The sequence below is a fragment of the Leopardus geoffroyi genome, chromosome B1 (assembly GCF_018350155.1).
Source record: "Leopardus geoffroyi isolate Oge1 chromosome B1, O.geoffroyi_Oge1_pat1.0, whole genome shotgun sequence".
Taxonomy (NCBI): Eukaryota; Metazoa; Chordata; class Mammalia; order Carnivora; family Felidae; genus Leopardus; species Leopardus geoffroyi.
In genome coordinates, this window is record NC_059327.1 from 202,715,964 (window position 1) to 202,784,932 (window position 68,969).

General features: G+C 61.8%; 1 protein-coding gene across 2 annotated transcripts; it reads left to right on the forward strand.

The window, feature by feature from the left end:
- Positions 1-23,819: 23,819 nt before the first annotated feature.
- CPZ (carboxypeptidase Z) lies at positions 23,820-48,444 on the forward strand. 2 transcript variants are annotated; one of them, XM_045474697.1, is made up of 11 exons: positions 23,820-23,983; positions 29,195-29,227; positions 30,366-30,740; positions 33,586-33,798; positions 36,890-37,086; positions 37,651-37,812; positions 38,275-38,430; positions 42,649-42,784; positions 44,711-44,850; positions 47,670-47,769; positions 47,977-48,444. In XM_045474697.1, exons 1-11 carry the CDS (start codon positions 23,884-23,886, stop codon positions 48,342-48,344), a joined length of 1,980 nt encoding a protein of 659 aa, XP_045330653.1. In that variant the 5' UTR covers positions 23,820-23,883; the 3' UTR covers positions 48,345-48,444. The 2 variants fall into 2 exon arrangements, with proteins under 2 accessions (XP_045330653.1, XP_045330654.1); XM_045474698.1 differs by lacking the exon at positions 36,890-37,086 and adding an exon at positions 37,202-37,359 and having other exon boundaries at positions 23,821-23,983.
- Positions 48,445-68,969: the final 20,525 nt, after the last annotated feature.

A 68,969-nucleotide genomic window follows, 5' to 3' on the forward strand; every position in this document is an offset into this window, starting at 1 on the left:
CGGGCATTTCCCCCAAGAAGACATCCAGATGGCCAAGAGACCCAGGAAAGGTGCTCGACATCACTCGTCATCAGGGAAATGCAAATCAAAAACAATGAGATACCACCTTACACCTGTCGGAATGGCTACAATTGACAACACGAGAGACAAGTGTCGGTGAGGATGCGGAGAAAGGGAAACCCTCGTGCACAGTTGGTGGGAACGTAAACTGGTGCAGCCACTCTGGAGGACAGTGTGGAGCGCCCTCAACAAGTTATAAATAGAACTGACCTATGATCTAGGACGTCTACTATGGGTATTTATGCATACCCATAGTTCGTAGCAGCATTATCTACAGTAGCCAAGCCGTGGAAGCAGCCCGTGTGTCCATAGAGAGATGAATGGATAAAGAAGATGCGGCATACAGGTACAAGAGAATATTATTTAGCCACGAAAAAGGACGGAATCTTGCCATTTGCAACAACATGGATGGACCTGGAGAGCAGCAAAGTGAAATAAGTCAGAGAAAGGCAAATACCCTATGACCTCACTCACATGTGGAATTTAAGAAACACAACAGATGAACAAAGAAAAAACGAGACAAAAAACCAGACTCTTAACTATAGAGAACGAAGAGACGGTTACCAGGGGGAGGTGAGCGGGGCACGAGGAAAGTAGGCGATGGGGTGAAGAAGACGCTTATGTTGATGAGCATCGAGTGATGCATAGAATTGTTGCCTCGTTACAGTGTGAATCTGAAACTGCTACAGTACTGTTCATTCATTATGTTGGTTGGAATTTAAAAACAAACTAAGGAAAGCTGGTCAGGTGGAAGAAGTTTTGGGGCGATGGTGGGGAGGTTGGGAGCTGACACCCAAGAAGGAACTCTCGAAGACGTCTTTGGTGCAAAAAGGTGATTTTATGAAAGCCCGGGGACGGGACCCCTGGGCAGGAAGAGCTGCCCTGGGGTCGTGACGGGTGACTGATCAGATACCTTCGGGTTGGGAGGGGGTCAGGGATAGAGTAAGTCTCTAAGGAATTTTGGAAGCGAGGTTTCCGGGACCTTGAGGGCTGGCTGTTGATAGGAAAATGCCATTTATTACCGTTTAGTAAAACCTCACTCGTGACACCCTTCAGATGTGCATCAGGGGCCAGAAGCTTGGACTATGATCGTCAGCGTATATCTTGGGGGAGTTGAGATAAAGTTTCTAAAGGAATTTTTATATGAAGTCGACTCACAGGTTCCTGGGGGGGAGTCAGGATAATGTTAAGCCAAGACTCCCTTTTGCCCCCGTCGAGGCAGCTGAGTTCCCAGAGGGAGGTCACTCGGCGGGTTTCAAGGACTTGCCAATGGGCTGTAGGCAGGGAGGGAGTTTAATTTTTCATTTGCCTTGGTTTCCCACATCACCACGGCCAGCGACTCAACCCCTCACACCTTGATGAGGGTGATATTAGGGCTCCAGGAAACGGAGTCTGCAGGTTTCTGGAGATCAGGCTCTGGATCGGATTACCTTTTTCTTGCAGTTGCTAAGGCCTCTGCAGACTGGAGGAGACTCCTGTCCTGCAGGACGGTGACCTCCATCAGTCAACCACCTGCTTTCTTTCCTTTCCCCTGTTCTTGGGCGGCCAGGAGAGGCCGAGGAATATCACACGTGTCCCACTTGGGGCGGGGGGTGCTGTTAGCCTGTCCTCTGTCCTCAGCCCACCCCGCGCTCCGCCATCAAGGTGACTCTTGATAAAGAGTCCAGTCGGATGCACTTGAAGGTGACTTTCTGTCCTTTTCTGCGCAGAAGCAGTAGGCGGTTTCCATGGTTTGAAATCAGCCATCGCAGCCTTCAGGCAACTCCCGCCCCCTTCCTGGTGCTGGGGAAGCGGACGTGGCCCCTGCCCTCCTGGAACACGGTCTTACAGTGAAGGTTGCCCCAAAGCTGCCCTTGAGGATGGTCCAGCCAGCAGATCATACAGGCGGAGGCCGGTAAGGGGAGGATGTGACGGGGGGTGTCCAGTGAATTTGGGGGCCTGTAAGTGAGGCCTGAAAGAAGACGCAGCATTAGCCAGGCTGAGAGAAGGTCAGAGGGTCCATGAGACGGCACAGCTTGTGCAAAGGTCCTGAGGTTCGTGGGACCTCATGTTGAGGTCCTGAGGTCCGTGGGAGCACAGCCGTGCAGGAGCTGAGGTACAAAAAGGGCCTCACAGGCCACCACATGGGGTTTGGACACAGAAGGGCCACAGGATATCCTTGCAGGGGCTTCAGATGAGGAGAGCGTGTGTGAGGTGTGTGGGGAATGGGTCCCAGGGGCAAGGTGGATGCAGGAGGTGGTAAGGAAGTGACAGCTCTGATCTGAGGGGAGGGAACGTGGGGGGCACTTAACGCAGGCAGGACCTCGTGATGCTTGGGGCCGGGTTGCTGCGGGGGGTCCTGGACAACTCTCCAGGTCAGACCCTGGGCGCCTGGCCGGTGGCAGTGTCCCCGTCGTGGCCAGCGTCGAGGTCACGGCGCTGGGCGGTTGGATCGCTCTCCTCCTGACAGACGGGAGGACAGGGGTCACTCCTGGGAGCATCCAAGCAGTAATGCGGGTCCCCGTGGGGCCGGGCTGGCTGCCGAGTCTCCAAGGGTCCACACGCCGTCGGAGGCCTTCCAGGAAGGTGGGGTTTTCTTGTAATACGTTCAAGACCTATTTGTAAAGCAGGGCTTGACTGCTGCGAGCTGGCGTCTTTATTTAAGGCTGAGGCTGACATGTCCGAAGAAATTAACTCCTCCGTTCTTGGTCAATTCTCTTGGGGGACGACGTTCTCCAGCCCGAGCCGCCGTCTCTGCTGAGCGATTTTTCAAGGCAGGGGGCAGCGGCCGGACATCCTGTGCACGCACAGGGGACCGGAGGTCGCCGCGGTAGGGGAACTGCGTGTTTTAGGTTCAGCCATAAGTTGAGTAGACGATCTGCAAAGCGCAGCCTCCCGTCCTAGTAAGTGAGTGAGTCAGGACGGGGGCTTCAAGGGGTCGGGAGCCTCTGTTTTCCCGCACGGGTCTGGTTCAAAGCCATCCGTTCGTTGCCTGCTCCCCCGATTTCTTTCTGATAGAAGCCCATTTCATCCCATACCACTGTTGGGCTGGGGAACAGAAACCCATCCAGGTATTTCGGAGGGGACTGAGTACAAGGTGCTGGTCAGAGTGTGGGAAGGTCTGGGGGGAGGGGGTAAGAGATAGGAGGGTGACGCCTCTGAGGTCGGGGCTGCTCCCTCTGGTGGGCTGAACCCTGAGTCCGTGCCTGCCAGTGGAGATGCGGTCACGGCCAAGTCCTCTGCCTTGGCCAGCTGGGACCACCACGAGGCCGCCACGGCCGTCACACAGGTGTCTAGAGATGCCACGGGAAATTGGGAAGAGCAGACGGTCTGCTCACCCTTCCCCAGCCATGTGTCTTCTAACCGGAGACCTGGGAGCCTGAGAAATGTCCCCATCCCACGGAGCAGGAACGAGGCTGAGAGCAAAATGGCAAGGGATCAGCACAGTGGTAATGTGCTCATTGGAAGCCTCCGTGTCCCAGCCTCCTTTGTAACCCAGCGTGGCCAAAGAGAACGGATGGGAGGTGCTGAATGGGGTACTGGGAAATCTTCCGAAGTCTTGGGCTATTTGTACGTATCCTTTCTCCCTCCCTTCCCCTTCCTTCTCCTTTCTGCCTGAAATGTGGATGTGATGGCTGGAGCTCCAGCAGCCCTTTTGGACCTTCAAGGAGGTGACCTTGAAGACGTAAGCCACCGTCTAAGGAGCATGGAATAGGATGACAGTACTGGGGTCCCGGATGACGTTGGGGCTGCCCATTGCTGCTGCCCTGGGTTTCTCCTCTCTGGACTTTCCTATGGGAGAGAAAACCTCTCTTATCTATCTACTCATTTGGGTTTCTTCCCACATTTAGCTGAGCCAAATCCTGATTGCTGTCTTTTCACGATCAACTGAAAACGTGAGATTCAAGTACCCTACCCATAAAGCTGGGGCAGTAAATGACTGTCCAGTCCATTTGTTGGGAGGACAGCATTGCTGGTGGCCAGCCACTGCTCAGCCCCTGGCTTACCGACACCCATTCCTCTGGGAAAGAGATACAAGTGTGCAGCCGGGAAGCTGGCTCTCTCCTGATTGGCGATGATGAAGGGGACTTTTTGTGTGGGTCTCACGGAGAGGATGTGAATTAGTAATGGGGGCTTTGGGGGCGCCTGGGTGGCTCAGTCGGTTGAACGTCCAACTTCGGCTCAAGTCATGATCTCATGATTTGTGGGTTCAAGCCCCGCATTGGGCTCTGGGCTGACAGCTCGGAGCCTGGAGCCTGCTTCGGATTCTGTGTCTCCCTCTCTCTCTGCCCCTCCCCCACCTCTCTCTCTGTCTCTCTGTCTCTCTCTCTCTCAAAAATAAACATTAAAAAAAAATAACAATAAGGGGGCTTCAGGGAGGCAGCTCAAGGTGTGGCATGGGGCCATGGTGGTGACAAGATACAGTCTCTGGCCCCCAGAGTTTAGAAGGGGTGTCCCAAATGTGAGCACTTAATTACACAGTGACATAACAGGGCATGTGGCTGTCAGGGTCCCTGGGGGACATGTCCCCAGACTGAGGAGGGGTCTGAGATCTCCTGGAAGTAGACCTGAAGGAGGGTCAGAGCCAGTCTGAGCAGTGGAGACCGGGAGGAGTGGGAACAATACTCCAGCCAGAGGGAACAGCCTGTGCCAAGACCTGAGGTTAAGAGGAAGAATGTCCAAAACATTAGAGTGGGGGACGGGTTACCTTATAAGTAAGTGAGCGCCCCGTCCCTGGAGGTATCCAAGGAAGACTGATGCCCAAGGAGATGGACAGGACCTGGGTCTGCACTGAGCAGGAGGAGGAGGGGCCACCCCAGTGACTGACAGGAGCTGTGCGGGGGGCGGGGGGCTGGAGGCCTTGCGAGCTGGTGTGAGCAACGGAGCGGGGCAGGCGGTCAGAGCCGAGCCCCTCCCCCCCAGAGACCCCTGACGGATCCCTGCCCACTGCGGCGTGGGAAGAGGGGCATCCCTGGGTTCCCCAGGAAACTCCCAGGATGTGGTCCGTGTCCCGCATGCGGAGACATCCCCAAGTGGCCAGTGAAATCCTGTGACATTTCTAGGCGGAGCTGCGGCTGGTCGAGCTGGTCGGGGGGCTCTCCCGGCCGTGGCCGCATCACCGCTGTGGGCAGAATGGTGGTGCACCTGCGTCCGTGCTCCGGGCCCAGCCAGGGCCAGCCCAGAGCCAGTGCCCGGGACAGGCTTGTCGAAGGAACGCATCAGGGACCCAGAAGCTCGGCCCAACTTTCCCGCGGCCTCGGCACCTCACCTCTTTAGTGGAGGCTCTGCCTCCTCACGTTTGCAAGTAGATGATACCCCTCTTCCTCCAGGGGACGTGAGGACCGAGTGAGAAGGCGCGGGGAGTATAAAACCCTCGGGGCCCCCGGTTTCTCATCTGTCAAAGGAGTGACAGGAAGCACCGTGGCCCGGGGCACGCGGTGGCATCCCAGGATTGCAGAGCTGGGGCCCGGCCCGGATCTCGGGCCGCAGGGCCAGGGCTGAGCCCCGGAGCCCGGAGCCAGGCCACGCTGCCACCTCGGCGGTCGTGCCCAGCGCGGCTGGACCTCTCCGCCAGCTGTTTCCCACATTAGCGGTCCCTCCCGGGAGGGTGTCCAGCTCCGGAAGGGTGGGGAGGAGAGGTCCCACGAGCTTTCCAGGCAGCCCTGCGCTCCGGGGTCTGCAGCCGGCTGGCGGGGAGGGCGCCGAGCCTTATCCTCCTCAGCCAGGGTCTGGAGGGCGGCTGCTTTGCCACCAGGCCCCCGCTTTGATCTCCGGGCTCACCGCCCTTGAGCTCTGGCAGGCCTGGCCGGGCCGGCCCTGTGTGGGAGGCAGGGTGGCTGTGGATGCAGTAGGGCGGGGCCTGGCCCGAGGTGAGCTGTGAGACCGCAGCCCGCAGCCCTGCTCATCTGTGCGGAGTGCTTCGGACAGGCCAGGTGAGGGGAGAGGCTGAGCTTACAGGCAGAGTTCTGAGAGGGCCCCGAGGTCCTGCCCCCCGGTGCATGCTGGGCGGCTCCCCTGCGATGTGGAGGAGACTGGGAACCTGACTTTAAGAAAGGGGACACCTTGGTGGGCCTGACCTGATCAGGATCCCCGAAGCCCAGCGGGCCCTGCTCGCGTTTGTACCCCATGAGTCCCACTCGCCCTCCTCGGAGAGGCCGCCCCAGCTCCCGGCCCGAGGGTCCCCACAGCGTGGGCTGAATCGTGAAGCGTTAACACGTTCCTCAGCACTGCCCCTGTGCCCGGAGTCCCTGGGACCCCCAAAGCCGGGCTGCATCCTGGAGGGGGGCTGCGGGGAGGTCGGCCCCCGTGGTGCGCGCTCCAGCCCCGCCTCCAGACTGTTCTCCCAGACGCCCGGCACCTAAAAAGAGCTGATGTGTTTGCCACGGCTTCTCCGGGGGTGATTTACGGACACCTGTCATGAAAGATAGCATTAAAAAATGAAATATGCACGTCATCAAAAGTAAAAGGAAATGGGAAAGGGATTACAAAGGAGTTTCAAAAATCAGATCAAGTCGTATTCCTGGAGAAATCGTGACTGCACGTTGTGTGAAGTGAATGCCAGGGTTCTGTCTGGGGACTCACCGTCACCCCCTCACACACGCTCACCTCCATGCCCGCCCGCACACACACCTGCACGTACACGCACAGGCACACGCGTGCACACACGTGCACACACACAGGCTTGCACTAAGATCCTATAAAGCATGTGCTACACCATCTCAGGTGTTCACTCTCTCTCCTTAGCTCACTGATAAGCCTGGGCAGGTTCCCACGCGCATCCATCCAGGCCTGAACGGATCCCCCGGCCCCCGGCACCTCCTTGAGTGTGGCGGGGACCAGCCATCTCTGGGTTTTGTGACCAGGGCCACTGGACCTCCGTGTGCCCACACCTTGGCTTACACACGAATGCCTCCTTGGCGTCACATGCCGGACGGAAAGTTGTCGGGTGCTACAGGCCTTTAATAAATATTCGTGGGATGGAATTTTAGATTTCTAAGCTGAAGGACGAGCCAGTTTTGGTCGCCGTGGCCACACTCGGGGCTGCGCACGCTGGGCCCGGTTTCCCAGCTTTCCAGGAAGCGACTTTCCCGGCTGACGGTGCAGAGCCCAATGTCCCCTTCCCCGTGTAAGTCGGTTACTGGGAGGCTGGAAACGTTGCTCCAAAACAGAATGTAGTTTGTTTGCTGACGCTTGTGTATTTGCAGCCCGTGCTCCCTCTCTCGTGAGTTCCGGCCCCTTTCCCCGCTGGGTTTCGTGTTGGGCGCTTTTCTCTCCATGAAAGCACCCGTGAGACTTCCTCCCTGCCAGGCTGGTCTACAGGGCTAGGGGTGAGGACTGGCATGAGCACCGGGTGCAGGGGCCACGGGGCAGCGATCAGGAGCCCCCACAGGAGGGGTCGAGCCCCTCGCGGTCCTGTCTCCCTGGGGCGGCGGCCAGGCTGGGCTCTGTGAAGAAGCAGAAAGCGGGGCTTCTGGAAGGGATTTTAGTCTAAAGGGGGTGTTCAGAGACATGCCTTCTTGGCGCGTAGACAGAGAAATGACTTGCCCCAAAGTCAATACAGGCAAAAGGAAGCCACGCCGGGAAGGAGGAAGCCACTGCTGGCCTCAGCCTCCTCATCTGTGAAATGGGACTCAAGCTGGGGCCTTGCTGTCTCCTCACTGGGCCAAGTGGGGTAGCTCCTCACCAGCTTGGGGCTCCCTTGCGCCCCTCCAGCACAGCCCCGTGTGTCAGTATGAGGAGCCCTCCACACCGCCCCCCTCCCCACTTTGGGAATCAAACCCAGCTCCTTGCAGGGTGTGGTGCCTCTCTGTGTCCTGTGGGTGCACTGTCCCTTTTGCTGGGAACAGCCCACAGCGTTCACCTGGCTAACCACCTGAGCACAGCTCCTGGCTTAGATGTCAGTCCCTTTAAGAGCTTGGGGACCCCTATTTGCTCCTCTCCGACCCTGGCCTCACTGCACACGGGGGTCTGGGCTGCACAGACAGGGCAGTGACAGGGGCGGGGCCCTTCTGCCTCCAGCCGTCCACAGGCCACTGCCCACCCCCTCCGCTGGGAGCCCCGACTCCCACCCACCTCACCAGCCATGCAAGCCACCCCGGGACTTGCTGGTGATAGAAATTATCAGGGTTTTACAAAACTAAGATGTTTCAAAGCTGGAAAACGAAAGTCAGTCGCGGGGAGGGCAGCCCTTGAGGTGTGAAAGGCACATTGCTTAGAGTTTTGACAGAGGATTTCAACTGGATCTTTCTTCCTGAGCGATTTCCTGATTTTCAAGCAGTTCGTGCTCTCACAGGAAACGTGAAGCTATAGGAAAGTATAAGGAAGCAGAACAAACCCCAGGCGCTCATAATCCCGCCACGGGTAGCCGAGCGTCATGTGGACTGGCGTGGATCATCCAGGCCTTTCTGGGCGCCACTGGGGGTTGAGATCCCAGCGTGTCTCCCGTGGTCCTCACGAAACAACACGCGGTGAGCGGGGCCCACACACCCGCCTGTCAGCGGCTGCACCGTGCTGTGCTGTGGGGATAAGGTAAGAGTTTGCCAGCTTCCTGCCGTCGGGTAATTCGTCACTTTTCTTTCTGTCTGTCCTCCCACCTTCTCTTCCCTGTGTGTGTGAGCAAACATTTTGGCTGGCATTTTGGATTTCTCCTTTGAGATGCTTGCCTGAGAGGCAGATTGCTGGAGTGTGGGAGGGGGCATCCTGGTGGATCTAGAGACATGCTTTCTGCCTCCCCCCACATCCCCAGACACCAGGTCTCAGGTCTCGCTGCCCCGCCCCCCTGCCCCCTGGGTTGTAGGTGGTGGCTTTGAGCCCTGTGGTCTTACAATAGAACACCACTTAATATCCATACCCTCAAATCTCATTCCTGATGGAAGATTTAAGTCCTCTGTAGGGTGGCACACAGGGTCTAACCCATTTATCTTCCAGTCTTAGAGAAAAAAAAAAAAAATTAAAACGTTAAATATTTTCAGCACAATTTTAACAAGTACTCTTTAAAAAAACAGTTTGTATTTATTTTTGAGAGACGTGGGGAGCATGAGCAGGGGAGGGGCAGAGGGAGAGAAGGAGACACAGAATCTGAAACAGGCTCCAGGGTCTGAGCTGTCAGCACAGAGCCCGACGCGGGGCTCGAGCCCATGAACTGAAGCCAAAAGCTTAACCGACTGAGCCATCCAGGCGCGCCTGTCGTGCTCATTCTCGCTGAGATACATGATTCACACTTTGGTGACAAAGCCCAGCACTGGCTCCTGAAGGCCCCGCCCCTGCCCAGTAACTTTCAATGGTTCCATGTTGCCTAGACAAGCCCCAGGGGCTGCTCAAGGCCATCAGAGCCTGGCCCCAGCCACTCGCGATGGATCCTTTCGCTGCTGTGACCACAAAGACGGCCACACCCGCACCCAAGCTCCCGACTTCCTCCTGCCTGGCCTGGCCTGGCCTGGCAGCTCTTCACGCCGCCCTAAGACTTCCAGCCCTGCCAGCCAGGAGAACCACACCTCCTCCGTGCACTCGCTGAGGTTTCTACTGCAGCCCCAGCAAAGTCCTGGGCTTGAGTGAGCCTGCTTCGGCTACTGAGTCAAAGCCGGCTGCTCTGAACTGTTTCCTTGTCTGGAAATCGGGGCAGGAATATGCACCGGCTGGGGCCGTGGCGGGAAGTAAATACGGTTAAAGGGAACGAGCTTAGTAAGAAAATATGCTTCAAGTGAAGCAAAGTTCAATGCACTCCGTTAACGCTTGTCCTTTTCTCTGTTTACACGGTTCCCCTCCCTGACTGCACGTAACAAACGTTCCGTGCACGTTCCACGTTCCGTGGAAACGAATTGGCTCGCGAGTGACGGTACCTCATCGTAACTGATACAATTCGTTTGTCTTAGGCAACGAGATCATTATTTCTTCCAGGGGCTCAGGGTGCTTGCTTCAGACCTTCTTTTGTCCAATCTTCTCCCTGCTCATCAAAGTGTGAGGATCAACGCCTGCTGGCCTCCACAGTCTGGGTCGTGTCTGCCCCAGGTCCCTTACACATGCTGGGTGCCCGGAAGTCCTTGTGGGCGGGCAGATGGCTTCTGTCTGCGTAACACTGAAGGGCAAGGCTTTCCTGCGCTCATGTCACGGAATGATGCTCTCGTCCCCCCGAGCGACCTGCCTGGAATCTGTCTCTCCTCGGAGACATTCAGAGGGGACAGGAGCCTCTGTCAGTGGCTGGAGTGAAGTCTCCCTATGGAGCGTCTGATGCCTCCACTAACCTGCCGATCCTCAGATGGCCATTCAGGAACCTTGGAGGGACTGGGGGAGCCCCATGGCCACCTTCCTCATCCCAACTATCCCTCTGTGCCCTTACCGACGCCAGGGTCTGTAGAATAGCCTGCTCTTCCTGGGAAAGTCAGCAGGGAGGGCTTTGGCATCATGGTCCTGGTCTCGGGCAAGGTCTGATCAGTTGAGAATTTTTCTTGGATTTTGAAAGCATTAGTGGGAGGGGTGAGGAGAGAGGAAGGGACTTCATCTGAAGGGTGGAGGCTGGGCTTGGAGCTGGTGCGATGGCCCCTCTGTGTGAGGCCGCATGGAGGAGTGATAAAGACTTTGGGTTGGCCAGAAGGACCCAGTTTGACCCCCAGAGCCTCTGGTTTCTAGTTATGTGACCTTGGAAAAGACACTTGACTTATATGAGTTGCCGTTTCCCCAATTATAAAGTGGAGTCACAACAACAGCTGACATTTCTCTGAATACTCACTGTGTGCGGGCACTGTTTGAAGCCCTCTACGTACACTTAGTGGTTCAACCCTGATTGCAGGCACACGAGGCAGGTGTGATTGCTAGTTGTTAATATCCCTGTCATCCCTGTCGTACATATTACAAAAGGAGACCCAAGGGGCGCCTGGGTGGCTCAGACAGTTAAGAGTCTGACTCTTGATTTCAGCTCAGGTCATGATCTATGGTTTGTGAGTTCAAGCTCTGCATGAACTTGGGATTTACTCTCTCCCTCTCTCTCTGCCCCTCCCCCACTTGTTCTCTTTCTCTCTCTCTCTCTCTCTCAAAATAAATAACTAAACTTCTTTTTTACTTAAATTTTTTTTAATTAAAAATTTTTTTAATTAAAAAAACTTTTTTAATGTTTATTTATTTTTGAGAGAGAGAGAGACAGAGTGTGAGCAGGGAAGGGGCAGAGGGTGAGAGGGAGACACAGAATCTGAAGCAGGCTCCAGGCTCTGAGCTGTCAGCACAGAGCCCAACATGGGGCTCGAACTCACCAACTGTGAGATCATGACCTGAGCTGAAGTCAGACGCTTAACTGAGCCACCCAGGTGCCCCATAGATAACTAAACTTAAAAAACAAACAAACATTAAAAATAATTTTAAAAAAGTAATTAATTAACTAAAAAAAAAAAGCAAAGGAGACCCAAGATGTGACCCTGCCGAAGGCCATGTGGCTGGGGTGATGGGACCAGTGCAATCTGTCCACCCTATTCCCCCAGCCACCTGCCTTCTCTCCAGTCCTTATAGCACTGGCACCAGAGAGACGCCCCCCCCCCCCCGCAAGGGTGAGCCCTCTTCCCACTGGCCACACTCCATCCCTGGGAGAGGGCTAGGGTTGCAGAGCCTCTGGGCGAGAGAGGGTGAGGGGCCAAGGAAAGGTGGGGTGAGGGTCTGCCTTCTGGCTCCTTTCATGCCAGGGCTGCCATTGCAGAGAAGGGGCCAAAAAACGTCCTGGAACCTGCCAGCTTCCAAGCGCCTTCTCTTCATTCTTGTCCTGCCAACTGGGCATTGAAGGGATTGGAACATTCTACAGGCTCAAGAGCCCAGGGGGGTCAGCAGAGATAGACCTCCCCCCACCCCCAGGGGCTCCAAGAGCCACATGGAGAGGCAGAGCTCAGCTCCAAAGGTGGTTCCACGCTGCACCCTGCAGGGACCCCTGCCTCCCAGGCTCTCCCTCTTTCTTTCCCTCTTCCTCTTTGCTTTTCTCTCCTTTACCCTTCCTTCCCTTCCTTCTTCCTTCCTCTTTACCTTTCCCTTCTCACCTTCCTTTCCTCATTTCCCCACCCACACTGTTTCCATTTCTTGCTACCCTTCTTGGTTCAACAAACACAGATCCACTCCCTGGCACTGAGCTGGGGTTTGGAAAGCGGTCCGCGACCCAGGTACGCGTGCTTTCTCCCTCTAGCTCCCTCTACCCGTCGGGCACAGCTCCCTGCCCCTCAGTCTCCTGCTTCCCCGCTTCCCCCTGCCCCCAGACCTCCGGGTCACTCCAGTTTGGTGCCAGTGCAGGGGAGAGCGAGGCGCAAGGAAAGGGACGAAGCAACTGAGGAGAAGCGACAGCTTTCAACATCCCAACTGCGCACGAGTCACCGTCGGGAGGCTGCGGCGGAGAAGGTGCGACCGCAGTAAGGACCGTCCTGGTCTGGGGCAGAGGGGCGTAGAACTCCCTGCAGCCACTCCATGGGAAGGGAAGAGACCTTCATGGCTCCTGCACCCCTCGCCCTCCCGCCTGGATTCAGCCACGGAAAGGTGCCTCGGGCAGCTTGGCACCTGGAGCGCGGACGGCGAGCGCGTTCAGCACCCTGGACAGCGCCACAGGAGGTGACCAGTGCGCGGCGTCGCGCTCCGCCCGCCCCAGGCGGCTCCCCGCTCCGCAGCGCGCTTAGCCAGGCACCGGTGACGCCCCGTGCTTGCCGCTGCCCCTTGCGTGCCGCTCCGAACGGTGCCCGCCGGCTCTGCGTCTCCCGGCCTCCGAGGGCGCGCCCGCTCTGCCCCCGCACTCTCCCCGCCCGCGCCCGGGGCGGAACCACGAGCACAGGTCCCTGCCGCTGCTGCTCCGCGGGGCGCCTGGCCAGCCGCTCGCGCCCGGGGCCCGGGAGAGGCGCTGCCGGCCGGGCTGCTGGCGCTGGAGCTGCCGCGCCGTTGCTGTCCATCGCGCTGGTGCTGCTCTGCTGCGCTTATGGAGGGAGCCGAGCGGCAAGCGCGCGCCTCCGGCGTTTTCCCGGTGAACCTGTTCCCGGGCCCCCTGCTGCCGGGCGCTAGGCCAGCCCTTCGTGCTGCCGCCGTCGGGTCCCGGCGCGTGCCAGGCGGTGGGTTTCCTGAACACCTCGGCGGCGTCCGACTCGGTAGGAGCAGGAGCGCAGACCAGCGGCTGGCGTTGGGTTTCCCGCTGCGATGCTTACGCCTGGCTGGGGTAGGGCGGGAACGGTTGCCGGCGTTCACGTTCGAGGTGCTGTCCTCATCACAGCTCAGCGACAGCCGCGCCTTCGGGCCCTGCTCGCTTCCCCGACCCCCGAGCCCGAGGGCTGGCGCTTTGCCGCCTTCACCACCCCGCTCCTCGCTGTGGGCTTTGCGCTGCCTTCCAGGTGCCCGGCCTCACCTCGCTCAAGACGCTGCAGGCGGTGGGACATAGTCACCATGCAGGTGCTTGTGTTGCTCTACACCCGGGGTAGCCGCCTGCGTGTCCCGCCCGCTGGAGGGGCCCCTGCGCTCCCCACTGGCAGCTGGCTCACAGGAGCCTACAGGCACCACCGCCGACCCCAGGGGTTCCACGCTGTGCGGCTTCCCCTGCGCCTGCTCTCGGGGTTTGCACATGGGCTCGTTTGTACTCTCGGGGAGTCCACACACCGGAAGGCCCGATGCCTCTCAGCGTCTGGGTTTGCCCTGTGGAATATGTGCCCAGGGAGCTTTTGCACAAGCTGTGAGGTCTGAGTCACGGAAGAAGGGTTGCCACGGCCACCCTCCCCCCGCCGTGGGAGGAGTCAGTCACTCCTCTTCGGGGGCAGGTGGCCGTGGATCTGAATGCCCCTTCCAGTGTCTGCCCGGCTGACCCAGTGTCCTTGCCTGAGCTGAGGTTTCAAGTCTTGAGGCGGGGGTGGGGGATTGCCTGGTTCTGTGTGCTCCCTGCTTGGCACGCATTTGCCACCGAAGCTCCAGCTGGTGTTACTGGTAGCGGTTGCCCCCTCCCACCTGCTGCAGCCCCCCCTCCAGAACCCCCCGCTCTACTGCCTCAGGACGCAGACCCTCTCCCTCACTGAGGATCCAGCTCTGCTCCCCTCTCTGCAGGACTGACTTAGACCCCCCCGTACCAGGAGGAAGGAAGAGATAGTGGGGAGGGGGGGCAGCCGCTTAGAGGAGGAAGGGGGAGTCGTCCCCTCCTTCCTGCCCTCCAGGCCTCCGGTATTTCGCCTTTACGAACCAAACCCACCTCTTCCCGTTGTCTTTTCTCTCTCTCGTCCGTGGGCTCTCCACCCTGGACATCCCCACTGAACCTGCTCACTCTGGCTCTTGCTCTCTGCTCAGCTCTGCCCCTGCCCTCCCGCATGCCCTGGCTTCTGTCCTCTGTTCTGTCCCTGCAGTGAGTGGCAGGGCCGCCTCCGTGAGCAGAAGCACCACCACCGGCAGGCTGCCAGATCAGCGTCTTCGGCGGGTCCTTCGTTGTGACCTGGCGGGTCCTGGCCCTCAGACCCCTGACCTGGGGGCTGCTGGGCGGTGGGCTCGGCCTCAGCTGGGCAGGGCCCTGAGGTCTCCCTACTGGGGACCTGGCGGGAAGCTGACGTTCCCCAGGGCCCTTCCTCCACACCTGAGGCACCCAGGGCCCCACCCCGGCTCTTGTCAAAGGCCCTGGGACAGGGATGGGGCCAGCCCCACACCCTAGCTGCAAATGAGAAAGCTGCTCCTGTCCAGGGGAGACTGAGGCTGGGTCACAGGCGGCTGCGAGGTCTGTCTGAGCTAGCGCCTGATTTTTTCCAATCTTAGCAAATTTTTAAAGCCAGTTAGGTGGCCTGGGATCAACCCAGGCCTCAGACTCAGCATCCCTGGCCATGGATTCCAGGATCCTGGGGGAGGGGGGGAGGGGACGGAGGGGGGAGCAGCCCAAGGCCTCTGGACCGGCTGAGTGAGTGTTCTCTTTGTTCTTCCTCCCACCCCTTTGCCTGGAGACCCTGGCCCGGAGCTTATAGGAGACTGGGGACTCATGGGAAGGGCAGGTGGGTGCCACTGTCCCAGTACCGTGATGAGGGCGCTGGGTCTGTGTTCCCGCCTACAGGGGTCCTGGGGTTCTCGTTCTGTGGCCAGGCCCCTGCTGTGGTCCCCACACCGCATCTTGGGCAGAAAGACGCCCTGACGGAAGGGGCTCCTGGGAGGAGCTGGTGGTCCTCAGCCTCATGGGGCTGGACCGACTACGGCCCAGGCTGCCTACCCAAGGGGGCGGGGAGGCAGTGGGCATGGGGCCAGGCTCCCGGGGCTGTTGAAACAAGCACCGCCTGGGGGCTGCAGGATGCCCGGTGAGGAGGTCAGCTGGTCTCGTCAGGTCTGTCTTTGGCTTGTTGGGTGTCGCTGGGGGGGCACCCACAGTTCCCCTGGGCTGGGGGAGGCTTCTGGAGCTTCTGTGCCAAGTGCGGTGGGCTCTGTCCTCCCTGCCACGCTCCTGCCGAGAGCTCTTTGGAATCACTGCTCAGGATGTGAGTCGTGTGGCTCTTGGCCCAGGGACGTGGGGTGGACACGCACAGGCATGGTGCTTCTTCACACGGCACCTGGCGAAGGTCTCGCATTCTTGGGACAGTGTGTGTGCACGCGTGGGCAGAGCCAGTGTGGCGTTCGCCTCCTGTGAGCCAGCGAGGAGGATGATCCGGCGATGTGGGCACATGCTTGTGTACACGGGACTGTGTGTGCCATCACACGTGTGCCTATGTACGCACGTGAGTGTGTGTCCAGGGGTGTGTATGCACGTGAGTGTGTGTGTGCAGGGGGTGTGTGCGCACGTGAGTGTGTGTGCGCAGGGGTGTGTACACACGTGAGTGTGTGTGCAGGGGTGTGTATGCACGTGAGTGTGTGTGTGCAGGGGGTGTGTGCACACGTGAGTGTGTGTGCGCAGGGGTGTGTACACACGTGAGTGTGTGTGCAGGGGTGTGTATGCGCATCAGTGTGTGTGTGCAGGGGTGTGTACACACGTGAGTGTGTGCAGGGGTGTGTACACGTGTGACTGTGTGTGTGCAGGGGTGTGTATGCGCATGTGTGTGCAGGGGTCTGTACGCACATGAGTGCGTGTGCAGGAGTGTGTACACATGTGAGTGTGCACGTGCAGGGGTGTGTATGCATGTGAGTGTGTGTGTGCAGGGGGTGTGTATGTGCATGAGTGTGTGTGCAGGGGTGTGTATGCACGTGAGTGTGTGTGCAGGGGGTGTGTATGCGCATGAGTGTGTGTGCAGGGGTGTGTACGCACGTGAGTGTGTGTGGGGGGTCTGCATGCGCGTGAGTGCATGTGCAGGGGTGTGTACGCACGTGACTGTGTGTGTGCAGGGGTGTGTGCGTACGTGAGTGTGTGTGTGCAGGGGTGTGTATAGGCAGGAGTGTGTGTACAGGGGTGTGTGCGCATGTGAGTGTGTGCAGGGGTGTGTACACGCAGGAGTGTGTGTGCAGGGGTGTGTGCACACGTGTGTCTGTGCAGGGGGTGTGTATGTGCATGAGTGTGTGCAGGGGTGTGTGCGTGCGTGCGCGCGCATGGTGTGTATGCGCATGAGTGTGCGTGCAGGGGTGTGTATGCACGTGAGTGTGTGCGCAGGGGTGTATATGTGCATAAGTGCGTGTGCAGGGGTGTGTATGCGCATGAGTGTGTGCGCAGGGGTGTTTATGCGCATGAGTGTGCGTGCAGGGGTGTGTATGCACGTGAGTGTGTGCGCAGGGTGTGTGTATGCGCATGAGTGTGTGCAGGGGTGTGTGCGCACGTGAGTGTGTGTGTGTGCAGGGGGGTCTGCATGCGCGTGAGTGCATGTGCAGGGGTGTGTACGCACGTGAGTGTGTGTGCAGGGTGTGTGTATGCGCATGAGTGTGTGCAGGGGTGTGTATGCACGTGAGTGTGTGTGTGCAGGGGGTGTGCGCGCACGTGAGTGTGTGTGCGCAGGGGTGTGTACACACGTGAGTGTGTGTGCAGGGGTGTGTATGCACGTGAGTGTGTGTGCGCAGGGGTGTGTACACACGTGAGTGTGTGTGCAGGGGTGTGTATGCGCATCAGTGTGTGTGTGCAGGGGTGTGTACACACGTGAGTGTGTGCAGCGGTGTGTACACGCGTGACTGTGTGTGTGCAGGGGTGTGCATGCGCATGTGTGTGCAGGGGTGTGTGCGCGCGTGAGTGTGTGTGTGTGCAGGGGGGGTCTGTATGCGCGTGAGTGTGTGTGCAGGGGTACGTACGCGCGTGACTGTGTGTGTGCAGGGGCAGGTGCTGGAGCCTCAGGAGCTCCTACACGTGGATCCGGCTTCAGCATTTGCTTTTGAAACTGTAAATGAGTAATGAGGGAGCCTGGATTACTCAGCCACGACGCGTCGATTGCCAGCTTTTACTTTTGTGTCATATATGTGTGCAAGGACCCAAGTGTGTCTATGGGAGCGCGCATGCGTGTAGGCGTGTGCACACGTGTGCAGGAGGAAGACCCGCAGAGCGGAGCCTTAGTGTCCAGCGTGTCCGCTCGGGAGCGTGGGCAGCTCACACTTTTCTCTGTGACACGCCCCCAAGCCCTTTATGGAAATGGTGGTTGGAATAGAGCCTCTTACCATTGCCACAACTGTCACGATTGTCACAAGTGCCGACGAGGGGCTACAACTCATTCACTCACTGCCTGCTGAGCGCTTCCTGCCCGCTGGGCTTTGTGCCAGCTTCCGGGGGAGTCCTGCCTCGATGGGCTCTCCGTTCTGCTGGCAGGAGATGCAGGTCAACAGGGACAGGCAGGGGTGTCCAGTGGGGGAGGGGCGCTGAGGGACAGGGTTGGGGAGCGGCCCCCGGCTCAGTGTCCATCGCCCCCCCCACCCCCCCCGCCCCGCCCCTAGACCGCAGACTCCTGGAGGCCAGCGTGCTGCCTGCCTGGGACCTTAATTCAAACCGTCGCTTGAACAAGTAAAACCCGAGGGCGACAACCAAGAGGCAGAGAGGGAAAGTCCCCGCGTCCCCCGCTCCTTTACCTTCTTCCTTCACACCACAGGGCAGCTCGAGGCGACTTGGTGGTATTTCTAACCAGCTTAAATCCACCTTCAAGGTGTCCACAGAAGAATCAAAGACTGCGACATAGGGCTGAAAACAGTTCCCGGGGGAATATCCCTAAAATATTTGTAACCGGAACAAGCGTGCAACCTGACGAGGGGGGAGAGGCTGTCATGGGAGAAACAGCACATCCCTCGGTATTTGAATTCTTGTGGGTTGAACCACCAGCCACTCAGAGTCTCGTCCACACACAGGGCTGCACGGTTCTGATTCGGTTCGCACTTCTGATGCGGGAGGTCCCGGCCGGGCGACTCTTCCCGCCTGCTGACCGGGCTGCCGTCCCCAAGCTCAACTCCCCGCTGCCTTTCACTGGGGACACGCGCCCCAGGCTCAGACCGCGTGCACAGAGCCACTCAGCTAGTAATGTGAGGGCCGCCTTAGTACTCGTCCGTGATTCCAGAACCTTCCACATCTCCAGAGCACAGGTGTGTATGTGAGCGTGGCCATGGCTGCTGGACTCCTGCTCAGTTCCCAATAGGCTAGTGGAGCTCGTGACCTCGGTCACTGTTAATGCTCCCTGGGGCGTCCTGAACCAGCGCCCGGGCTACGGTAAGGTGGCGGCTGACCCCTGCGTGTGCCCCCAGCTCCCCCAGCACTCCCACCGGGTCCTGGCCAGCTTGGCCAACTCGCACCCGGCGTCTGCCCACGGCAGCTCTCTGGACACCGAGAGCATCGTTTGCCTGTGGCAGACACGCTGAGGGCCTGGCCGGGACTCGTCAGAGCCTAGTGGATGGGGCCCTGGTCCTGCCACGGGAGCGCTGGTCAGGACCCCCAAATGGCGGCTGGGCTTTGGGCAGAGGTCGTGGGGGGCAGCGGTGGCGGGCGTAGCACCGGCTGTGGATCGTTTCAGCCCCAGGCTGGGCTGCGTGGCGGCCGGGTGGCCCTAGGACGGTGGCTGTCCCTCTCTGAGCCTCCGTTTCCCCACCTCCTTTCTCAGGCTGCAGGGGTGCTTCGGGACGGTGGGTTGGAAGGCACCCTTCACAGGGCCACGCACACGTTGTGTGTCCCCCGCAGGGACAGCCGCTGTTAGGGGCCGGGTGCTCAGGGTCCGTTGGGGTGGCCCAGCTTGACGCCCGCTCCTTCAGCCTCCTTGTTAATATTACCCCGTTGCTCGCAGCGGCATCCGGGTCTGGAGGGTAGATTCTCTGGGAGGCTGGTGTGGGGCTCCCGATCCCACGGCTGCAGTCTGCGGTCAGGGCAGGACACTCCAGCGCAGGCAGACGGGGTCGGGAAGCGCCCGTCTCTGAGAAACTTTGCGGTCGGTTCCCCCTGCCCCCCTCTGTCCAGCGCGACGCACGTGGGCTGGGCTCACCGGTCACACCTGCATCCTTCCTGCCTTCTTTTGTTTACTATGAAGGGTTGGAATCTTGAGTGGGGAAGGACGTGAGGAATACGTTTGCGCTCAGAGCCTGTTCCGAGGAGGACGTAAGATCACGTGAACACCGGCTCTTCTCTCAAGACCACTGCGGAGCCTCTGGACCACGTCCACGAGATGGTCGAGGTTCCGGCAACAGGCGGAGCCCAGGTGTGCCACGGGACGGCGGCCGGGAGAGGGGGGCCCCGGGTCCCCACCGCAGCCGCTCTGCTCAGCACTGGGGCAGCCGGGAGAGGCGGGGGCTTCCCTCAGGCTGGTTGTCGAGGGGGCCACTCCCCGGTGGGGCCACCCACTGCCGCTGTCACTAAATGCACCCAGGGGACCGTGTCTGGGAACTGCACATGCATCTAGTTCACAATTCAGAAATAGAAAGGTGTGCGGTGTTAAGTGGGTCCTCTGCAGAGGTGTGCTGTGCGGGGCGGGGTGGGGGGGAAGGGGTGAAGGCTCGCAGTTTCCTCTTCACTCCCGCCCCCTGCCGTTGGCTGGCCTCTTCCGGCCCCAGCCGTCCCCGCGAAACTGGGGCTGGGCCCACCACGCGGTCGGCGGGCTCTCGGGTAGGGCCTCGCCCGTGGGATGCGGCACATTCCGGAGCCCGCAGCGCTGGCCCCTCAGCCGAGGGCCCGGGCGAGACGGGTCCTGAGCTCGCTCCTTGGAGACACGCGCACGGCAGTCGGCTCCTTCGGCCCCTCAGGGCGGTGGGAGCAGTCTGTAGCCTGGTGCAGGTTCCGGCCCAACCACCTGGGTGTCCCTGGGCTGCTTCCCCAGGGCCTCCCCGCAAGCCGGACATACTTAAGTGCTCATCAGGTCTGCAGCGCAATTCAAATAAAACAAATTATTTTTTAGGACTAATGACAACTATAGATGTGTGGTCAGGAAGCGGTTAAAAAAAACCCCACCCAGGCAGTTCAGTGAAAACCACGTTCCAGCCTTGGGCTGGCAACTGCAGCTGTGAGGGCGTCGAGGGGCTAAGTCACTGGGTTCGCAGGGGGGTTCGCAGGTGGGCCTGGAGCCTGGGGGTCCCCGAGACGCCCCCGGTGCTTGCAAAGGAGAGCTTGGCCTCCGTTGTGTCGTGTGTAACTCGGAGCCGGGCTGTGAACCTGCAAGCTGAAGGCCTCTCTCCTCCCTGAGAACTTCACTTGGGCTGGGGGGAGCATGCCCCACGGTTCACAGCCTCGTTCCAGTACTCTCTCCAGGCCTTAAGTCCAGCGGAGGAAATACGCGCATCCTGTCCTGGGGAGGGTGCCACGGCTGGAAAGAGACAAGAGTCCTTGCAGGTGGATGTTGTTCTCCTGTTTTGCCTTCCCGGAAGCCACCAGGGAGTTTTCCAGAAAGTCACTCAGGCACAGATGCCTCCCAGGAGAGCACTATTATAATGCCCACACTGGGCATTCTAGAACATTCTCTCACTCACCATATTATCTTTTGCCTTGGGTTTGTGGCCTTTATTTATTTATTTTTTTAATTTATTTTGACAGAGAGAGAGAGGGAGAGTGTGAGCACATGGGGGGGGGGTGGGGCAGAGAGAGAGGGAGACAGAGAATCCGAAGCAGGCTCCGTGCTGTTAGCAGGGAGCCCGACGTGAGGCTTGAACCCACGAACCATGAGACCGCGATGTGAGCTGAAGGTGGAAATTTAACCCACTGAGCCACCCAGGCGCCTCAGTCTTTTTTTAATTTGAAAGATAGTTTAAATGCCTCGCAGGACGGCGTCCTGTCCCGAGCACCGTGCGAATCCGTAAACATTTTGTTCAAAAGCCTCTGGCTTCTCTGCAAAGGGGCCTTTGCAGCAGCCCGAGCCAGCTGTCTGAGGACCAGTCAGTCCTGCAAACCTTGTGCTTTCCCAGGGCACCGGCCAGCGGCATCCGGCGCCCCCAGACCCCAGGCCAGGCCAGGCCATGTGAGGAGAACGTCTCCTCAGCGCCCAGCGGGGACGGTGCGGAGTCCGTCCTGGGAGAGCTCTCTGGAAGAGACACGGGCTAAGTTCAGTGAGTTGAGTGCTGTCCCAGAGGAAGCCTGGGGAGGGTCGGGTCTGGGTGCTGCTGCTCCCAGGGGCCTTGACGCTTCAGCTGGGCACCTGCAGCACCCCCATCACTGTGAGCCCCGAGATGGGCAATGACACCTTCCCGGGGCGGGGGGGCAGGCTCACCGATGGAAGCCACGGGCTCTGAGTGAGCCACTTGACGAAGTGACCCCTGAGGGATGGCGGAGTCCGTGCTCTCCCCGTGACGCCACGGGGCTCTGCCCCTCGTGGCTTGTTCTGCGAGCAGTGCAGTGCCGTGAGCTCCGCTGCCTGCTGGAGAATCCGGGGTCCTTCCTGCAGCTCCCGCTCTGGGTGCGTCGGCCGGTTCACCTGCCCCCCTCCTCGTGGCACCTCCCCGTCCCTCTGGGCCAGTTGGCCGTGAGCGGCCGGGCCCGGACAGGGCCGGGGCGGGCGGGGGGCTGGGCGGGGGCCGACCTGCCTGTGAGTTGCTGCCCATCCGTTTGGTGGGGTGTCCTCCTCCCCTCGTGGACAAGAAGCCTCGGGTGAGAGACCGTTCCTTCCAACAGCTTAACTGGGGAGGAAAGAGACTGGTCCCACGGGGGGTTGGCAGATTCGACCCACTGGGTCCTTAAAAATCACAACAGCTCACGGCCCTTTGTCTCCACCAAATCTCAGATGCCACTGGCTTACAACGGTGCCACCGTCTTATACCCCATTCAGACAGAAAACCAGACCCCACGTGAGGGCTGTAGTAGGAGACGCCTGCGCAAATCTGGCCGCCGGGGGGCTGCGGGCTCGGTGTCCGCGAGGATTTAGCCTGTCCGAAAGGGGGGACAGCGAGGACCCTCACATGCCTCCCTGGCACCCGGGGGAGGAGGGAACAAACCTCACCGGCTGGCTGGCGGGAAGGGCAAGCCGGGGTCTGGACTCGCCCTCCCAGCTAGGACTGGAGACCCCCGAGGGCAAAGTCCAAGGGAGGTGCCTGGGCTCCCCGCTGGAGCAAGCCCAGAGACTTCCAGAAGGATGAGGCTGCGGTCCGGGTGGACAGAGGGCAGCACGGAGTGTCAGACGCCCCGGCCGGAGGTGCCGGGAAGGGCAGAGTCAATGAGGTGGAGTGAGGGGCGTGTTCTCCGAGCCGGGGACGGGCTGACGCCCTTTCGTACCTCTTCGCCATCGCACGCACTGTCAGGGGCAGCCCAGCCTCGGGCCAAGGGGCTCGTCAAAGGGCTGGGCGACATCTGGCTGTAGGGGCGGGCCTCCCGGCCGCCTGGGACGGTTGGTAAAGGAGGCCCGGAAAGGCACGTGGCCGCTGAAGGACCTCTGGGCTGACAGCCCGGCGGGGGAGGGGCCCGGCCCAGGTGACTGCACGCAGACCCGTGTCCAGCTGGCATCGTCCCCGCGGCCCAGGGCGCGAGGCACCAGGGGCTGGACGGCAGCTGTGGGGCCGTGACAAGTGGCTGGCAGGCAGATGTGTGCACATCTGGACGGCAGAGCCAGCACCTGCCCGGCTCCGCGAAGCGGGTGCTTCAAAGGCGTTGGCTGCGTCCCTGAGCGGCGCTGGCCCTGGAAGAGAGCGAGGCTCTGGGCGCCCAGTGAGCCGGGGGCTCCGGGGCCCAGGCTTCCCTCCCCTCGGGTCCCGCACCTCCCTCCTCCCAGTCCCTTGGGCTTCCTGCCCAGATGGCTTCGGGGCTGGGGCGGGGGCGGGTGGGAAGGATCCTCCTGCACCCCTAGAGCCCACCGGGTAGGGTGGCAGGGGCGCCTACCCTGGGCTCTCGGAGGACCCGCCGCGTGCCCGTGCCCCCTCATCGGGCGGGGAGGGGGGCTCACCCCGAGACTCCCTGCCACCGCTTGGCTGGTGTTGTGGCCTCCTCTGGCCGGCTGAGTGGGGCCGCCTCATCTCACCGAGGGCCCTGGTGCCAGGCGCCCTGCCGGGCTCTGCCACAGCGGCCAGGAGGGGCCTCTCCCCAGGGCGCAGACAGGGACGGGCTCAGAGGTGAGGGGTTGCCCGAGGCCACTCGGAGCCGCCTGCCCCCTCCCGGTGCCTAAACGTCCGTCCCCCACAGACCCTTCTCCTACACCCACACCCCGGCCGCGGTGGGGGCAGCCGGGGACACTGCCTCCTCCCCTCACGGGACAGAGGAGTGACTTGGCCGGGTTCTTGGCCGGCGGGGGTCAGCACGGGGGCAGGACCCACTTGGCCCCCAGATCCATCGTGTCCGGAAACAGGGGTTTGCGGGCGGGATGAGGAGGGGGCGCGGAGGTCGGCTCCCGGGGGACCTCAGTGGGGAGGGGAGCCGAGCCCCAGGGGGGCGCCCAGCCCAGGGGGCGGGCCCTGGGCCGGAAGCGGGCTGCGAGGCTCTGTCCCTCCGCCCGCTGTAACCCGACTCCACGCTCTCGAGCTCCTGGGGGGCGGGAGCCCAGCGGCCTTCGCCCCGCGGCCCGAGTGCCACATCACTGCGCTCCTGCCGCCGCCTGCCCGCCGCCCACCATGCCGCCCCCGCCGCCACCGCCGCTGCCGCTGCTGCTGCTGGCCTCGCTGGCCGCTGTCGCCGCCGGGCCGGGGTGCCCCCTCGGCCGGGGGCGCGCCGGTAAGGCGGACCACCCCGCGCCGGGAACTCCCTCCCCCCACTCCCGACCCCCGCGCGCGACCCCTGGCCCCGGAGCACGTCCCCGAGGGGCGCCCGTGACCTTGGACCTCGTGGCCAGCCGGGAGGGGGCACTGGGCTCGCAGGGTAGAGGGGAGCTGGGACCCCACGGGGAGCTCAGCGGGCAGCTGGGGCAGCGGAGGGGCTCCGTGCCCAGGCCAGGGTGGTCCTCCTCCTGGGGTCAGCACACAGCAGGTGGGGCGCCCTGCTGGTGGGGTCCTAGGGAGCAGGTGTCAGGACTTCACAGGGGAGAGGGCAGCCAAGATCCCTGTTCCCTGCAGCCCGTGGGCAGGCCCGGCAAACCCTGTCCAGACCCCTCCCTCCCTCCCCCGCCCTGATGTGGGCAACAGTATCTCCGGAAGTGGGCTCTGAGGGCCTGGGAGGGGTTGGGTCCCCAGGGAGGGGGCGTGGTCACCTGGGAGGGAGGGGGTGCGCCTGGAGGGCCCTGGGGCAGGGGGAAAGGTGACATCCAGGGACCCTGGAGGGGAGGTGGTCTCACCTGAGAGTGTGGGGTGCTGGCCAGGCGGGGGTCCTGGAGTCCTGGGCTCTGGTCCCAGCCACACCCGCCCTCCCGGAGTGGGCTGGTTTCCCCCGTATCCACGTGTCCAGTCCCCTGTCCTCAGAGTCCTTATCAGCAGCAGACGTCTCTGTCCCTGGAGGGTGGGGGTCCCCCGGGCACGGGGCTCCGGGCGCGTCAGATTTGCAATGTCTCAAGTGCAGGCTTTGTGGACACCTGAGCACTTGCTGAGTCCAGCCAAGCGGACGTGCCAGGAGCCAACCGCCCGTCTCAAACGCGCCGATGCCGATCTTTCCTTTTCTTCCTTCTCCGTCTGGGTTTTCACCCCACCTGCGACCCTCGCCCCTCCCTCCTTCCCTCCCCCCATTTCTGCAGAAAGGCCCAGGCGGAGAGTGTGGGTGTGTGCGTGCCGGCCGTGTGCTCAGGTGCACACGGGGAGTGTGGGTGGAACTCACACTGTGTTGTGAAGGGGCCTCCCCCTGGGCCCGTGAGACCCCAGCGACTGTCTAGAATCGGGCCAGTCAGGGAGCACGGCCCCGTCCTCCAGGAGATTCTCCCTGGCCAGTCTTTTTCCCAGGGCGAAGACGCTCCTTCCTCACCTGCGGGGTGGGCGGGGCGGCTCTCTGGCTGGGGCCCTGTGGCCGCACTGGTGACCGTTTCCAGAATAAATCCACCCTCCAGCCCCATCTTCACTCCTGACAGAGGAGCGTGTGTGGTCCCAGGAAGCCGAGTGGCTTTTCCAGACGGCAGGCTGGCGTGGGGTGGGGGCCCGGCGGCTTGTGTCCAGGCTGCTCTACCTGAGGACTCTATCCGTGTCCCCACTGCACCTGTCCTGGCGCCTCAGAGCAGGCCTGGACCCTCCCCTCCTGCCTTTCCCCAGGTCTTCACGGGGGGGCCTAGGGGGCCGAGGCAACGTTCAAGCTGCTGGGGGCCAGGCGGTTCTGAGTTCACATCCTTAGTCCTCTTCTCTGCTGTGCAGCCTTGGGCAGATGGCTTGACCTCTCTGGCCCCATTCAGCTGTCTCATCTGTTAGAGGAGTCCTTGGCCGGGACTATCTTCCACTTAAGAGGGACGGAGGGGCACCCAGATGTCTCAGTGGGTTAAGTGTCCAGCTCTTGATTTTGGCTCAGGTCATGATCTCGGGATTGTGAGCTCGAGACCTACGTCTCGAGATTCTCTCTCTCCCTCTCCCTCTGCCCCCCTTCCCCACTCACGCGCACACACGCTCTCTCTCTCTCAAAATAAATAAACACTAAAAAAAAAAAAAAAAAAAAAAAGGAGGGAGGGAGGAAGGGAGGGAGCCGGCCCGCCCCAGGTCAGCCTGGGTCCCTCCGTCAAAGACGTGCTGACACCTTGTGGTCACCTAGTGTAAGAGGCATGTGTGTGAACCACCCGAGGACAGATAATCAGTACCATCCGCAAGGAAGGACGCCAGCCCCGTGACGGTTCCACACCGTCTAGGGGTCCCACTCAAGAGGTAACGAGAAGCAGGTGAAATTCACCGGAATAACAAATTTTGGGTCAGCCGACGTAACGTTTCAGTGCGTCGTCCTCAGTACAAAACCCACGAATGAAGTATTTCCCATCCTGTTTTTAGGACTAAGTCTGAGATTTGATGAACACTTAACACGTACGGTACGTGTGGGCATGGACCGGGTGCTTCGAGCTCCCGGTAACCCCACGTGGCTAGTGGGGGCACGCTGCCCGGTGCGGCCAGACCCGCCGACTCCTGTGTTGACCCCGCCCCAGCCCCTCAGCTCCCCGAAAGCACACCCTGGGGCCTGCCTCTTGTTAAGGGTGGAGCTGTGTGACCCCCTCCACGCACCGGTGAAGAAACGTTGAAGTCCTGACGCCCCCGTACCTGTGTCGGTGACCGTATTGAGAAATGGGGTCTTTGCAGGTACAGTTCGAGTAAAATGAGGTCATACGGGTGCAGGGTGGGCCCCAAATCCAGTGACTGGTGACCTTAGAAGAGGAGGAAACAGACGTAGACCCACCAGAGGGACATGCGACCATGGGGGTAATGCAGCTGCACGCCAAGGATCGGCGGGGGGCCCAGAGGCGGGAGGGGCAGGGAGGACCCTCCCCGGGGTCCTGCAGAAGGGCCTGGCCTGCCGGCCCCCCGACTCCAGGCCGCCGTCTCCAGAACCGGGCCTTCAGTGTCTGTTACACCAGTTTGTGGGACTTGGTAACGGCAGCCCCAGGACGCGCATCCGTCCGTCTGTCTGGCTGGCTCCTGGCCGCCACCCTGGGAGTCCTGGTGCCCAAGTCGGCAGATGCCTCCCGTGTGTCCATCCCACGGACATCAAGGACACGGTGGCCTCCTCCGGCCTGTGAGCCCCCTGAGCTACTGTTTGTGGAGCCCTTACTGGGCCCAGGTGTCACCCCATCGGGCGGGCCCTATCGTCACCCCCGTTTCACAGATGAGAAAACTGAGGCCGAGAAAGGCACCCGATCCCCAAACTTCAGTTACAGGTTGAAGCCGTTTAAAACCCGGAGGGACGCTTGGTCGCATCCACTCCGATCCAGCCACTTGGGTGGCCCGTGGTAATTTTGAGGGGGCAGACGTGGGGGTCACTTCTCCACTCCTGGTTTCCTGAGGCTGCGGGGCCCCCGGGCCAAGGGGGCGTCCTGCTCACTGGACGTGCCCAGGGTCTGGACGGATCTGCAGACTGGGCCACCCGCAGCTCAGAGCAGGCACAGGCGCGCTCCGCGGATGCGGGCGTAGGGAGCGGGGTCAGGGGCCCTCGGCCCGGCCGGCCGTCGTGAGGCCCCGGGCTCCTGCGCCGACCTTCTGGATCACGGCCTCCGCCCCGTGCGTGCTCACGCGGGCTGTAGCAGGGAGTCGACTGAGCGTGCATCTCGGTAGGGCAAACGCCACCCGGGCAACGTGGGGCACGGATGCCTGCCCGCGGGGCCCTGCACAGACTTGATCCTTTGCTCTGCTCTGGCATCGCCTGGGGCCTTCAGCCACGAGGCGGCCAGGTAACCCCACGATGTCCCAAGCAGGGTGCTGGGTCAGTTTCTTTCTCTTTCCTTTTCCCCTCAAGTGTTGGTCCAGCCCGCCACGCCTCTCATTCTGCAGAGGGCGGTGGGCACGAATCGGGGAGCACGTCAGACCCTCAAGACTTTGGAGCTCCGGGCAGTGTCGGGTGGGAGCCCAGAAACGCCCGCCCCTGCGTGCTGAGGGGGGAAGGCGGTTTCTGCCGCCCGGGGTCCCCCAGCTCTGTCACCGCCAGTGTGCTCATCCTCGGGGACCCGAGGGCGCTGGCGGGCACGCCGTAGCCCTCTGTTGTATTAGAGCCGGCAGAATTGAGGAAGATTGAGGAAAATTATTCTCTTGCCTGCCACCTTTCCCAAGGCCAGAGAATAATTTCTCTCACTGGGCCCCCTATTATTGGCACAGGGAGGGAGGGCGAGCCCCAGGCCCACAGGTGTTCCCGTGGACGGTCCGTGCACAGTCCAGTGTCTCCTCTGTCACCAGGGCTGGGAGTGGAAGCCAGGCGGCGAGGGGCGGCCTTGTAGTCTCCGGCCCGCGAGAGCGCCGGGAGCCGGCCTGCCGCGGGGCCCGGGCTGCGGTTGCCTGGTCCGCGGAGGGTGAACCGCATGCAGGGGTTCCTGAAAGGGGGAGCTGCCTGCCCAGCCCCCCGGGACGAGGGGCTCCCACCCTTCTCAGACTCGTGGGTCAGGCCCGGGTTGTGCGTGACGTTACAGGATTAGAACACAGGCTTTTCCCTGCGCGTCTAACCTTCTGGGCTCCCCACTGCACCTGCCTCCCCCTTGGGCTCCCACTTTTTCTGCCCCCCATCCTGCCCTCTGCTCCCGGGACTCCTGCCCGGGGGGCGGTCTGGGGCCAGCCACGCTCTAAATCTGACACCGATTTCCATCTCTCCGGATCAGCTCCTCCCTCTCGGAGCCCCCAGAACACCGGGGACCTTCTGATAGGGACTGGGCGGGTGGCATTGATGAAGGTTGGTTTTATTGGCCTTCCCCGGGCTCTCACTGCCGGGTCTGTGTGCCTGGGCCTTGAGGAGTTTTGTGTGTTTCTCTGGGAAGAGGAAACTCTTTCCAACTCAGGACACGGCGGAGCACCGCTCTTGCAGAGCGTTCTGGAAGGCAGGGAGCAGGCACCCGTGTGACGCTCAGGGGCTTTGAATGACGTGGGGTCAGAGTCAGTGGTGGGGCAGAGCCACGTGCGGTACAGGGTTCTAGAACTGCTTGTTAAAGAGTCAAGAGTTTTGCCGGGACTGGTCGTCCAACTGCCGGAAGCTTGAGACCAGGCCACTGCAGGGGTGTTTCCAGCTCGGGGACCGGAGGACACCTTCGGCCAGGGCTCCCGTGTCCCGGTGAGCGGGTCTGGCCGCACCCTGCCGGTCTGCCCCAGGCTCTGGGGCCAGATGGACGCAGAGAACCCGTACTGCGCTCCGGCTGTCTTTCCTTAGGCGCTTCGTGGCACCTGTCGGGGACCCGGTGTCCTCACCCGCGGAGGGCGGGTGACGGTTCCCTCGGCACCAGAGGGCTGTGGTGCAGACCCGGCGAGACACGGGGTGTCAGCGACGGGCTGTCTCCAGTGCGTACTCTCAGGGGGACGGGATGACGGGTCCGTGCCCCTAACAGCATGGCATTTCTCTTTCCAGGTGAATGCCACGGGCCCTCAGCTGCAGACAGTGGTACGACACGTGCACTTCTCTCCTTTTTGTTTTGTGGGAGCGACGCAGCCCTTCGACGCTGTCCAAGCCCCTTAGAGAGCTGAACCACGGTTCCCGAGCCGGTGATTAGTAACAAGGCCCCATCATCCAACCCAAAGCCCTTCTTAAAAAGCTGGAGATCAGACAAAACGAAAGAGGAGGGACCTTCCCCGTGGGCAGCTGGGGCTTTCCACCCTGGCTGTGCCCCGGCTCCCCAGACAGTGCTCCTTCCAGACATCCCTGCTCCCCTCACGGCTGGCGTCCGTCCACGTGGGCATCCCCTGTATTCTAAGGGGGAGGGGCCAGTTTTTTTTTTTTTTTTTTGAAAAGCAGGAGAGTATTTTCTCAGTACGAAAGTCAATGACACATGTGAAAAGTTTTGAGCAGAAAAATGCTGAGTAGAAAGAACCTGGTCCTTTTAGACTTTGACACAGAAAAGTGGCAAAATCTCGTAACTTGTACCGTGAGCTGCCACACGCGGAACGTGGGGCGGGGGGGTGGCGTGGGGACAACAGCGTACTTAACTCCATCCTGGGGAGGCCTGTGGGGCAGACAGGGGCCCCCGCACACCGGGCTGGAGACATGGGAGTCACGAACGGGTGTGAAAATGCCCGGTGATGCCCAAGGCCCTGTACCCCGGACATCCTGGGGAGATGTGGAACGGGGTCAGGCCGGGCGAGGCCGTGGCTGTCTTCACCCAAGCTAACCACTCAGGCATCGGCCACTTTCCTAGAGACACGAGGGGGTTCAAGCTGGGCGCACCCGCGAGGACTCGTTGGCTTTGGGGCTGTGAGTCTGGGAGGGTTCGCGCCTGCTTCTGCCAAACCCGGGTCTGCTGGCCTCTCTGGTGCGTCCCGGTGCCTCAGACCCTCGGCAAGGCTGGCTGCACCCATTTTGCAGCTGTGGAAGCTGAGGCCCAGGGCGGCCTTCCCCGGGCTCACTCGGGAGGAAGTGAGCCTAGTCGGTCTCAGGAGCCCCGTTGTCCCCCCCCACCCCCGCCCCGGGCTCTAGCTTCCCCCAGGGGAGCCCCGGCTGGCCCCCGCCGGCCGGCTTCCGTCTGACGGATGACCGTGCCGGTCGCGGAGGGAGGGAGTGACCTGGTGACCCCGCCTGCCCCCAGCCACGTGTGTGGACCCGCAGCTCCGGACCTGCAGCGACGTCGCCTACAACCACACGGCCTTCCCCACCCTGCTGGGGCTCCGGTCCCGGGAGGCGGTGGAGTCTAGCTCCGAGTACATCCTGTTGAGCGTCCTGCACCACCTCTTGGAGGGCCAGTGCAACCCCGACCTGCGGCTGCTGGGCTGCGCCGTGCTGGCCCCCCGGTGCGGGGGCGGCCGCGTGCACAGGCCCTGCCGGCACGTGTGTGAGGACCTGCGCGAGGCCTGCCAGCCCGCCTTCGACGCCATCGACATGGCCTGGCCCTACTTCCTCGACTGTGGCAGCTACTTTGCGAGCGTGGAGGAGGGCTGCCACGACCCCCTGGAGAAGCTGCGAGGTGCGCGGGGCCCCGGGGAGTGTGCTGGTGCCCTCGGGTGGGACAACCGAGTCACGGTGGGGAAAGGCCCCCCCCCCCCCCCCCGCCCCTCCATAGGGGGGCCTCAGAGGCTGGGCCGGAGCTCGGCTGTGAGGGAGAGTGTGGCCGGGCCCCAGGCTGCTGTGGGAGGGTGCTTCCCCCACGAGGCCTGCTGGGCAAAGCCTGGGGTTGCCTGTGGCTGGGCCGGAAAGTCTGCACGTGGGATCCTGGGGCGGGGGGCGTGGCTCAGGAAGGCAGTGGGCGGGGCTTGGAGGGCGGGGCTTCGGTGTCTCGGGTGGATGAGCCACCGGCAGGGGTGCGAGGGGCAGCCCCGGGAGGTGGCGAGCTGAGCTGCTCGTCTCAGGGAGGTGTGCAAGGAGGTTCGGGGGGGGGGGTGGGCAGCAGGGGCGCGGGCGCCCGCCTGGCAGAGCTGGCGCGAAGCAGGCGGGTCACGGATGGCGGGGCGGATGCCGCACGGTCACTGAGCGCCTGCCGTGTCCGTGGCTCCGGGCGGGCACGCTGGCGATGGCAGGGAGGACACGGACGGACATCCGAGCACGCGTGCACGCTGGCCTCCGGGGAGCCCCGTGCGCAGTCGTGCCCCTCGTGGCGGGGTGTGGGGCTCGGGACCGACCCTGGATCTGGCCCGGAAGGGCCCTGTCGCCCCACGGGCCTCAGCGCCGGTGCCGCGGGCCCACGCGCCGCGCTTCGTGCGGTGGCTGCAGAGGAAGGGAACCAGACGTCCCCCGTGGGGCCAAGGCCGCGCCCCGGGAGAGCCCATGGACTTGGCTGGAGGGGGATTATTTTGGGCAATCCCGCCACCAAATTGCTGGTTCCGTCTGCCTGCTTCCTCCCCCAAAAGCGTCTGGAGCAGGAAGAAAAGCACAGGGCAAGCGAGACGCTCGGAGAAGCATTAACTGTTAACCAGCCTGCGGGGCCGAGTCGGCCGCCCAGACACCGGGACAGCTGGTGACGGTGCCCTGGGCAGGGGGCGCGGACCCCACCCGGGAGCCCAGGGCCTGCTCCCGAGGAGTCCTTAAAAAGCGTGGGGAGGAGCTGCCCTCCCTCCTCTCCCCTCCACTCCCCTCTTTCCTCTCCCTCCTCTCCCCTTCCCTCCCTCCCTTCCCCTCCTCCCATTCCCCTCCCCTCCTTTTCCTCCCTCCCCTCACTCCCTCCGCTCCCTTCCCTTCCCCTCCTTCCTCTCCCCTCCCCTCTCCCCTCCCCCTCCCTTCTCCCCCCTTCCCTCCCTCCCCCTCCTTCCATTCCCCTCCCCTCCTTTCCCTCCCTCCCTTCAATCCCTCCTCTCCCTTCCCTTCCCCTCCTTCCTCTCCCCTCCCCTCCCCTTCCCTTCCTCCCTTCCCCTCCTCCCATTCCCCTCCCCTCCTTTCCCTCCCTCCCTTCACTCCCTCCTCTCCCTTCCCTTCCCCTCCTTCCTCTCCTCTCCCCTCCCTTCCCCTCTCCCCTCCCCCTCCTCCTCCTTCCTCCCCCTTTCCTCCCTCCCTCCCTCCCCTTTTCCTCCCTCCCTCCCCTCCACTCCCCTTCTTCCCCTCCCTCCCTTCCCCCCTCCCTCCCTCCTCCTCCCCTCGTTCTTTCTCCCTCCCTTCCCCTCCCCTTCCCTCTTTCCCCCCTCTCTCCACTCTTCTTCCCCTCCCCCTCCTCCTCCCTCCTCCCCCTTTCCTCCCTCCCTCCCCTCCCTTCCCCTCTCCCCTCCCTCTCCCCCTTCTCCTCCCTCCCTTCCCCCTCCCTCCCTCCTCCTCCCCTCGTTCTTTCTCCCTCCCTTCCCTTCCCCTTCCCTCCTTCTCCCACTCTCTCCACTCTTCTTCCCCTCCCCCTCCTTCCTCCTCCTTTCCTTTGTTCCTCCTCCCCTCCCCTCCCTCCTCCCTCCTCCCCCTTTCCTCTGTTCCTCCTCCCCTCCCCTCCCTCCTCCCTCCTCCCCGTGCCCTGCACAGGCACACTCACTGCTGGACTGGTAATGCTGACACTTGCTGTGACATAGCAGTGGGGGGGGGGTCTGTAAGGAGCCCTCCAGAGCTGTGGTTGCTGGGCCGGCAAGGGGCTGAGGCTGTTTCCACGGTGGAGCCGTGCAGACAGAGCAGAATAGGAGCCTGCTCCGGTGCTGCGACCACGGCTAGGGGTCCGTGGGGAGCGCACACGCGGTCCGGAGGCTGCCCGCCAAGTCGCGGTGTGCTCTGGGCTGGGCTTTCTGCAGGCGTGTCTTCTTCTCCGTGTCCAGTTCTGTGTTTCACACGGTTTCCTTGGTAACCACGTAGTGCTTTTCTTTCTTGATGTTTGTTTATCCATTTTGAGAGAGAGAGAGAGAGTGTCCGTGTGTGGGGGGGAGGGGCAGAGAGAGAGGGAGAGAGACAGAGTCCCAAGCAGGCTCCGCACCGTCGGCCCAGAGCCCGACGTGGGGCTCGAACTCTCGAACCATGAGATCGTGACCTGAGCCCAAATCAAGAGTCAGAGGCGCTCAGCCGACGGAGCCGCGCAGGTGCCCCCACGACCTAGTACTTTTAATCGCAACAACTTTAGGAACTGTGTTGCTGTGTCCGTCTGTCAGGTGCTGTTATTAGCTGTGGATGTGAAGTGTTATAAAGGGAACGGTGATGAAAAACACGAGCAGATGGGCTGGGGAGCCTTTCCAGGGGCCCCCCAAGTTCCCGAATGTGGCAGGGGAGGGGGCGACGAGGGTTGCGGGACTTGTAGGGGAGCAGGGGTGGGGGGGCGGACAGAGCGGCCGCCAGCAGGAGGGCGACCCCGCCGGTGGGCGAGCGCTGGCCAGGGGCGCGGAACCGGAGGCTCCCCCAACACCCCCTTTCTTCCCCAGGAGGCCTGGACGCGGAGGAGGTGCTGCCCTCGGGCCTGCCCCCGACCTTCGTCCGCTTCACACACCACTCCTACGCCCAGATGGTGCGCGTGCTGCGTCGGACGGCGGCCCGCTGCGCCCACATCGCCAAGACCTACAGCATCGGGCGCAGCTTCAACGGCAAGGAGCTGCTGGTCATCGAGTTCTCGGCCCGCCCCGGCCAGCACGAGCTGAGTAAGCCGGGGCTGCTGTCGCTGCCCGAGGGAGAGGTCCGGGGGTGGGCTGGCTTCTGGCAAAGGGCTCTGGGCCTACCCGGCTTGGGGTGCGCAAGCCCAGGTGCGGGATCCTGGTCACGACAGGGATGGGGGGGCGGGGAGCGGGGAGCAGGAAGCGTTTGCGCTCTGCTCGGTGCCCGGGGGCGCATGGCCACGTGGCGCAGGGTCTGCCGGGACCCGAGGGGGCGGTGGGAGCTGAGGGCACGGCCCCGAGGAGTGAGCGTCGGGGAGAAGCGAAGCGACGCCCCAGTGCGTCTCCGGGGAGAGGTGACGGGGCTCCGTGCATTCTGTGGTTTGGGCCACCTTGCCCTGCAAGGTCTGCAGCCAGGCCCCAGGCACGTACGTGTGGCGCTTGGTCCCGAACACTTTACGCTCCTTTGAGCTGCTTGGTGAACGTGATGTCACAGAGCAATCTGAATGAAGGACATCGTCCATTTAAAAAGCCCCAGCCCCTGGAGCTCGTCAGGCGTAGTGGTTCCCTTCTGAGTTCTGAGGTGAGGCAGAGCTACGTGGAAAATTCCAGATTGTATTGCACCTCCAGAGCTGCATTGGTGTCGGCAAAGCAGGAGGTAGACTTCGTGACCCTCCAGAGCACAGGTGCTGGAAGGAACTCACGGTGAAACCAAATCTCGAGGGCAGGCCGGGCCCTGGGGGCCCGGGGACCGGCTCAAGCATCCAAGATATTCTAGCAAAGACTCAGCCCCTGGAGGGGCGGCCTGGGTGCCCCGTGTCGAGCTGAAGTCCACCATGAACCTCTCCGGGGCACTGAGGGCATGTCTGGGCCACAGGGGCCTGGTTCTGGCCTCTGCCAGGAGCCCTTCCTTGGCCCTGTCCCTCAGCTGGTCTGTCATCGTGACCATGTGAGGCACGTGGGGTCCATCGAGAAGCAGGTCCCATCGGACCCTTGGTCGTTTGATTACTGAAAATTATACCATCTGGGTTCAGTGGCTCTGACGCCTTTGCTGGGTCGGCCAGCAAATCCGAGTGTTTGGGCTGCATGGACATCATGAGCCCAAAGTCCTGGCTCCTGCTGAGGGTCAGAGGTCCCCTGGCCCACCCCAGCCTCCGAGCTCCCCCCTCCCCGCCTCATACCGCCCTGGCTCGCGGGCTGCCCCAGGATGAAGACAGGACCCTTTCCTCTTTCAGACTGGTGTGTGGCTTTGCAGTGTGGTGAGGGCGTCCCCTGTGAGAAGCCAAGGGGGGGGGTGACCGTTGCGGGAAGCATCAGGGTCATTTATACTCTCAGAATTCAGGAGGCACGTGAGTGTCTGCCCCCATAGCTGCAGGTCCTGGGGCTGTGCACAGCCAGGGAAGGAGACGCCGTTTTCCAGATGAACAACGTGAGGCTCAGAGAAGAGACGTGATTTGCATGAGGTCACAGTTAGTAAGGCTGCCAGGCTCCTGCTCTGCTCTTCCCTTCCAACCACAATCCACCCTTTGCTCCTTCCTTCCTTTGCTCCTTCTTTCCTTTGCTCCTTCCTTCCATCCATCATCCATCCATCCATACATCCATCTACCCATCCATCCATCCTTCCATTCATCCATCCATCCATCCACCATCTACCCACCCATCTACCATCCATCCATTCATCCATCCGCCCATCCATCCATCCACCCATCCATCATCCATCCTTCCATCCATCCATCCATCCATCCGCCCATCCATCCATCCATCCATCCATCATCCATCCGTCCATCCATCCACCATCTACCCACCCATCTACCATCCATCCATTCATCCATCCGCCCATCCATCCATCCACCCATCCATCATCCATCCTTCCATCCATCCATCCATCCGCCCATCCATCCATCCACCCATCCATCATCCATCCTTCCATCCATCCATCCATCCGCCCATCCATCCATCCACCCATCCATCATCCATCCTTCCATCCATCCATCCATCTGCCCATCCATCCATCCATCCATCATCCATCCTTCCATCCATCCGTCCATCCATCCACCATCTACCCACCCATCTACCATCCATCCATTCATCCATCCGCCCATCCATCCATCCACCCATCCATCCATCCTTCTGTCCAAATATCCAAACATCCATCTACCCATCCATCCATCCATCCATCCAGCCACCATCTACCCACACATCTACCATCCATCCATCCGTCCATCCATCCTTCTGTCCAAATATCCAAACATCCATCCATCCATCCATCCTCCATCCACCATCTACCCATCTATCCACCATCCATCCATCCATCCTTCTGTCCAAATATCCAAACATACATCTACCTATCCATCCATCCATCCATACATCCATCCACCCATCCTCCATCCACCATCCATCCATCCATCCATCTATCCATCCATCCACCATCTACCCATCTATCCACCATCCACCCATCCATCCATCCTTCTGTCCAAATATCCAAACATCCATCTACCTATACATCCTTCCTTCCATCCATCCTTCCATCCATCCATCTATCCTCCATCCACCCATCCATCCACCATCCATCCATCCACCCATCCATACTTCTGTCCAAATATACAAATATCCATCTAACTATTCATCCATCCTTGCATCCATCCATCCACCATTTACCCATCCATCCACCATCCATCATCCATTCTTCCAAACTAACTTCCTTTTTTTCTCCCTCCCTTCCTCCCTCCCTCTTTCTTTCTTTCTTTCTTTCTTTCTTTCTTTCTTTCTTTTCTTTTTTTCTTCTCTTCCCCCCTTCCATTCATTTGAGGGCCAGCTGCCTTCCCTTCTCAGCACCAATGTACACCTTAACTCACTTCACAAATGTGGAAAGTGGCTATGAATAAAATTCACACAGAGCAACGCCACCACATATTATTAGTTAATATCCTTGATGTGTCATGCTAATAATCACAGCTAAATGTAGGAATTGAGCTTAGTAAGTAGTGACTTTGATGAGACATGAGTCATAGAGATGCTTGGGCCAAAACAAGTATGGCTAGGTCCCCAAGCATCCCGCCAGCCTTGCCACGTGGGCCCTCAAGTCTCCGGGGACCCTAGGGTTTGAGATCACCCCTCAGGTCGCTGTATCTCCCCCAAGTGGAGCCTGAGGTGAAGCTCATCGGCAACATCCATGGCAATGAGGTGGCAGGGCGGGAGATGCTCATCTACCTGGCCCAGTACCTGTGCTCCGAATACCTGTTGGGCAGTCCCCGCATCCAGCGCCTGCTCAACACCACCCGCATTCACCTGCTGCCCTCCATGAACCCCGACGGGTACGAGGTGGCGGCCGCCGAGGTGAGTGCCCCCCACACCGGATCCCGCGGGCTGCGGGCACGCTCCCATCCGTTCACTGGCTAGCAGTCATGGAGGGTCTGTGCGCCCACCGTTCTGGGTGACGGGTGTTCAGCAGGCAGCCGCACCAGCAAGGTCCTACGTGAGGGTGGGGACAGACACCGGCAATTCTGGATGAACAAGAATCCGTGTTCTCTGGAGAAACTGGGGGAGATCTCACGCAGGCCGGAGGGCGGGGAGCTGTCTGATGCGACTTTGAGCAGAGCCCCAGTGGAGGTGGGGAGCGAGCCGTGCACATGACTCCTGGGGGGCATTCAGGAGGGGGATCAGCCAGTGCAAGGCTGCAGGGTCGGCAAGCAGGCCGGCCGGAAGGGAGGGGCCAGACAGGTGGGAGAGGAGGTCAAGGACAGCTTGGCCGGACACGCTCCCAAGTCCATCACCTGAAGCCAGAGGAAAACCGCAGCCCTCACCTCCCACTCAGCCCAGCCCAGCCCTGTGGGGCCTCCCTTGGCAAAGAGGCAGGGCGGGGTGTGCTGACCCCCAGGTGGGGGTGGGCTGTGTTTTCAGGGCGCTGGCTACAACGGGTGGACGAGCGGGAGGCAGAACGCGCAGAACTTGGACCTGAACCGTAACTTCCCCGACCTGACGTCTGAGTACTACCGCCTGGAGGCATCCGGCAGCATCCGCAGCAGCCGCATCCCCATCCCGCAGCACTACTGGTGGGGTAAGGTAGGAGCCACCCCCGCCACCCCCACCCCGCACCGGCCTGGGCCCGGCCCACGGGTATGCGCCTGGGGGCAGGTGCTCTGGCTCTTCCCGGGGCCCACAGGAGAGCAGCCTGAGCCCCCTGAGTCTGTTTCCCGCCTGGGAAACGGGGATCACCCTTCACTGGGTTGTTGGGACGCAGGGAACACGGACTGAAAACACCCTGGGCCCGGCAGGTACTCAGTGACAGCAACCCGGGCAGGCTGCCTGGAGGCAGTGACGGCCTGAGGAGGGGGGAAAACCAGTGTCAGGAGGGGGTGTGGGCATGAGCCTGGTGGCATCGGAAGGAGATCCTGAAGGCAGGGCGGGGTAGGCCGGCCTGGAGAGCCCAGAGACGGCTGTGACAGAGCCTGTGGACATGGCCGGGGGTGGCCAGCAGGGGCGTGCCTGGTCTCGACCCACGGTGGCCTCCTCTGTCCCGGGCAGGTGGCCCCCGAGACCAAGGCGATAATAAAGTGGATGCGGACCACCCCGTTCGTGCTCTCAGCCAGCCTCCATGGGGGCGACCTGGTGGTGTCCTACCCCTTTGATCTCTCCAAACACTCCCAGGAAGAGAAGTTTTCTCCCACGCCCGATGAGAAGGTGAGTGTGGGTGTGCCGTGCGTGCGTGGGAGGCTGCGGTGTGGGGTGGCGCCCTCGGGGCTGGCTTTATCCCTGTTCTGAGCCTAGTGAGACCCGTGCAGTCACGGCACCAGTAGGCCCAGCTCTCCAGGCCCAGCTCGAAAGCCCCCTCCTCCAGGAAGCCTTCTGGCCAGCGGGAAGCAGCCCATCCTTCCACTGGCCACACCCCACTTTCCATCAGTGTCCCCACCTGGGAGCCCCTAGGGTGGGGGTTGCAGCCCCAGTGCCCTCCCTGCCCGGCTGGTGGCCTGGTGTTTTGTGCCCGGGGACAGGGTGGGGTTCCAGGCATTGCCAGCAGAGGGCAGTGCTGCAGCGCACATGGCGCCCGCGGGGCTCTTGGCCGCCTCCCTGCTTCCTGTGGGCCTTGCAGGTCTGTTAAGGGCCACCAGGCGGGCTCCGTGGGAGCTGGGGTGCAGTGGGTTCAGAGTAGAATTCTGGCCCTGGAGTGCCCTTGGGTCTGAGGAGGACTTGGCTCTCTTCAGGCCTCAGTTTCCCTCACTGATCAGGCCAGCAGGGCGTGAGACGTGATAATGCCCAGAACCTTCTCCACCCCACTCTCCCCTCAAGGACTCGCTGCCTGCAGCCCCCCAGTCCTGACCCTCCCCCTGCCTGATCCTGGAGTCTTTGCAGGCTGGGCTTCCGGGGGCGGGGAGGTGCCACTTTCCATTTCACAGAGGTGAAGGGGGCGATCCGTGATGGCCCAGGGCCCGTCGGCAAGGGCCCCGGAGGAGCTGCCCGAGCCGCCCGCGGTGACCCCTCTCGCCATGGCCAGCCCCTGGGCTTCTTCCCATCCCCTCCCGGGACGGCAAAGCTGGACGCTCTTCCTTGGCGGCCTGGGGCCTCGGCCCAGGCCACTTGAAGGGCCTGTGGTGCGGGGCCCGGCCTGCTCTCTCCCTCCGCCGTGCGGGTCGGCTCTGCCTCCCCTGGCCTCTCCTGACCCCTGCGCTGCAGGTCTGGATCGAGCTGGACCGGCCCTTGCCCTGAGGGCCCCATCCAGGTTCGGAGGCAGAGCCGGACATGGGCAGGGCCGGGACAGAGGGCCACCGGCGGGGGGACCAGGGGCCACGCAGGCTGTGTAGGCGTGAGCGAGGAGGGTGAACCCCCAGCCCGTCCTGGGCCTTCAGGAGGGCTTCCCTGAGGAGGCGTCTGCCTCGGCGGAGCCTGAAGGAGGTGATTTCCCACAGGCACCCAGACGGGGCCCCCAGACGGGGCCAGGCGTGCCCCGGAACCGGGGAGGCGGAGCCCGGGCACCAGGCTGAGCGCCCCGCCTCCACCAGAGCTGGGACAGCACTGCCATGTGGCCCAGGCCTCTGGTCCCACGTCTTCCGCCCTTGCTCTGCCGAGTCACTCGCTCACTCGTCCATCCGTCCACTCGCTCACTCGCTCAATCGCTCGCTCACTCATTCACTGGTTCACTCGTTCATTCACTCGTCCATTCATTCACTCGTCCGTTCATTCGCTCATTCACTCCCTCCCTCATTCATTCATTCCCTTGTTCACTACCTGAGTCATTCACTCATTCATTCACCTAGTCACTCACTCACTCACTTGCACACTCAGTCTCCCACCCACACACTAACACGCTCACCCACTCACACACCCGCTCCTACACTTTCTCACACGTTCACCCACACACTCACCTGCCTTCTGACATTCACACACTCACTCACATACACTCACACACCTTCTCACACACACACCCACTCTCACACTCACCCCCACGCTCACCCACTTACCCACTCACACCTACTCATATACCTTCTCATACACTCACATGCTTGGTCACACACGCACTCACACATCACACACACGTACACCTTATCACACACTCACCCACATATCCACTCACCCACTTGCACACTCACGCACTTACACACTCACACACCCGTACACCTCACGCACTCCCACACACCCAATCACAACTCACTCATACACCTTCTCACACACTCACTCACACACTCATCTACTCACACACCTTCTCACACTCACATACTCAGTCATTCACACACTTACCCAGTCACACACCCACTCGTACACCTTCTCACGCACGCACTCACTCACTCGGCCCCTGCAGCCAGCACATGCCCCGGTCTTGCAGGGGGGGCCGGGTTCTGTGCTCAGAGCTCAGCAAGTGTCCCGGGCCGGGTGGTGACCCAGACGGCAGGGCCAACATCTGGACGAGCCCGTGTCCTCTGGGCAGCAGGAGCCCTCAGCGCCAGGCCCGGCGTCTCTGAATCGCAGAGGCAGACGCGTGAAGATGTCCCTAGGGGGGAAGTTCACCTCAACGAGTCCCTCCAGAGTCAGAAAACTGAGGCTTTCCCACCAGCCATCAATCAGGGATCGATAATCCTCAGGCCCATAGCCAGCAGTGGTCTCAGTGGAGACCGGGGTCCCGGGAGGGGTGCCGGGGCGTGGGGGAGCGTGAAGAGGGGCCGGCCGGGGTGTCCCAAGCCACCTCCCCCAGACTCCCGTGGCGCCCCGTGGATGAGAGCCCACACCTCCTGGCGGTGTTCTAGGCCCCCAGGCCGGCCGTGGCCGCCCGCCCCGCTCCTGTCCCCCCTACACCTGTCCCTTCCGCCGAAATCTTACTCCCAAGCCGGGCTCAAGCTCTGTCCTGCCCCGCAAACCCTCCCCAACGCAGCCCATGTCCGGCAAGTGCGAGCGACAGTTTCTGTGGGGTCTCGGGCGGCCCCAGCGAGGCAGTCTGGTCCTTCCCGGGGCCGTGTCCCTGCCACCTTACCGTCCTAGCAGCCTGCCGCACCGCCTCCTCTCATTGACAGCCGTCTGGCCTCTGATGTCCTTTTGCCGCGCCGGCCCCCCACGTCGGGCCTGTTCCCAGCGGGGCCTGCGGCTCGGGCGTCCCTGGGCTTCGGGGTCGATGATGGCGTTCCCCGCTCTCCTGAGGGCACACGCTTTGGTGGCGGGGCTGACTGACGGGTGAGGGGAGGGAGACCCAGGCAGGACGGGCGGGGAGGCCGAGGGGGCAGGGCTCACAGCGTGTGGTCCGGCCTCCCTTACCTGCCTCGGCCCAGGCCCTGCTTTGCAGGCAGACGGGAGGGCCAGAAAGCTGGGAACCGGGCAGAGCTCTAGCCACCAACCCGTCAGCACGTGGAGGCAGAGGGCGAGTTTTTTAGGCCCCTGGACTCCTGGCCGAGGACACTGTCGCAGCAGGGGCTGCCCCCGCAAGACATCCGTGCCCCGTCTGCAGGCCGGCCTCAGGGACTGAAGGACACGCATGGGGTTGTGTTTTAGGGGCTTGGTTTGTGTCTGTGGGGCCGAGCTGACTCTGCACAGTCCTCCCCCCGAGAAACCGGACCCTCCTTCCCCAGACCCCGGGGGCCCTCGCTCTGGTCTGACCCCACCTGCCCAGCCCACCCCCTTTTTACAGAGGGATCTCCTTCTCGGGACAGGCTTCTCCCGGGGCCGCGGGGCTCTGACAAGGGTAGTGCAGTGGCCCTCTCGTCCACACGGCGCCCCCTTGGGAGCTTCCGCCCGGAGTCAGACCCGGTGTCCTGTGCTGGGACATGGGCACAGGAAGCTCCATGGGCCCCGCCTGGGGTGGGGGCCTGACGGGGCGCGTGCTGGGCTGGGGGCCGGGGCCGAGAACCCGCCAGGAGGTGGAGGCCCCGTGGGCTGTGTCCCACGTCCCCCCACCAGCCACCTGCAAGGTGCTTGTCATGTGGCAGCAGGTGGGGGCTTCCTCAGGTACAAGTTGTCCCCGGGGAATGTGAAGCGACAGTTATTGTAGAGGAAATCGGTGGTGACGTCAGTGAACGTGAGGCCCACTCTAGCCTCCTGCTTCCCCCAAGGCCCGCCTTCTGCAGGAAGCGCCTTGGAAAGTGCAAAGCCAACCTCTGCGAGCCCTGCCAAGGTCCCTTCGGTGTGCCCCCAGTGTGCCCCCTCCTCGAGAGAAAGCTCACACTCCCCGGCCGGGGTGCAAGGGTTCCACGCTGTGCCACGTGGCCACCACCGGTGCCTTGAGCCCTGGCTGTCTCGCCCCCGGCTTTTGCACGTGCTGAGCTGTTTCTGTGGACACGACTCCCGTGTATCTGTGCTGCAGGTGTTGGCTGTGGGGGCCCCTCCTCGCTCCGTTGCCCCCAGTGCTGAGAGAGTTCTGCAGGGGGCCCCAGCTCCTGGCCTTGGCCTCACAGGAAACCTCTCCCTTGGTCTCCTTTCCAGATGTTCAAGCTGCTGGCCAGGGCCTACGCGGATGTCCACCCCATGATGATGGACAGGTCGGAGAACAGGTGTGGTGGCAACTTCCTGAAGAGGGGCAGCATCATCAACGGGGCGGACTGGTACAGCTTCACCGGAGGTGCGGGAGTGGACAGGCTGGGCTGGGGCTGGTGGGGGGAGGAGAGCTGGGGATGGGAAGGGGGCAGGGGAGAGCTGAGGGAAGGTCTGGGAGGGGGAGGTTGGGGAGGGGCTGGGGCAGGCTGGGGGAGGGGAGGGCTGAGGGAGATTTGGCGGAAGGGAGAGGTTGGAGAAGGGATGGGGGGTTGGGTGGGAATGAGGGGGACGTGGGAGGGGGAGGGAAGGGGCTGGGGAGGGGAGGGGGAAGGTGAGGAGGGGTTATGGAGTGGGGGGCTGGCGCCCTCTGTCCCAGCTCTTTCTGGGAAGGGGATTCTGGGACGTCTGCTTTGGGGAGCGGCACAGGTGCGCCCTGGCATCCGCGCGTGGAAAGCGCCCAGGGTGCGGGAGGACGGGGGGGCGGGGACGGTCTGGCTTCAGTTCTGGCCCCGCCTGGTAAAAGCTGCCGGTGGCCCGTGTGGTCCAGCTGGACCCCCCGCCCCCTGCCGTTTCTGCAGTGTAGTTCATGAGCACGGACACACGCCACGCGGTAATCCTGTGACCAGGTCCCCTCGGGGGACAAGTAGGGGCTGTCGCAGGGAACGGAGGACTCCGGTTAAACTTGAATTTCAGAAAGATAATGAGGAATTTGGGGTACGGCATAAGTATGTCCCAAGAACTGCACGGGGTATACTTACACTGAAACTTCGCTCACCTTTAACTGGCGCGCTCTTTGCTAAGCCGTCCCGGGTGCACATGGCACAGAGCAGTGGGGCTGTGCTTGGCACCGAATGCCACGACCAGAGCCCCCACGCTCTGCCTGCCATCCCTCCACGCCGGCATGACGCCTATGTGTGACATGTGGCAGGTGAGGAGCTCGGGCTCGGGCAGAAGGGCCTGGTGGCGCCCAGGGCACGGGCCCAGCCTCCCACTTCTGTGCAGGCAGGGGGGCCGGCCCCTCCGGCTCCGGTTCTGCAGCCGGTCACACCCCTGCTCAGCACACTGTCCCCTCCTGCTCCCTGACTCCTGGGGGCACAGGCAGCTTCAGGTGCGTGGTTCCCCGACCCCAGTGGAAAGGCTCCAGCCTGGGTCATGACCCCATTTCCGGGGTCCGCAAAGGACCCCCACAGTGGGTCTGAGCGTGAGAGAGGAAAGCAGGCTCATTCCCGTGGGGAGAGCGTGGGGCCAGTGGCCAAGGACAGAGGGACCCGGTGGATTGGAGTGTGGCTGCCCTTCGGATTGTGAAGGTCAAGTCCATGACGTGGCCGCTGGTTTACCAGGGCTCCGGGGAGGCTCTGACTTCCAGGGGACAGGGGCCCCCTCTGCTCCCGACACAGGACTGGCCTGTGGGCACGGCAGGTCTGCCCTGGAGAGCCCTCGCAGCTTCTACGGGACAAGAAATCCCAGAAGCAGATGGGGCGAAGGGCACAAGCGGGTGGGTGGTGGTCAGCCCGATTTTCTCGAAGCCTCTCTCGGCCACCCGATTGGCGGACTGTCTAGCCTTGCCCAGCCTGTGTTCTCCCCGGAAATGGAGATTAGGGGATCTTCTCCCCCAGGCTGTTCCTGGGACCGCCTAGGCAAACGGGCAGTGTATCACTGGGGTTCAGACCGGCAGGGGAGGCAGAGGCTCGGACGCCAGGGCTCATGTGGCTGCCGCAGGCTACCCGTATCTCTACTGGAAACGGGTTCGTTCCTTACCCACCGCGGGACACACAGGACAGAGCATAAGCCCGTGGCCTTGGGTGCCAAGCGACTGGGTTTAAAGAGCAGCTCTGCCCTTTCCCCGAGGGGCCTCGGGTAAGAGCGGCAGGGCCCTGGGCCTCGGTCTGCTCATCTGTACAGTGGGGTAACGACAACCCCCGTCACCCCCTGGCGGGTGTCCGGCGGCCTCGCGCCTGCCAGGTGGCGGATGCCGAGTGCGGGAAGTGCTCAGGCCGCCCCTGCCCTGCAGGCATGTCCGACTTCAACTACCTGCACAGCAACTGCTTTGAGATCACGGTGGAGCTGGGCTGCGTGAAGTTCCCCCCGGAGGAGGCCCTCTATACCATCTGGCAGCACAACAAAGAGCCCCTCCTGAACTTCGTGGAGATGGTGAGCCCTGGGCCTGGGGGCGTGGGGGATGGGGAGATCCGGGCAGCCGGGCCTGGAGTGGGGGAGGGACGGGGCCAAGGTCACCCAGAAATAGGTGGTGAACAGTGAGAAAGGGTCCAGAATAATCCTCACTGGACCCAGGGAGTGGTCTTCTTGTGGCTCGGTGACCGTGTGGGGACCAGCTGCCAGTGTCCCCTGCCTCCTCTAGTCCTGCCTGTGGGCGTGGCTCCCAGCGGAGGGGCGTGGTGGGGGTCTGAGGGAGGTAGCCACATGCGACAGGGAGACGGGGACCCAGGAGGTGAAATGACACCTAACGGCGGCTCCACGGACGCCTCTGTGACTTTCCCTGAGCGTTTTCAAGACTCCCGCGAATCACATATTGGCACAATGTCCCCGTGAGAAGCAGGCCCCGGGAGGGAAACGGGATTGCCCGAAGGGGACATTGAAGGGACGTATGTGAATCGCACCCTACAGTGGGCGCCCCCACATGTGGCATTGAATCCTGACACCAGTCCCTGGTGGGAGAAGGGGCTGCCCCGCTTTATGGGTAGAGGGACGGATGCCGGGGAGGGACAGCGCGGGTCTGGGGTTCCTGGGTCGCGCGTGGCTCCCGTGTCTGGCTCTCAGTGCCTGTGAGAAAACCAGAGGAGGAGACAGAGGGTCAGACAGTGTCACCGACTGTCCAGAGCTGGAACTCAGATCTGCCTGCCCCACACCTCGGTTCTGTCAACGAACCCTTTCTAGAAAAATCAGGAACCTTCCTCCAGGCAAGAACCAAGCAGAACCTCCTGGATAAGCCGCTGCCACAATAAGAAAGAAAAAAAAGAAAGCAAAGCTCAGATAATAGCTGGACGTTATTAGCGTTGTTTGAGTTTCTTTTTTATGGCCGAGCCAGCGACCTCTCGCTGCGTGGGGAGGGTCATCATTCGGTAATGGGTCTGGGTCAGACTGCTTGCTTATTCCATTTTACGGCCGTCTGGTGAAAATGAGTTTTAAGGAGCCTTAAATGGAGCTGGGATTGCTCTGTGGATATTGCATGTGAAGTCTTGGGATATAAAGATTTAATAGTGAGCGCGATGCTGTGGGGGGGGGGGGGTGGGGCGTGCAGCCGGGTGTGGCTGCCCCCCCCCCCCCAGCTTCCCGCCGCAGGACGACGCCCCGGGAGGGCCGAGCTGGGGCTTCTGATAAGGATCGAGCCTGCCATGGCCCATGGAGGCCTTCTTCACAGTGATGCTGACCAGGCCTCGGGTGGGTGTCTGCAGCTCCCCGGGTCGGGAGGGAGGGGCGTGCACGCCACGCCTCCCTCGCTGCCGGAGACCTCCACGGCCCTGGGTCTGCATGGAGATCGCTCCTCAGCCCAAAAGCAAGGACAGAACAAAGTCTAACCCATGCAAGCTGACATTAAATGAGGCCCTACTGTGTGTCTGGTCTCTAGGTCGGGGGGAGGAGGGCAGACGGTGCCATTACGGTGAGATCAGGGCTGGGAGAATGGAGGCCTGGAACTGGGGACCCCAGAAGAGGCCCCTGATGTGGCCGGTCGTCAAGGAGGACTTCCTGGAGGAAGAGTGTGGGGGAGAGGAATGGCCAGTGCGGGAGCTGGCGAGGTGTTCCGAGCAGAGGAGGGGGCAGGACAGAGGGTTGGAGGCCTGAGGGGGGGGCACTGAAGGTGTAAGCAGCAGCCTCCCGGGAGAGAGCGGTCTCACTGCACCGTCTCCCCTCCCACCCAGTCACCTTGGCCTCATTCGACATGACCTGTGGGCCCCAAGTTGTTTTCAGCCCAATAGAGCAAGGGGAGGTTGACTTGTTGATTGTCGACATTTAAGAAAATTCTTTTAACATTTATTTTTGAGAGACAGAGAGAGAGAGACAGAGCACAAGTGGGGGAGGGGCAGACAGAGAGGGAGACGCAGAATCCGAAGCAGGCTCCGGGCTCCGAGCCGTCAGCACAGAGCCCGACGTGGGGCTCGAACCCACAAACTGTGAGATGGTGACCTCAGCCGAAGTTGGAGGCTTAACCGACGGAGCCCCCAGGCACCTCTGTGATTGTCGACCTTATAAGAAGGGGGCCAGGCAGTGCCGAGGGGGCTCTCCTTGAGGCATATGGAGCTTCCCCCTCTGCGGGCCGGGTGTGTGCATCTGCCCCGAGGGTGCCGTGTCTGGACCGGTTCACACTGGGGAGACCCGGGCAGCCGGGCCTGGAGTGGGGGAGGGACGGGGCCAAGGTCACCCAGAAATAGGTGGTGAGCAGTGAGAAAGGGTCCAGAATAATCCTCACTGGGAGGAGGACCCCGTCCCGGCTGTCGCTGGGCCTCTTGTGTGTTGACTGTTGGCACCATTGCCCCATTTTACGGATGGGAGGCGGTGCTGAGACACGAGGTAGCCTGTCCGGGATCAGAGCGCCGTCGGTGTCTCGGCTGGGGTTGACCGCGGGGTCCACGCCTGGGGCCCGGGTCCCCGTGCACAGGCTCAGAGCAGCGGCCGTGGCGGTTCGGACGAGCTTGACGGTTTTCTGGTGGCGCTCCGGGCCCAGGAGAGGGGGTCGGGTGGACCCTCGAGCGAGCAGCTGCGGGCTCGTTCACAAGCCCAGAGGGGGGCTCACTGGTCACCCCGTTTCACAGATGAGGAAACCGAGGCCCAGAGAAGGGAGTGACTTGGAGAAGGCAAGGCGGGTGGTGCAGAGCTGGGTCCGCCAGGCACTTTACCCGGAGACCCTGGCTCTGGGGACAGACAGGGGAGCTGGCGGTGGGGGGGGGGGCAGGCGCCACCTGGGCTCCCCGGAGAGTGCGTCATGGCCACGCCCTCACCCCCGGTCTCTTCAGGTGCACCGGGGCATCAAAGGTGTGGTGATGGACAAGTTTGGCAAGCCGGTCAAAAACGCCAGGATTTTGGTCAAGGGCATCCGCCACGACATCACCACAGGTGAGCACCCTCCCGGGACCTGTGTCGCGGCGGCTCCGGGACGCGCTCAGAGGGAGCAGACGGGAGGGGTGCTCCAGCCCAGTGCAGAGGCAGGTGCAAATCCGGGGTCTGCTTGAGGCCGATGCCCCTGGGACCCCCGGCGCCGGTCACCTCGAGCCCGAGTCTGAGCCCGGGTGGGAGAATCACTCGTGTCCTGTTTGTCTGCAGCCCCAGACGGGGACTATTGGAGATTGCTGCCTCCGGGGTCCCACATCGTCATAGCTCAAGCCCCCGGCTACTCCAAGGTCATCAAGAAAGTCACCATCCCCGCCCGGCTGAAGAGGGCTGGCCGCGTGGACTTCATTCTCCAGCCCCTGGGGACCGGACCCAAGAAGTTCCTCCTCGGGCCGCGGAGAAGCGGGTCTGCGGTCCGTGACCCGCTGGGAGGTGCCAGCCCGTACGGAGAGCCCCAGGAGCCCGGCCAGGAGCCCCTCGGGGCGCGGAGGCAGCCCTCGGCCGGCGGGAGCAAGCCCTGGTGGTGGTCCTACTTCACATCGATAAGCCAGCACAAACCCCGTTGGCTTCTCAAGTACTAGGGACCACGGCCCACCTCTGCCCGGGGCTCCGGGCTCTCGGTTCTGTCTTCTGGAGACACCCTGTAAGGCGCTTTCTGTTTTCTTAAAGCTGTTCCACTCACCTTCGCCGTGACGAGAAGCCCTGTGTGAGAGGCGCCTGCCGAGGGGAAGCAGGGGACCCGGCCGAGGGAGGGTCGCCCTGGCCTCGTCCACCTCGATGGCCCCAGGGGCTGGTGCCCCTGCGGTCCCACAGGCGGCCGGGACTGGGGCTGGACCCTGAGGCCTTGGCGCGAGAAGGGCCCTCACGTTACAGATGGGGATACGGACGCTGGGTGGGGGATGCGACCCGCCAAGGTCACACGTGGGGCGGGTGGCGCGGGGCCAGCCAAGCAGGAGCGGACACGCTGGGTCCTGTGGCTGAGGCTTGCGTGTCCGGGAGCCTGTGGCGGTGGGATGCTAAGGACGAAGGTCAGGGCGGCCTGGCTGGGAGAAGTGGGTGTGCGCGGCAGGTGACCTCAAGGACAGGGCCAAGGCCGCAAGGGCCGGAGGGCTGGCAAGAGCCTCGGCATCACCCAAGGGTCACACTTGGCCTTGATGGGGCCTTCACTCCAGGAGGAAACGTCTCCCTTGGCCCCTTCCTCATCCTTAGGATGCTACCAACTCAGGTCCAGAGACAGCCCCCCACCCCAGGCCCCAGCCTTCCCCCAGGACCCCTCCTGGTCCGCCTCTCTGTTGTCCGCTGGGTGTGTGGGTCCTAGGATCTATCAGACAGGGCGGCGTGAGACCGATCAGAGAATGCCAGCAAGGAGTGTGCCTGTCAGCTAGGGCTGTGTAACAAAACCCCACAGGCTGGGGCTCGAGCCTCAGAGGTTTGTCGTCTCCCAGTGCTGGCCGCCCGAGATCCGGGTGTGGACACGGGGTCGGTTCCGTCAGAGGCCACGAGGGAGCGATGCCTCCGGGCCTGTGTGCTAGGCTTGTCGCCAGCCGGCCTCTCCCCGTGCCTTCACGCCACCTTCTACGCCTGTCTGCCTTTCTGTCCAGATTTCCCGTTTGTAGGGACACCAGTCACATCGGAGCAGGGCCACCCTAATGGCCTCATTTTCGTTTGACCACCTCTAGAAAGACCCCTTCTCCAAGTACAGTCACGTTCACAGATACCGGAGGTTAGGAACTCGCTACGTAACTTCCGGGGGAGCACAACCCCGCCCATAACAGAAGGATTGTCCGCAACACTGCGGGCTCCTCGCTCGCTCCCGGCGGTGCCAGCGGACCCCTTGCTCTCGGGCCCTGGACCCGGGCGAGGTTTGCCCCACGCTGGCGGAGGCATCCCGTTTGGGCCGCGCCTCGACCCCAGCCGAACACCGGCGTGACCCTCACCGGCACATCGGCATAGTCCCATCGCTCCCTCGGCCTGTGCTGTCTCAGAAGGCCACGGGGCAAGTGAGGGGAAAGGTGCGCCCCCAGCACCGGGGGGGGGGGGGGGGCCCGGGGGGCGTGGGTGTTTCCGTGTCCTCCGTCCGGCCCGGAGACTGCGGTTCACAGAGCGAGCGTGTGCCCACAGCCGTGACGTGGAGTCCTACAGCCTTCAGGGCTCTCAACCTTGCGTGTGTCCAGTGGTTCTGAAGCTCATCGCTTATTTGGCCCCACTGTGTGCCCGACACTGTGCAGAGCACCGTGTGGACAGGCAGACTCTTCTTCCCACTTTGCAGAGAGCCTGCCCAGGACCTCGGGGCATGTTGGTGGTGGCTCAGTCCCTCCTGCAGGACACTTGTGTGAGGTTCCTGCTGTTCCCAGTTGTCTGGAGGAGAAGCGCCTCCCCCCCCCACCCCCCCCCCGCCAGAGCTGGCGTGAAGGCCAAGAGCTCAGCTGGGTGCCTCGGTCACCCCAGGAGCTGAGGCCTGGGCCCCAGTGGCGGGGGTGGGGGTGGCCGGGACGAGGAGAGAGATGGCCTGAGGCGTGTGGGGAGGGCTGTGGGCGGTGGGCCATGGCAGTGGGAGGGTCAGGTGGGGACAGGATAGGCTCCCCATTTCTGGCTGGCAGAGGACCCCGTCGGCGGCTCCTACCCTCTTTCTTTCGATAGAACCTAGGACAGAGCCCCCACACGGAGGAGGCTGAACGCAGGGTCCACCTGCCGTGCTCACCGTGAGACGGGAGGGGATGTCAGAGCAGTGGGGACCTCGGGATTCAGTGAGACGCAGGGAGACAGAACGTCGTCTCCGGGGCCAGCCCAGCAGCCCTGCCTGTGGGAGCTGGTAGGGCCCTCCTCCGGGGAGGGGGGGGGCAGCTCTCTGCACAGTGGAGCGGGGGGGTTCCAAAGGGAGCGCGCGTGCACCGGGGCGTCACCGCGGGTGGCTGTCATTACAACAGAGCTGGCAGCTTGGTCCAGAGACAGGAAAAGAGGAGGTGACCCTTATGGGAGGGGAGCACGGCGTCTCTCTTGGATGCCGCCAAGGAGCACAGGGGGGCGAGTACCAGCGTGGGCTGCAGCCAAAGTCAGGAAAAGGCGACAAATCATTCAGCAGGGAAAAAACAGCGTAAAGGACACGGAAGGACGAAAACGCAGATCCCCGACACTGTGCGTGGGCTGAATCCTCTGCTACAGAAGCCCAGGCTTGAAGACGAGCCAAGGAGCGCCTATTCCCAGGAGCCCGGGGCTCCGCTCGCGGTTCAGGAGTGGAACTGAGGACCACGGGCATTCAACGGGAAAGAAAGGCATGGTGAGAATACGGAACAGGTTACGAGTAAGATAAAATAGTAAGTCTGCGTTACGCATCAATCAACTTGGCAGCTAATGAGGTAAAGCCCAGCTATTTAAACACGCAAGATCCAGAAGGAACTCAACGTGTCGTTTTCAGGATGAGACCTGTCTAGTAGGGAAGTCGGCGTTGGTCGGGTTTTAGGGACACGGAATCACACAACCAGCAAACTCAGGTTGAGCAGGGCTTAGAGACGTCGCTTACTTCGAAAGGAGATCACACGCTAGAGGACGGTTGGCTGTTTTTAAGCCCTATTAAACCCTATTTGGAATAGGATAGGGGATAAATAAAAACATCGCCCGACGCTAACATTTTGTTCCTTACCGTTCCCATCTTTCTGTTGAAAGCTGCCTTTTCAGAGCATCACGATAGGTTTTAACGGTGTCACTTTAGCCCGAAACGTGGCGTTTTCCTGGCCTTGGTTAGCTCTTAAGAACAAATTTTAAAAATCAAAGAAATAAATAACAAATGTGCTGTTTTGTAAAAAAAAAAAAAAGAAAAGAAAAGAGAGAGAGAGGGAGATTACACATTCTCTCCAAGATCCATTGAGCGTTTTCTCAAAGAAAACCTTGAGAAAATTTTAAAAGGTTGAGAGTATCTCTGGCCATAGTCTAGGAAAATTAGAAATAATTCAGGAAATTGTGACAGCTTCCTCCCTGCCTCCCCCCAGGAAAAACCCCTTTACCATTTGGAAAGGAAGACACACGCTCTTAAATCACACGTTGTCTTAGAGAATGGATTTAGCTGCATGGCAGAGAACCAACAGAAGGGTGGGTTCACACAGTCAAGTTCGTTTCCAGCACGCAAGTCTGGGCTCGGCGGTGGCATGAGACCCCGGGCTCCACCCACTCGCCGCTCCACGATCCTGGGGCGAGGGCTCCCCACCTTGCCCCTGTCGCTGCTGATCTCATTGCCCTTCTGCTGCTTGCCCCTATCCCCGTCATGTCTCCTCGGCCAGCACTCAGTCACATGGTGATGCCTGGCTCAAAGAATCCTGGGAGTTGTAGTTTTTATCTTGGGGGGGAGTGTGCTCCGTTAAAAGGGAAGGTTCCATTCCCAAAACAAAAGGGGAGAATGGGTTTTGGAAGACAGCTAGACCGTCTGCACTACATCCTTGAAGTAAACCATGGGGCGCCTGAGCGGCTCGGTTGGTTGAGCGTCTGGCTCTTGATTTCGGCTCAGGTCATCGTCTCACGGTTCGTGAGTTCGAGCCCTGCCTGCGTCCGGCTCTGTGCTGACAGCGTGGAGCCTGCTTGGGATCCTCTCCCCTCTACGCCCCTCCCTCATTTGCTCTCTCTGAAAATAAATAACCAGTTAAAAAATATTTTAAAAGAAAATTTCATATGAATTCTATGGTCATACAATTGAGGGCCTAGAGGAAAAATATAAATTCAATATATAAAATACAAAAATACAAATGTAAATGATGAAAATTAAAGCCAGAGAACGCAGCCAACTTGGAGAGACAGAGGCCCCAGGATGGGTGGGGCTGCCCGTGTCAGGCAGAGGGAGGGGATGTGAGCGGGGTCCTTTGGGGTGATGGGAATATTCTGGAAGCAGACAGCGGTGATGGTCGTACGATTCTGTGACTCTACTAAAACCCAATGAATTGTGTCCTTCAAAATGCTCTAAAATGGTGAATTTGATGTTACGCGAATTGTATCTCGGGGAGAAGCCTCAGCACCCGGTCTGATGGGACCTCCGGGCTGAGGGGATTTGCAGGCTGCGGGCTTGGGGCTGGTGCGCCCGGAGTCCCTCATCCGTCCTCAGTTGCCCTTCCCTGGGCTTCCGTGGGCCCTGTGGGGGACGGTGTCCACCCGGCTGTCGGCCACACCACACACACCACACCACAGGGCCTGGTGAGTCCCCGATGCTCCTGGAGCGAGTGAATGGGAATGAAGGGCTTGGGTCCCTGATTTGGCACCCCCTTCCCCAGGACAGCTCCCCCGCTCCCGTGGGCTCAGCGCTCCGCTCTCTGCTGAGCGCCCGTGTCCCTTCCCGGGTGAGCTGCACACGGGCCGAGGACAGAAGCCATTTGGGCCCAGTGCCCGTGTCCCAGCATGCATTAAACCACAAACCACTCTCAAATGATTTTATGAGAGTCGTTTTTTTCCTTCCATTTTCGTATACAAATCTAATCTTTTGAGAACCTACTCCCTTCTAACTCACATATTATGGGCTTTCATCAATAATAATATACGATCAATTACTCAAATGTAATTGATTAGTCGAGAAGACCATATTTTCCCCTCCTAGTTTGTGTCTGATTGGACATAAAGCACAACAATTGCTCTGTGATGGTGGCCTTGCCCTTTGGCTGTGGACTATCTTTACCTTTTAGCCGAGATTAAATTTGTACGCAATTTTCTAATGTTAGCTTAAGAAAAATCCAAAAGGCCACTTTACGTCCCAACCTTACGGATGACACCATTCCCGGGGCGCGATAAGCAGCCGGGGAGGCGGATTAGTGGCCGAAATGGCCTTTCGAGTTGGCTCTGAGCTTTGTTCATCTTTATTTGGTCACGCAGATCATTTTTGTCATCAGAAAGTTGAGTCCCATAAATCCAATATTGCCCAATTCAATAAGGAGAAGCTGAGTCTGTTCCAGCCAGTCTGTGTCTCTCTTAGCTGAGACAAAACCGCACTGTTTTACCCGGATGGCCGGGCGCCCAGTGGCTTCCAGCCGGGCAGGGGTCCCCGGGAGCCGGGTCACGCGGGTGCTTCCGATGGCCTCTCATTTTGGGGGGCACAAGATTCCACGAGGAAGTCAGAGCTCTGGTTGGGGGCGCTGGGGAGCTATCTGCCGGCTGGATGCGTTTGCTACCAAGTCAGGACTCGTGGAGACTATTCGAAAGGGGGCTCCGTTAGTTACGCGTCTGACTTGGGCTCAGGTCATGATCTTGCAGTTCGGGAGTTCGAGCCTCGCGTCGGGCCCTGTGCTGACGGCTCGGAGCCTGGAGCCCGCTTCGGATTCTGTGTCTCCCTCTCTCTCTGCCCCTCCCCCGCTCATGCCCTGTCTCTCTCTGTCTCTCAAAAATGAATAAACATTAAAAAAAAAATCTGCACGACCCAGTGCAGATTCTGCCCTCTCCCGTAGCTTCACCGCTCTTGCCTGATTCCATACAATGTAGCCGACTGTTCTTGAACCAGTGCCAGAGAGGAGCCGCGGAGGAGGAGGAGGAAGAGAGAAATGAACCTGCAGCCATTGTCTCAAGTAGCTTGGGGGGGTGGTGCCCGCCTCCTGGGGACCCCGCTCTGGTCCCATCACAGTCGGCGGCCGGGAGTCAGGGCTCCCGTGACAAGGGGCGTCCTCACGCACTGGGCCACTTTCCCATCGCCTTGCGGTCGGGATCTGGGAGGTTGCCTTATTACAAAGTAACAAGTTGTGGCTGGAAGGAGACACAAGCCTCCTGGGTCAGAGAGGAGGCTTCTTCGTCTCCTTTGTGACTTTTCTTCTTCTCACGGACGCTTCTGTGCCGGGACCCAGCACCTTTCTCTCCTCCCTCCCTGGATGGAGCGTCCCTTCCAGGGCCATAAATGTCATCTGGAGCAGCCCTGCCAGCTGCTGGGGCTTTTTAAGCCTCCTTCCTGGGCGGCGGGTGTTACCCACCCACATGGGCTGACCTTGCCCGGACGCAGGCTTTTGTTTCCTGCTCTGGTCCCCCCTGGGCCACAAATCCTTTTTGGAATAAAAAGGGAAACACTGCACCGGTGTGCGCACAGGTGCATACACCCTCAGAGCCCTGCTTGTGTGTCACCCCTGCAGCCTCAGCGCTCTGTGCAGGGACACTTAGTAGGTCCAGTAGTCAGTAGCTGGTTGGATTATTGAGTCAGCTCTCGGGTTCTCATGTCAACTAGATGTCATGAGAAGCAGCTACGAGAACATACGAGAGGGGTGCCTGGGTGGCCCAGTGGGTGAAGCGTTAGACTTTGGCTCGGGTCACGATCTCACCATTCGTGGGTTCGAGCCCCGTGTCGGGCTCTGTGCTGACAGCTCAGAGCCTGGAGCCTTCTTCAGATTCTGTGTCTCCCTCTGTCTCTGCCCTTCCCCTGCTTGTGCTCTGTCTCTGTCTTGAAAATAAATACACATTAAAAGAAATTTTGAGAGAACGTTTGAGAAAGTCTGAGTGGGCATCTGATTCTCAGTGGAGACCTTTCAAGAAGCAATAGACGCTGTTCTTAAGCCTTGTTCTGGGTCCATAGGCTCGTCTGTATTTCTCCACCAGGGCCCTGGGAGACTCACCTACAGGAAGCCGATTCTGCAGTTCCCCCAAGAGGGCTCACTTCCTCCAAAGACATTTCCAAATATTTACCCCCACCCCAACCCCCTCCACCCCTGTCCTATAAAGAGAAAGGAGGTACAACAAACACCTATCGACAGGTGGCAAAAAGAGTGATCTCACTGGGTCACTCACCCCACAGAGACTGGGGGACAGGGGGCATCTTGGAGGCAAAGGAGGACCACCCTGGGAGCCTTGGTGGTGGCTGTGGCAGACCCCACGTCACATTCCTGTCTTTGCCTTTCCTGGGGTCCCGAGTGGCAAAGGGAGGTGAGGCTGGGGGGGTCCATGGCTCATGGTTTTTGAAGTTAAACTTGCCCTGTGAGCTACAGGTGTGTGTGTGTGTGTGTGTGTGACTTGAGGTGCATTTACAAGCACTGCTCAAATCATCGCCATCCACCGGAGGACCTGGAACAACCACCGTGGGAAATGCCAGCCTGACCGAGTACTGACCCCGGGCGAATGTCAGTGGCCTCCACCCCAGCTCTGCACTCTCCACTCAGCTGATAGCATCCGGAGGGGAGGCTGCCGACCTCTGGCCTCAGCCCTTCACCATGCCGTGTGGCCTGTGACCAGCTGGTGAAGGGGAGCACGGACCAGCTTGGTTCACTGGACCTTCCACCAATTGGACCTGGTTGGCCCTCTTCCTCAGGCTGGGAGGTTCTGTGGCTTCTGGCAGGGCTGGGAATAGGGTGTGAGCGGAGGTGCTGGGGTGGGAGGCAGTAGGCGAGGCTCCAATGCAGCCTCAACACTGGAAAATTTGGGAAACTGAAAAATAGAAACCTAAGTATCAGTCAACGCCCAAGGCACCTGCCAGGTCGTGGGGTCTGTGGTAACTACTACCTGTGGCCGTGGGGTCTGTAGTAGTTTCCCGTGGCCGCTGCAACAAAGCACCACAAACCGGGGGCTGAACAACACAAACTTATTCTCTGGAGGCTGGAGGCTGACAGCCGGAGATCAAGGGTCAGCGGGGCTGCGCTCCCCGCCCCCCCCCCCCCCCCGCAAAGGCTCCGGGGAGGATCTTCTCTTCCTCTTCCAGCTCCTGGTGGCCCCTCGTGGCCTTCGGTCTGTGTGTCTCCGTCTCTGTCCTGACCTCTTCTTGGAAGGGCTCCAATCACATTACATTTAGGGCCCACCGTCCCCCGGTGTGGAGTATCCTAACTAACCATGTCTGCAATAACCTTACTGCCAAATAGGGTCACGTTCACACATCCTGGGGGGTAGGGCCACAGCATTTTGGGGGGGGACACAAGTCAACCCCCAACAACATCTAGCTGCCCTCTCGGGACGGTGACTGCGTGTGGCAGCTCTCTTGGAAATGAGGCCCTCGATGGCACCGCTCACTTCTGCTTCCGTCCCTGGGCGTCACCTGGGTTTTCCCCCGTGTTCTTTCCAGCACTTGGGTGAGGAACAATCCCAGTGTGGAATGACAGCAGACGCGGCTTCTCCCCTTGCTGCTCCTCGTTGTCAGCTGGCTTCACCCCGAGGCGGAGGCTTCCCTGGGCAGTTCCCAAGGCGGCCAGTGATGCAGCCAGAGGCCAGAAAGATCGGGATGGAGGGGCCGGCGGGCCGCCCAAGTTTCCGCTGAATGAGAGGCCCCTGTGATGGATGGAAGGAGCGTCCCCGTCTGACTCAGATGCCCGAGTGGGAATCCAGCCCCGTGGCCTCCTGCTCAAGCACCCCGGGGCGAGTTACTTAAACTCTCTACCTCCAGTTACTCATCCGGAAAATGGGATGATGAGAAGACACTCCTTCTCTGGGTTAAACGAAGGGAAGTGTGGTCGGCCCCTGCTGCCTTCCACAGTGAGTCGGCGGGGGGCCGGGGGCCAGCTGCCCTCTGCGTGCATGGGTGTGCGGGGCAGCCTTCCTTCCCCCCAGGACCCGGGCCCTGACCGGCCTCCTGCCACTTCTGTCACCATCACAGCCCGCCTGCAGAGGTCTGAGACTGGACAGAGGCCAAGTCGAGCTCGTCCCCCGGGGGCTCCCTTCATCTGCATGAGATGAGGTGCAGCCGCACGTTGCCTTCCTTGGGGTCCCAGACGGGACGGTGCCTGGAGCCCCTGGCCTGTGCCAGTGCTCGCTGAGCCTCCACAAAAGGAGTCCGTGGTGATGGGCAGTAAGGTTGGACCCCACTGTGGGTTGAACTGTGCCCTCCCTGAGAACCCTAGGGACCTGCGAATGTGACATTATTTGGAACAGGGTCTCTGCAGAGGCAGACAAGTTAAGATGAGGTCATCCCGGGGTGGGGTGGGCCCCACTCCAATGGCTGGGGTCCTTATAAGAAGAGGACAAGACACAGACATATGGGGGGAGGCCATGTGACAACGGAGGCAGGGACCGGGAGGACGTGGCCATCAGGAAACCGAGGATTACGGCCCCTCCAGAACCACAGGAAGCCGGACGCTCGCTCCCTAGAGTGTCAGAGGGAGTGAGGAGACCCTGCCTGCACCTTGATTTTAGACTCCTGGCCTCCAGGGCTGGGAGATGACACATTTCAGTTTATGCCGATCTGTTACGGCCACCCCAGGACACTGGCACAGACCCTGGCCGCCCGGTCTTCTGTGTCGCTCCTGCGGCCACAGCTGGTTTGAGGGAAAAAGAATTTGGGAGTCACCCTCGGGAGCCAAGGAACATCGTGTCTCCTGCGGGGGGGGGGACACATGGTGAGGGAAGTGGAGGAAGGAAAATCCCTTCCCACCTCAGCCCCGGCCCCGCGTGCCCCGAGCGCGGTGGGCGTGCATAATTTGTTTGCTTTGCGATTCTCTCCCCTCAGTGGAGACAAATTGATTTGTCCATGGAAATGGGCTGTCACTGGGGGGCGGCTGTCTCGTTAGGGGACAGGATTTGCTGGGTGTAGGCAGGGCTGTGGGGGCAGAGCTGGCGGTGGGGGGAGGGCGGACCCGGGTGGGCCCTTTTGGGGGGTGCCACCCGGCTCCGAGGCCGTGCTCCAGACTGTGGCGCCCTCGAGCCTCTGCTTGGGCATCGAGGCCCCGGCTGGGCACCCCCCTGCCGAGCATCTCTGTGCGGGGGCCCCGGGAGTGTGCAGGAACCCGAAGACACGGTGCCCGGGCTGCGGCTGAGAAACAGACCCCGACGCGGTGCCCAAAAGGTAGCCCGAGGACGGGTCGGCGAGGGCAAGGACGGGACATCGTTTAGCAAGTAAGAGAAAGCAATCAACAGACCCCCAAAGTCAGCGTCCAGCAAGGAAGGACAACAGCAACGACGTGGGGCAGCTGCGCGGGGCTGTGCGGAGCTCACCTGCTCTCGGGGCAGGGCCGGGCCCCGAGCCCCTGGCCTCCTCACCGGCCCCACGAGGCCCGTGTGTCCCTGCCATCGGGTGCGGCCGTCCAGCGGTGGGAGGCCCTTTTCGTCAGTCCTGTGCGGGGATGACAGGGCGGGAATGGGTCACGCGAAAATCGCGGATGGAAACTCGGAGGGCCCACGCCAGCGGGGCACTGGCGCTGGCCTCTGGGGGCTCGCGGCTGGCGTGCTCGGAGGCGGGGCAGGAGCAGGAGTTCAGGCCTGGGTGAGACCCTCTCTGGGTCTCAGGTTCTTCGTTCCCCGAATGGGCGTCGTCACCACTCACACGTGCTCGCTAAGGGTCTGGCGCACAGCAGGTCCTCAGCAGCTGGGCAGCCGCCGTCAGCTGTTACGGAGCTAGCCCCCCAGGAGGGCGACGCCCAGCACGGGGCCTGTCCCGTCGCGCTTTGGCAGCCCCCGGTGACATTTACTTTTCCTTTAGGGCAAGGTCATCGTTGAGATCTGGTTGCCCTTGCGAATTTTCTCATGGGATACTTCGAAAAAGATAACCTATCTCCCATCCCCAAATGCCCGAGATTGCTCACAGAGACACCGTCATAGAGCAGGATGGGATCGAAAGTGAGGGCATCTGGGCCAAGGGCAAACATGAACAGAAACACGACCGGAAGCCGGAGCTAAGGACGGCCCACAAAATACGCCCTAGGAGCCCCCGGACGCTCGCATGAGGGGTGTTGGAGACTCGAGCCTGGACTTCAAACCAAAGGGGGAGATAGGGGGGTCGTGGGACTCGCGGTGTGTGCGAAGATTCAAAACATCAATTATTCAGAGGAAAGACAGGCGCCCTCACGCTGCAGACAGAGGAATGGGTGAGAGAGAAAGCCCGTGAGTGATGGCCACATTCGGCAGGTACTTACTGAGGACCTACTGTGTGCCCCGCGTTGGGGGTCAGGTGATGAGAGCACGGGCATGGTCTGCAGGCGGGGAGGCTTCGTGACCCAGGCGTGGTTCGCGTCAGATGCCGCTCCCACCCTAGCAAGGGTCCTAGGGGTAGAGACCGCCAGCCCCGCCTCGCAGGTGACGTGGGCTCTATGTCTTACCCGAGGCCCAGCCCCCGTAGCTCAGGGGAGAGGCTCCCAGGGAACCCGCGCGCGGAATGTCTTACAGCACAGAACTTCTCCTGGCACAGGCCTGGCCCCCAGCGGGCACCCCGGACCCAAGGAAGAAAGGTGCCACGCCTCTGGCTACGGCTCGTCTGGCTTGGCCGGAGAAGCTGTCCCCAGTGAGCGATGGCAGAGAAGTCTGACCGGAGCGTGGTGGCGGCTGTGGCCCCGGAATCGGGGGTCAGGCGGTCCGCAGGCCGAGCCCATGTTGCCAGAATTAATACGTAAGATAAACAGACCCCTGGAGGCACTGATCGAATTCTCCAGGCCGGGGTCAGAGGTCTGCTCCGTAGGTGTGAGAAAAGGTTTAGGGAGGACCGGGGTCAAATATGTGCAGCCAGACAGGCTGACCAGGGGCTGCCTCCTCCCCCCCCCCCACCCCCGCCCCCACCAGGCGGCTCTCTCTGGGGCTGCACTTGGGGGGGTGGAGCCGTCAGAGTGGACTCATTACTCGGAAAGGCCGAGAAAGTTGTCTGCGGCTGCTCTCGGCTGCCCGAGCACATCAGCGTCAGCCGTCGCCCCGGCCCCCAGGGCCCCGGGGCCCCGCTGCTTCTTGACCCATTGGCTCCAGCTCCTGCGTGATTCCAGCGGGGGAAGGAAGCCCCACTGCCGGTGGGTGGAGGGGCGAGGCGGTGCCGCGTGCGCGACAGGTGGCCCCCGGCCTGTGACGGGGAGCTCACTACTTAGCAGGGCATTTGGGAGCACGCTGACCCTCTGTGACAGCCCGGGGCTTTAATGAGTCTCCCCTTCGAGAAAGCCCTTCCCCACATGTGGCCAGAGCCTCAGGCCTCTGCTGTGACCGGACAGGGCTGGGCGGGGGTTGTCTGTCCCCGGTTTACAGCCGAGGGCCTCGGTCAAGCCACCCGCTTTGGGGTCCTGCTCTCTGGCCCGCGAGGAACACGCGGGTGCGGGAAGGGGCCCTGAGGGGCCTCTCCTCTTAACTCTCAATTTGTACAGAAACATAAAGTGCTCAGGTTCCCCGTCTTTGCCTCGACCCGGGGCCGGTTCGTATAATAATGGCTGTTTACAATGACCGAGGCTGGTGTTCGCTAATTTCGCCCAGACGGGTCGTTACACACGCGGGGGACAGAAGTCAGCAGCAAGCCTGTGTGCTCACGGCGAGACGTGGACTGATTTAACGTAGCGACCGACGAGGCAAAGGAAGGTTTTCGACGATCGATTCATTTCAGGGTCTTCACGGAGAAAGTACCCCGGGCGTGGCACCCGGGAAAACGCGAGAGCTGAGAATGTCTGTCCGTCCTCCCCCTGCACGCCTGGCAGTGGGCCTCCCGCGTGTGCGACTCCCGCCCGCCTCCAAACATCCGTCTGTCCGTCCGTCCTCTCCTCGCTCATTTGCGAGCACTCACGGCGGTTCTGGGCATCGGGCTGGAGGCTGAGGACACGGTGACCACTAAGATGGGGACAGGGTGGTCACCAGGCAGGAGGGGGGAAGGGCGCAGTGACAGATGTCAGTGTGAGATACAGTCAATGGACAAAAGAGGGAGGGAGCCCCCGGGCCTGGACGGGGTGGGGGGATTCAAGGAGGGCTTCCCAGAGGAGGAGGCGTGGCGTGGCCACCGAAGGCACCGTTGGAGCTCCCCAGGGACGAGTGGGGAAGGGCGCTGGGAGAAGTGGCCCAGCTGTGAAGTGTGGTCTGCGGGAGCCCGGGCTGGGAGGCAGGGGCAGCATCTTCCAGAAGAAAATGAACCAGCCTGGCTCCGTCTGTGGAGCTGGGCCCTTCGTTCCCGGAGCATGTGCTATGGAGGAGCAGGCCTCGGAGGTGCCCCTTGGTTCAAGGAGTCTGGGGGATTATCTCAGAGATTCTTAGGGCACATTATCCCGTTAAAGGCTCTGAGAAGTCCTGCAGCAAGAAAACCAGCTCCCTCTAATTCAGTGGCCTCGGCCCATTTGACCACAGAAACCCCTTCTTGCACACCACCGAGGGAGCCCCTGGAGACGGGCACTCGGCCAGTCACTGCCCCCAACAACGGGGGACTTGGAGAGGGACTTGGAGAGGGTCTGAACACTGGCTCGGACGCTCACCAGCCGTGCCATACTGGCTGAGCTTCTCTGATGACTCTCCGGGGTGGGGGGCGGGGGGGAGCAGAGGAAAGGGGCCATGTGAGGAGCTCGAGCGGGGCACCAGGATGTGCTGAGACCCAGGGACGTCCCCCGGCCTGGTGTCTTGGGTCTTGGACAAGGGCAAGAGGGCAAGAGGTGGCCGGGGAATCGTGCCTGGAGCCGGCCCCCAGCCTGAGGCACCGTCTGCTACCCCTCCCGACCCTACCGGCCCGAGCGGCCGAGCAGGAGCGCCTCCTGACCACGGACCCGAACGCTCCTCTGCCTCCAGCCTGCACCACGGCTGCCCAAGTAGGAAGCCGGCTTCCTCTGCGTGCCCAGATCCACCGGATTGAAACCCAGAAGGGCAAGTCTCCGGGAACAAAGACGTACGTAAAACCCAGCCTCCCAAGAACACGGAGGCAGGAAGGGGTCCCTAACTCTTTCCAGGGCACCAGCGGGTTGCACGCGGGTCTGGGGAGGAGGCCCATGGGAAGGGTGTGGGGGTGCGGCCCCGAGGCCCCCCGCCCCCGGGCTGGGTGCCGGGGCTCCCGGCCCCGCAGAGCAGTGCAGCCTTTTCCCCGGGGCCACGCCCTGGTCGTCGGAGACGCTGCGGTGGGCAACGTGGCTCCCACCTTATAGATGGGGAAACCGAGGTCAGGGAGGCCGCTCACTTTCTAGGTCACATTCTGGGGAAAGAGACAAGGTCTGGGCCTGGAGGCAGGGAAAGGGCCTGGGCAGAGCAGGGGGCAGGGGGCAGGCCTCAGAGACCGGGCCTTCCGGAATCATCACACGAGTCTGTCTTTGCCGAGAGCTTCCGGATCAGGCCCCGGCCCACCCTCCCTCTCACGCCCACGCTGTCTGAGACTCGGTGGCCTCACTCTGGAGGGGCGGAAGGCCGTGTTAGCTGAGCCCCTGCCTGGGCGGCCAGGACGTGGGAGACAAGCCGTGTCTCCACCCTCTCGAGCATCCTCAAGGCCCCTCGCGGAGGAGAGGGCCGGCGGCGGGTGTGAGAGAGGGAGCAGCACCCCCGCCCCGGTCCCCAGACCGACCGCCTGGCTCAGCCCTGGTGTCACCACATCCTCCAGCTGCACGGTCACCGAGCCTCTGTGCGCCTCAGCGTCCTGTCCTGTAAAGTGGGCTGGGCGGCCCCCGTACCTGCCAGAGAGGCTCACGTAAGGACCAGTGACTCTGAACATGGGAAGCCCCAGGAGGGCGCCTGGCCGTGGGTGCGGCGGCCGGTCTGCGTGACCACTTGGCTGCACCGCTGGGCTGGGTGCCACGAACCGGCCCTCTCCGGACAGGAAAGCAGACACGCGGTCGCTCAGGGCACCTGCAAGTTTTCGTGGCGGAAACGTTCTCTCCCCGACCGTTTCAGCAATTCCAGTGGCCCCCAAACTTCTGGAGCCATGAGCCCCCGTAGCTACTGCGACCTGGGAAGGCGCTTGTGGCCACCCCCCCACGCACTTGTCCTTGCCGCTGGAAAAAAGAAATCGAGGCCGGGGCCGGCGTCCCTGGGAGGTCCCTCGGGCTGGGGCTCTGACTCCAAAGCTCCAGAGTGGATGCCAAAGGGAGGTTTTGGGAAGAGCGCCTCTGTGTGGACCGCCCCGAGGGAGACGGTGGGGCTGGCGTCCTCTTTGCTGCCAGACGGGACCCGCCCGAGCTGGAGAACGGCCGCTCGGGTCCGGAGTCACGTCTCCCCTCGGCACGTGGTCAGCAGGGGACAGAGCGCGGCCTGCCAGTGGGCCTTGGGATGGCCAATCTTTGGGGCGAGAGAAGCCAGCTCCTCCCAGCGTGCGCCGGTCGGGGCCTCCCCGGGGCCTCTGTGCACTCGCTGAGCTGAAGCGGCTCCAGGGGTAGACGTGCAAAGGCTATTCTCTTACCGAGATGACAGAGGCCGTGTCTTGGCCTGCAGGGCGAATGCGGGCTTTCTCCTGGACCCACACCGTCTCTCGTGTCCACACACCCCTGAGCGCACGCTGAGCCACCGTCCGGGGCGGGGGCAAGGTGGGGACCGCGGGACACTGGGTGATGGCATTCGCGAGGTCCAGGCAAGCCCCCGCTGGGCGGCGAGGGACACCCGGACGTCTGTAGGCCGGGGACAGAGGACGGGGTGGGGTCCAGAGACCCCAGGGTCTGGCCCTGGAGCGGGGGGGGGGGCGCGCCTTCTTAGGTCTGCCCTTTCCCTGCTGATGGCACTGGTCAGCACCTGGACGGTCCCCTGAAGTTTCGGCCATACGTCAACCCACGGGCCTGTGAACACACGAGCTGGCTCCCTGGCGGCCCTACCTCCTAGTCTGTGTGGCCTTAGGAGAGTGGCTGACACCTCTGTGCCCCTAATCTCCTCACTCGTACTGGGAGTGTTATCGGGGTGATGTGCATCCACGCTGGAGCCCGCACCTGAGGGAGGCTTGCTCCTGCCGCGATGGCCTTCTCGTCATTAACCTGTCAGTAGACAGCACGGGAGTCGCGGAGGCAGACCCTCTGGGGGCAAGTGACAGAGGAGGGTGTCATGCGGGCAGAGGACTTCACCCTCAGAGCTAGCTTCGGGCTGTGGGGGGCAGGGGCCTCTGCAGCACGAGCCCCCATATGGGACAAGCCCCTTCTGTGGGATGAGACCCCCTTACAGGACTAGCCCCCCCATGGGACGAGCCCCTTTGGGAGGCAGGAGGTGGGGATCCCGTGCATCTGGCAGGAGACTTGAAGGCTCTCAGCTTCCTGTTTGCCTGTGGCTAACCTACAAGGTCAAGCAAGGCATCCTGTCCCTTCCAAATGGGGACGGTCACTAGGACTCCTCGGGATGGTCCAGTCAGCGCTGGGGTGGGGGGGGGGGGAGGGGGCGGGGCTGTGGCAAGTAAGCTTCCCCACCTGCAGAGAGAAGGAGGGCGCCGTGACCCCGAGCGTGGGCGCACGAGGCCGCGGGGCCGCCACCTGCCCGGAGCCTCCCTGGCCGCCCCCTGGGCTCCTCACACCCCGCACCCGCCCCCAGCTCTCACCTGCCCCGGGCCCGCCATCTGGCTTGGCTGCCCCCCTGCCACCCCCCTTGGTGGGGGGAAAGCCATCCCGATGCCCCAGGAGAGCAGACCCCAGGGCAGCTCATGAGGACCCCCGGGGCAGATGGGGATCCTGGGCCTGTCTACACAGTGTTGATCAGAAGGCAGGGAGCCCGGGGCCTTGGGGTGCTCCTCACTGCTGCTCCCTCTGTGGTGTGGACAGACAGACACACATAAAGGTCCCCAGTCAGCCGGGAAACAGGATGGGCCTCCTTCACCTCCAAACCCCCAGGCAGGGCGCTCACTGGGGGGGGTGTGTGGTCCCAGCCTGGAGGACCAGGCCAGTGCATGCTCCTTCCCCAGCCGAGGGCACCAGCACCAATGCCCCCCGCCGACTTCTCTCCTCCCCCTCCATGCCCTCCCCCTCCCTTCTTCCCATGGGGGCCCGCTGAGCATGTCACGGATCCAGGAGCCAGCCCGATGTGCCCGATGTGCTCGGGTGAAGAGAAGGCCAGAAGCAAGCTGCTCCCAGAGAGGGACGGGCTGCACAGAGGAGCGTCCTGTGAACAGGGGTGTGGGCCCCACCCTGCTTGGTGTCCCCGTTTTTGTGCAGGGGTCTGATTGGACTGCAGGGCTCGGAAGGAAAGGGAGACTGACGCCCGGGGGCGGAGACGCCTGCCAGGCGGGAAGAGGCTGGAGAGTGTTGGGCCGAATCTGACAGCCCTGTGCCTCCCTGCTGTTGGTGGAGTCTAGGGTGACGAGGCAGAGCCTGGAGAGTGGGGCGGGGGAGGGGAGGAAAGGAGACACGGCACCAGGCTGGGGTGCACTGAGCCAGGGGCTGGGTGAGCACTCGCGGGTAGCTGAGGTGCCAGGAAAGGGAGCGCGACCTGGGATGGGAGGGGCTCCCCAGTGCTGGCCAGCGGACCCCGGGACCCTGACTTCCCTCCTGTCGTGGAATACCGCTGATGGTGGACTGTGGTGTTGAGACTGCAGGTAGGAGACAGATGTCACAAGGTTCTGTCCTCAGGAGACAGATGCCAGGCAAGCAGAGCCAGCTCAGAGGTCGCTTCACAGGGACGTGCCTGTCCCCAGCGGTGGGTGATGGCCATTAGCCCGGCCAGGCAGAGCTAGGGAAGGGTGCTCCTGATGGAAGGGCATGTGCAAAGGCCCGGTGGTTAGAGCCGGTAAGTAGTGCTTGAATCTGCGTGTCACGCCTCAGGCCCCGCACTGGCATCGTGACCTGGGCTGCTCTTTGGGGCTCCAAATGGACTTCTGCTCCTAGCACAGCTCACGTGCAGCTCACGGCCTGTGGGGCCTCCAGAGCCACTTCCTGGCGGTGCTCTCACCTCCCACTTTCTGCCGGGAACGCGGGCACTCGTCATTTTAAGAACACATTCCAAAGTGGCGACCAAACCTACCTGCCGACCCCCGGCCCTGTCCCCCATCACACCCTCTCCCACCCTTTCCCCCCGGACCAGGGTGGTGGGCCAGGTGTGGCTGTCGAGCGTCCACAGGTACTCGTGCCCAAAGCCTGTGTCACCTCATATGCAAAAGGAGACTTTGCGGATGTTAGTGAGGACCTTGAGATTTGGAGAGTGTCCCGTATCATCCAGGTGAACCCTAACTGGAATCACAGGGGTCCTTCTAAGAGGGAGGCAGAGGGAGATCTGACGCCAAAGTAGGAAATGTGACGAGGGAAAGGATGCAGTCATGAGCTGGGAATGCTGGGAAAGCCAGGAACGCCAGGGAAGGCCCGGAATGTCCGCAGCCTCGGGCAGGTGAACACGCAGGGGTGGCTGCTCCCCGGGGGGCCTCTAGAAAGAACCAGCCCTGCAGACACTATAGTTTCAGCCCCGGGAGGCCCATTTCAGGCTTCTAACCTCCCGAACTTCGAGATCATAAATCTGGGTCGTTTTAACACACTAGGTTTGCTGTGGTTTGTTAGGGCGGCCGCAGGGAGCCCATCCGGGACGCGGGGCATTTCCCTGCCATTCCTCACGTGGTTTCTTGTTTTCAGGGTCCTCCGCTTCTAACAAACTCCTACACGTCCGCCAAGGTCCCACCGAAACAGCACCGCCTCGCCATCGCCCGGCCACGGTCGTGGGGCCGCGGCGGGTAGCGCCCTCTGCAGGCACGTTGACGCGCAGCAGGAGAAGGCGCGGGACGCTGTGTTCTCTGTGGTCCCGCTCCCCCCACCCCTCCCCGGGGCGGCCGCTGCTGAGTTGGTGACGGGAGTGACCAGAGGAGGGCATCTCCAAGCACGCCCTCCAGGGGGCCTGCTCTCGGTCAGGAGGAGGGATGCGTGGGGCTGGGGAGGATTTGCTGACGATCCAGTGATCAGACCAGACCCGGGTCGCCGTGGAGGTGCAGCCGTGGGAGGCTCGGTGGGTGCGGGGGGCGGGGCAGGAGCGGCGGAGTGGGGAGGGGAGGGAGGCAGGGCCCAGGGGCGAAGCAAAACCGGACCAGGTTCCTCTCTCTACGTGAGGAGGTGGGAGCACGGGGTCCCAGGGGCCCCAGGATACTGCGATCCTAATGTGTGACAAGTCCCTTCCGTGGAGGGGGCTGGAACGGCCGGCCTGGCGCTGCCTCCTCCCCCGGGGAGCCTCCGTGTGCGCGTGGGGGAGGGCAGGGCGCTGCACGTGCTACCATTGACCGGATTCCGCCTCGATCCAGCTTGCGGTGGAGATGTTCGGAGTCGGATCGCCCCACCCCCACACACGTACCCCCACTACGTACACGTACCGCCCCCCACGTACCCCCACCGCACGCGCGCGTGCACACACACACGCACACACACACACCCCACAGCAGGATCTCAGCAAATGGTGAAAATCCACCAGAAACATCTCGCTGGGGCCACGCTCACACGCCACAGATGGCCGCGCCAACTGGAGGGAGACCCGGGCAGGAGTTGGGGCTGCATGAGCGCAAGATAGGGAAACTGAGGCTTGGGGTGTCGCGAGACCCGCCCAAGGTCTCTGGAGAAGGCCGAGAGGTGGCGCCCCGGCCCGTCCGTGCCCCGAGGGATCTCGCAGCCTGCTGCGCCGCGGGGACTCCCGGTGCTTTTCCGAGACCTGCCAGAAATAACTCGTTTTCAGGCCGTGTAGGGAAGGCTGGCTGCCTCAGGAGACTGAACGCTCCACTCTCCTAAATCAAGCGGCCCATCACCGACCGCGTCCCCGGGCCTTCCTGAGCGCCTTCCCTCCCACCGCTGCGAGGAAGCGAGGTCCCACCGCCAATCTTTAGCTTGTGGTTTTCCAAGGCGGGAGACCTGGGCAGAGGGTCCCCGGCCGGGAGTGGGTGAGGGAAGAACGGTTTCATCACAACAGTTGACGATAAAAAGGGCCACAAGGCTTTCACCTTGCTGCCCATCAGGCACGTAGCCGAGAGTGGGTCGGAATCACTGTTCCCTGAGGCCCCGAGCTCTGACGTCGTCCTGCGTTCTGGTGGCCTCGTTGTCTGGGGAGCTGTGTGGGGGGATGTAGAGGGGAGGTTCCGTGCGCCCCAGCCCCGACGCTCGCTCGCAGCACAGACAGGAGGGGGGCCCCGCTGCCCCTGTCTTCTGTCCCAGCTGGTCGTGTGGCCGTTGACACAGGCGTGAGCCCTCCCGCTCTGGATCCCCTCGCCCTCCCGTCTCAAATGCAGCCGCTTGGGCCTCGCCAGGGTGGCACATGCGGCCGCCTCTCTCCAGCCCCTCCTCCCTGCCCACCCCAAACGAGCTTTAACCATCCTCCCAGACCCGCCTCCCTCACCTCCTCCCTCACCCCCTCCCTCACCCCGCTCCCCGTGGGTCTGGAGGAGTGGCTCGAGAGGCCAGAGTGAGCAGAACTCAAACCTCGGCTTCTCCGCTTTCCCACCGGCTGGATTCCCCGGGAGCAGACCCTAAACAACTCTGGCTTTGCCCATTCATTCATTCACGCCGGGAGACGTGCACGCATTCATTCAACATCCCTTACACGTCTGCCTGCGGCCGTGTGCCCGCACCCGGGCCTGGTGAGCAAGCCCGCCGGGGGCCTGCCCTCGGGAGCCCGCTCGGCTAATTATGCACAAAAGGGCATTTTTCCAAGAAATGCAGCTGTAACTCACATACCATAAAATTCACCCATCTAAAGTGTGCAATTCAGTGGCTTTTAGTGTA

Bases quoted from the DNA above. Each gene is read 5' to 3' on its own strand.
- CPZ (XM_045474697.1), top strand. From the start codon at position 23,884: ATGCCGCCCCCGCCGCCACCGCCGCTGCCGCTGCTGCTGCTGGCCTCG. The intron at 33,799-36,889 runs GTAAGCCGGGGC...ATCTCCCCCAAG, and splicing joins CCCCGGCCAGCACGAGCTGA to TGGAGCCTGAGGTGAAGCTC. The intron at 47,770-47,976 runs GTGAGCACCCTC...GTTTGTCTGCAG, and splicing joins CCGCCACGACATCACCACAG to CCCCAGACGGGGACTATTGG.